The 61,810-nt window shown below is 48.2% G+C and overlaps 1 protein-coding gene across 1 annotated transcript; it reads left to right on the forward strand.

The window, feature by feature from the left end:
• The first annotated feature begins 11,180 nt into the window (after positions 1-11,180).
• On the forward strand, positions 11,181-55,231 carry LOC310834674 (metabotropic glutamate receptor 6-like). Its single transcript, XM_083718692.1, has 11 exons — positions 11,181-11,282; positions 28,974-29,488; positions 38,125-38,341; positions 40,177-40,312; positions 40,576-40,730; positions 42,069-42,209; positions 44,594-44,794; positions 45,566-45,705; positions 47,433-48,368; positions 51,552-51,777; positions 55,151-55,231. Exons 2-11 carry the CDS (start codon positions 29,012-29,014, stop codon positions 55,204-55,206), a joined length of 2,685 nt encoding a protein of 894 aa, XP_083574818.1. The 5' UTR covers positions 11,181-11,282; positions 28,974-29,011; the 3' UTR covers positions 55,207-55,231.
• Positions 55,232-61,810: the final 6,579 nt, after the last annotated feature.

Genomic DNA, 61,810 nt, shown 5'->3' on the forward strand with positions numbered 1-61,810 from the left:
CAGAGGGTTACCATGACTTTCCACACTTCATTTGGTTTGTTTTCCTCACTCTCTGCTCAGTCTAGAAGTATTTGCCTGTTTTTATCTATCTTCATTCATTTGCTTAAGAATGCATTCATTCCTCCACACACCTCCACATACCTGAATGCATTCATTCCTCCACACACCTCCACACATCCTGATGTTCTTATTCTGGAATCGACCACGAGGCAGTTCAACATACTTCTGTCTACCTTTATTATTATAAGACCCTCTTTGGACACAGTAGCTGAAGGAAAATGTTCAAAAACCCTTTTTTGTGAGAGGGGTGGCACCTCTGTCACACAGGAGATTCTAGCCACTCCTTCCTGTGGAACGGCTAAGGGAGCTGGGCATGTTTAGCCTGGAGAAGAGGAGGTTAAGGGGTGATACGATAGCCATGTTCAAAGATATAAAAGGATGTCACATAGAGGAGGGAGAAAGGTTGTTTTCTGCTGCTCCAGAGAAGTGGACACGGAGCAATGGATCCAAACTACAAGAAAGAAGATTCCACCTAAACATTAGGAAGAACTTCCTGACAGTAAGAGCTGTTCGACAGTGGAATTTGCTGCCCAGGAGTGTGGTGGAGTCTCCTTCTTTGGAGGTCTTTAAGCAGAGGCTTGACAACCATATGTCAGGAATGCTCTGATGGTGTTTCCTGCTTGGCAGGGGGTTGGACTCGATGGCCCTTGGGGTCTCTTCCAACTCTATGATTCTATGATTCTATGATTCTATCCTTGTTGGCATTCACAGTATTGTGTACTGCGCACAACCAAAAGAATTACAGACATGGAGATTTAGCTTAGCAGAGAAACTGCTGAATGTTCAAAGCTGCCTCACAAAGAGTCAGTCTCATAGTCTATGTTCGGGCTGCCATACATGCAGATTTCCCTAGACATTACCGGGTACCGGGATTTCAATGGCGGAAGTGACGTCCTAAATGGTGCAAGTGACGTTCCTAAAATTGTGGGGGGGTTGCATTTTTTCCACCACCCCCCCCCAAAAAAGGTCAATGATTTGTTTGTGTCCGGATTTTCACTTCTTGAAATAGAGAAAGCCTGGTCTATCTAGTCCAGTATTGTCTGCTCGGACTGGCAGCAGCTCTCCATGGTCTCCTGAGGTGGCCTTTTATATCACCTGCTACCCAGGATTCTTTTAACCACAAATGCCAGGAACTGAATTTGAGAATTTCTGCTTGCACAGCTGGTGCTCTGCCTCCCAAGCACTGATGGTTCCCTGATTGGTAAATATGCCGTCTGATGTCCAAAGGGCCCTACTTGATAAAAAGAAAAGAAGACTGAATTGGCCTAGAAAGCTTTGCAGCAGTTGGGATTGGCATTCTTGGCACAATGACACCTTTGAGGTCTTCTCCTGGCAGGGAAGAAGGAGGAGGAGTAGGAGTTTTTTATATCCTGGCCAGGCAGCAAACAAACAAAATAATAATACAGTGGTACCTCGGGTTAAGTACTTAATTCGTTCTGGAGGTCCGTTCTTAACCTGAAACTGTTCTTAACCTGAAGCACCACTTTAGCTAATGGGGCCTCCTGCTGCCGCCGCACCACCGGAGCACAATTTCTCTTCTCACCCTGAAGCAAAGTTCTTAACCGAGGTACTATTTCTGGGTTAGCGGAGTCTGTAACCTGAAGCGCATGTAACCTGAGGTACCACTGTAATTAAAGCATCTTAAAAACAATTCCATTACAGATGCAGACTGCATAAGATCTCCGCTTGAAAGAGAAAGGTCTTCAGCAGGCACTGGTAAGATCGCAGAGTTGGTGCCTGTCTAATGGGAAGGAATTCCAGGGGACCCGATTCCCAGATTGTGAGGAGCAGATCTCCTGATAAGATGGTGGCTGCAGGAGGCCCTCTCCTGAAGAGCACAGTGATCCTTTGGGTATCTAGGGGGATTTAATGGAAGTGGTCCATAACGGCAATGGAGCAATGTGACACTTTGGATTATAATCATTTCTACTCATACCGTGTGCGTTGGATATGCATCTGGAACTGTACAATCCACCTGCAAGAGGGAGAGAGCAGAGGCTCAGGGGAAACTCCGAGATTTGCAGAAGTCCAAAAAGCATTAGAGGGAAGGAAAATCCTAAGAGGGGACAACCCCCCACCCCATGCAAGCAGCTCAGTGGGGACTGAACACGCTCAGCGAACCCAGATTGCTAACTGGTTGTTGCAGGAGGGGGAGATGGAATGGAATGGAGCATCCTAGAGCAGGCTGGCTGAGGATGGAATGGTGTACAGTATCCCGGAAGAGGCTGGCTGGAGCCCTGAGCAGAGGTACAATGCTCTGCAGTACGTTTTGCTGCAAGTCCCACCTGTCTCCAGTCCTGCACCCTTGAGAGCAAGACCCATTGAAAGCAGTAGGATCTTGCTTCCGAGTAAACTTTGAGAGGAGTGCATATACATCATACAAAAATAATAGGCAAGGAAGGAGATATAAATGGATTAATAGATTGTGGGTGTGTGGGTGGGTGGGTGTGTGTGTGCCAGGCAGATTCCAGCTCTGGAACAGATCTCTTTCAGACCCTGTTTTTAGTGATGAATTAATGCAATTGCTTCTCCCTCATCCCTCCCTCTATGAGTGGAATGGCATCAGAAACAGTTGGCATTTGTGCCGAGTAATTCATAAATTGCAAGAGGAAAGCAGCTGAGCTGGGGCAGTAAAACCTCATCCAGCAGCATGGAGAAATGCTGTACCAAGCTTTGAAAAAGGAGAGCAACTCCCGCTCCTCTAGATCATGTCTCTGTGGTTTTATTAAGGTTGAACCTGATCCTTCCCACAATCCGCCTGCAGGTGCCCCAGCACAGCCTCCTTGTGCTTCCCTTTCAGACTCTCCCTGCCCTTCCTTCCTTTCCTCCCCATTAGATCACTGCCCTGCATGACCCCTGGCCTTTCCACCCATGGCCTGCGATCCTGTGTCACAGTGGGGCTTAAAAAGGTAAAGGTAGGTCCATTAGGTCCAGTCGCAGATGACTCTGGGGTTGCGGCGCTCATCTCGCTTTATTGGCCAAGGGAGCCGGCGTACAGCTTCCGGGTCATGTGGCCAACATGACCAAGCCGCTTCTGGCGAACCAGAGCAGCGCACGGAAACATCATTTACCTTCCCGCCAGAGCAGTACCTATTTATCTACTTGCACTTGGACGTGCTTTCAAACTGCTAGGTTGGCAGGAGCAGGGACCAAGCATTGAGAGCTCACCCCATCGCGGGGATTCGAACCGCCGACCTTCTGATCGGCAAGTCCTAGGCTCTGTGGGTTAACCCACAGCGCCACCCGCATCCAAGTAAACATGCAGCAAGAGCAGCAAGCATGCAGAACCTGGTGCCCTCTAGATATTGCAGGACTACAACTCCCAGAATCCTTGGCTATGCTGGCTCAGAGGCTGATGGGAGTTGGAGTCCATCAACATCTGGAGGAAGACACCCTGATGTACAGGATTATGCTGACAGCTACCCTCAGATCTGCTATAATTCTTCCTGCCCATTATTTATTGGACACCTTCACAGGACATCTGTGGAGCCTCATCCTTTAAATGCAGTTCCCAAATTCCCCCCAATAAACCACTGTTGTTTAGGGTCTTGGCAGACCACTTAATGATTTTTCCGCTTGTTGTTGCAATTGTAATTCACGCTGCCAAGTGTGCTCTGTGAGTTCATCGGAATTCAAACTGCAATACAATATAAGAAAGAAAAGAAGCCATAAAAATACAAATAAAAATCAGTATGAATGGGTGATGGGTGTACTGACTCCTGTCTTCACCTAGAAAGCCACAGACGCACCAAGGACCACCTGAATGAAACTCATGGTCCACAGTCTGGAAATGCCGCTTGAAATCCCTCTGCAGCTTCTGCCTTTGGAAAGACCCTTAACCCAAGACTGCCCTTCACCAACCGAAAGAGCTGAGCAAAAGATGGCCTCCCAAAATTATCCACCTTATTTGTGAGCACTGACGTTGGAGGAGCCATTTTGCTGAATTGTTTTTTTGTGTGTGGGTGTGGGTGTGTGGGTGGGCTCTCTAACAATTCAGAGAAGAGTCGTTCCCCCCAAAATAAAATTATGGGGAAATTCTCTTCTGCTGATTTTCACCCAGCCCTGTTAATACTTGATAGAACTAGCTTGTGGGTTAATACAGGTGGATAAAGGAAGCAAAGGGCAAGAAGAGGAAGACAAGAAGGAGCAGGCACCAAAACCTTCCTTCTATGATGGGTAGGAAAGCCTTCTTGGCCCAAGGCCACTTTCCTTTTTGGGACCGCACAGTGAAGATGGAAGAGGCTATAGGGAAAAATGAGCTGGGCAACAAATGTAAATTTTTCCTTTGTACGTATCCCTCTCTTGCCTCTCAAGGGAGAAAGTGCAAAGCAGAGCAGGTGTGAAGAGTTTATCTCAGGAGGGTGTGTGTCTTAGGGGAAGTCCCAAAAGTCGAACAGAGGCCCAGGGGTGGGGTGGGATACATCTGGACCCCAGTTCCTCTTCTACAATATTAAAATATATTGAGTGGCATCTGTAATCCACAGATTTAGTCTGCATACACATTGTACATTTAAAGCACATTCAACACACATTTCCCACTCTCCAAAAAATGGTTGGAATTGTAGTTCACCTCTCACAGAGCTACAATTCTCAGCACCCTTAACAAAGCACAGTCCCCAGGACTCTTTCCAGGGAGGTGTGCTTTAAATTGTACGGCGTGTCCCAAGTGCCCAAAGCTGTACCCTAAATTGGGGAGAAGTTGGGGACAGGGCATTTCATCCAATAGTGTGTGTGTGTGCCTGTGTGCCTTCAGACTCTCCAACCATTTGCAAGGGCTTGAAATGCTGATAAATTTCAGCCCAGTTCTTCAGAAGCCATTGTTGTGGTATTCATCCCCTCCACCTCCTGTCTCTCCCTTTCCGCACTGCCTCCCCACATTGTTCCTCCTACATCGCCACACCGCACATGACAACAAACATTGCTGCAACTTCCACAGATTCCTCTTTTTCACTCAAACTATCTGGCACAGGGAGGCCTCATCAGCATCGGGCCTGCAGTGATTTATTCCCCTGCAGTGATTTATTCCCCTGCTCTGATCTCAAATAATATCTCCTCTGAAGCAATGATCCAGGCCTCAACCAGGATCATCTTTGACTCTTTAAAGCAGGGGAGAAGAGCCTCAGGTCTGGAAGACAAATGAAGCAGTCCCAGGTGTCTCTATCCACCCCTCTGGTCTCTTCCCAAGCCATGCTCCTCACTCACCTTGCTCTGTGCCCTCCTTGAGGGCTTTTTATCAAGCTGCAATGTCTCCTTGTTGTTGTTGTTTAGTCGTGTCCAACTCTTTGTGACCCCATGGACCAGAGCACACCAGGCACTCCTGTCTTCCACTGCCTCCCACAGTTTGGTCAAACTCATGTTAGTAGCTTCGAGAACACTGTCCCACCATCTCGTCCTCTGTCATCCCCTTCTCCTTGTGATCTTTCCCAACATCAGGGTCTTTTCCAGGGAGTCTTCTCTTCTCATGAGGTGGCCAAAGTATTGGAGCCTCAGCTTCAGGATCTGTCTTTCCAGTGAGCACTCAAGGCTGATTTCCTTAAGAATTGATAGGTTTGATCTTCTTGCAGTCCATGGGACTCTCAAGAGTCTCCTCCAGCACCATAATTCAAATGTCTCCTAGAACGGGACTAATGCCTTTTGGATGCCTGGATGAAGAGATGTGTCATGGGGTTGGGTTGTGTCTGGCTGGAATATAACATACCTACACACAAAGAATTGCACCTGTGGATCCATCCACTTTGACCTCTGGCCCTGCACACCTTGGCGTGCTGCACCAGAAAGTTGTCTAGTGAGGGAATGCAGCTTTAAAGCATCGTTTACATCAGGGGGAAAGTAAGTCAGCCCAATCTTAAGAGAGCTTTCAGGTGCTGCTTGCTTGCAGTCAGCCCAGAGATAAATGTGGGCGGAGCACCAGGTGTGTCTCTTACCTTTGTAAGGTAGGCTGCAGTAAAAGTGTCACCTGCTGATTTCTGGACATCAGTGGTGGAGACACAAGTCAAGCCAATTTCCCCACCTTCCTGCAAGATGAAGCGGACCAGCTCAGGACCAGTTTGACCCCTATTTATGTTTCTCCCACTCCCGTTCATACCGATGGTGGATCCCTGTCACCTTTCCTGTTTCTCCTTTCATAAAAACAGGCCAGCCTGTTGGTCTCCAACAGGCAACCTTCGTCATCTCACAGCAGAGAGCAAAACTCAAAGGCCGTGGGCCAGAGAGTGAGAAAGCGAGTGAGCCAAAGAACAGTTTCTAAAGCTATCAGCCGCATCCATCCTTAATCATCTCTCCTTTGCCCAGGGCAGCTCAAGTGAGAGCACTCAGGAGCAGAGAAAGAGAAAGGCAAGGGGAAGAGAAATGGACCAAAACAGTAATCAGAGGTTCAGAGGAACAGGGGCTGTGCAGGCACAGTCTGGAAAGCACAAGGGCCAAGGAGCAAACTCTCTGTCGCCCACCACTTCACATTTCAGCGTGTTGTAGGGATAGGTGAACTTGCCCATTTCAGCTTTTCTCAGTTGTCTCATTTTTCAAATCTTAAGTTCAGTTCTCCCCATTTCTATATCAGTTTTTGGATTTCTTTTTCATGCCTTCATGAAAATTCAGCAGCATTTCTCCTAAATATGCACATCATCGTTTGCATTTTTCTCCTGGAAAGCTGCACTGCAAAATTTGGAGAAGCGCATATTTGTTCTGAGAAATCTGTAAAACGGGTGGGTTTTTCTTTAAATGTGAACTCAGTTGATTCCCGCCCGCCCCCATCCTTAATGTTTGAGTAAACAACTTATTCCTTTTACCTTTCATGCCTTCCAAGGATGTCTTATTCTTATCTAGCAGAATTAAGAAAGTATTTTCAGCTGCACCGCAGGATCCCTTGCAAATGTCACAGAAGACGCATTGCAAGGAACACCAGGCTGCACCTCACAGGCTCTGCAACACTTCACAAGTTCCTCCCCACGACCACCACTCCCAAATATTAGCATCCCATTTTAAGAGTTAGGCTCAAGTGTCTCCTTCTCCTGCATCTCATGTCCCCCTGTCTGAGGTCCAGGATGTGGCCCACTCTTCCTGCCATATCACAGGTGCGGCCAAGTGGTCCCAAATGTCCTTTTGGGGAAGGGGCCAGGGCTGAGTGGATAGATCTTTTCATGCAGACGGTTCCAGGTTCAATCCCTGACATCATTTCAGCTAAGAGTAGCTCAAGTAGCAGGCAGCCAATCAGAAGGCACAGAACTGACTTGGTTTATGGAAACATCAGCAGCCGAAATGGAGGGGGATGTCCTTCCATTCCCTTTCAGGCAGATGTAATGTCTGGGGTCACATCCGCACCCATACATTTGAATCACTCTCACACCACTTTAACAGTCATGGCTTCCTGGGAATGTGCAAAGTTGTGTCACGTGATGAGCCGGTGCCCTGAGCCTTTAAACACACTTGTCAAGCGGAGGGAGAGCAATTGCCGTTTCTATTTATTGATTTAATGTTTATGGTGGTTTTCAGTCCTTCTCTCTTTTAATCTTCATTTCCCCACCGTCTTCCTGTGAGGAAGGCTATGGTGTTCTCAGCTTAGATAGAGAAGCTGTGGCTGGCAAAAAAATGTACTTAGCCAAGGTCACTCAGGGAGTCCCAGTGGGGAAGTGATGGTCAGCAATCCTAGATTTCTTTCACCTGGAAGGGGCTGGCGCAAGACATTTTACTACCTGAGGCAAAGGGCAAGATTGTGCCTACCCACCTCCATCCCAGGGGACAGAAGCTGACAGAACTGGCAACTGAATCTCATTTCAGCACTGGAGATGGGACAGCATTTTCCACTGCAATGCCCTTCAGACTTGGGTCCCCCAACGTTGTTGGACTACAGCTCCCATCATCCCCACCCAGTATGGTCAGGATGATGGAAATTGTAGTTCAGCAACATAGAATAATAGAATTAAAGAACATCTGGGGAGCACACATTGAACAACACACCTTTCATGAACCTGAAGCCAGCATGCTAGCTGAATGTGTGATGGGCCCCGTGTCACACACAGATCTTATCTCAAAAATGGAGAACAGCTGGTGGGGGGGACTCGCAAGATAGGACAGTGCCCTCCCCCCAGCATCTGCCGCCTGAGGAGAATTGTTCACTTTGCCTAATGGTAGAGCCAGGCCCCCCCCACTGGCTCAGGCAGAGATCTCTTCAAATATTGCTGCCCCTGGGAGGATTATGGGATGAAGGCATTCCTGAAGGCATCATTTACCTGGAGCATTTGGCCGATGGAGCAAGTTCACTCCATTTCCTGCCCCGGCTTTTTGTGGTGTAACAAGGCAGCCCAGGGAATGATTTACCAGGAGCCCAGCAGGAGACAGAATGCTATGCCTGACTTCAGTAGCGGTAAAAATAGCTTCAGAACATGGCAGAGATGAGAGAGGAAAGAGGCAAAGTAGACAAGAGGGATTCGTGGGCAGATTTAGATCTTGGTTCAACCACGTCCTAGTTCTCCTGAATTTGGTATGCTGCAGAGCCAGAGCTAACATCAGGCAGAATGACCTGACAGCCTCAGGCACTTGATTTTGGAGTGTCATGAAAGCATAGCCAATTGTTATTTATTTACTTTATGACTATTGTAATTTTGCTCCGAAGGAGAGGCGCTTGTGGGATTTTCTGCCTAATGTTCCGAAACAAATTGACTGGGTCTAAGCTGGTGTTGAGAGACCAGGAAAGAGATCTTGGGGTCATGATGGAGAACTTGATGAAGATGTTGACCCAGTGCACAGAAGGTTTGGGGGGGAAGCAAATCCCAGGGGTGATCAGGAAAGGGACTGGAAATTGGCACTGCCAATATTGTAATGCCTTCATAACAGTTGAGGTTTCCTAGTTTCAAGAAAATGGTTTCAAAAATAGGGGGACAGATCAGAGGTTAATAAAATAGTGCAGAGTGGATAAAGTGGATAGGGAGCTTTTTTGCCCTCCATCCTCATAATGCCAGAACTCAGAGTCATCCAATGAAGACGAATGATGGAAGATTCAGGACAGAAAAAAGTTTTTTCTGCGTCACACCACACATCGTGGACTTTGTTTCCACATGATGTGGTAAAGATAGCCGTCAACTTAGGACATTTCTAGACTATTGTTATTTTGGGGTGGGATTCCAGGGCACCCTGGCAGATTCAGATTTCGGGCAATTGAACGTTATTTTGGCAACTCACCCACTTCCCTCCCCCAAAAGCAGACAAGGAAAGGGGACGGGAAATGTGTGAGATAAACATGGGAGAACGCTTGCTTGATGCACCGTGGTATAACCTGGCTGTCAACAAATTGGAAGGAACACTTGTACACAGCTGCTACCACCCAACCTCCCCACAAACTGTATGTAACCAATCAGGATGAATGCTCAATATGCAAGTGGTCTCAAAGTGACTTTGGTGGCTCTAAAAAGTCTACTCATGGGGTGGGAGGCAGCAGAAGAGGACTACTGCCTCCATGTCCTGCTTGCAGGTTTCCTAGAGGAAGCTCTGGTTGACCACTGTCTGGAACAATGCTCCTGCTTCAAAACTCTCATGCAAAACCTGTGTTGGCAGCTGCTGTCCAGCACGCTCTTCTCTGGTTTTCACCTAGGTCCTGCCAGCCGTATCCAGTAGCTGGATGCGCTCTGCTGTGTAAGGCTGCAAGGCACAAGGGCAATACAAAGGGCGTTGCTCTGCCTGACCTGCTGCCCACACTGAGCCTCCCAGCAAGCTACTGTCTAGATTCCAGTCAAGCGTCTTGAAATTGTTGTTGTTGTTTAGTCGTTTAGTCGTGTCTGACTCTTCATGACCCCACGGACCAGAGCAAGCCAGGCACTTCTGTCTTCCACTGCCTCCCGCAGTTTGGTCAAACTCATGCTGGTAGCTTCGAGAACACTGTCCAACCATCTCGTCCTCTGCCGTCACCTTCTCCTTGTGCCCTCAATCTTTCCCAACATCAGGGTCTTTTCCAGGGAGTCTTCTCTTCTCATGAGGTGGCCAAAGTACTGGAGCCTCAGCTTCAGGATCTGTCATTCCAGTGAGCACTCAGGGCTGATTTCCTTTCCTTAAGAATTGATAGGTTTGATCTTCTTGCAGTCCACGGGACTCTCAAGAATCTCCTCCAGCACCATAATTCAAAAGCATCAGTTCTTTGGAGATCAGCCTTCTTTCTGGTCCAGCTATCACTTCCATACATCACTACTGGGAAAACCATAGCTTTAACTATACGGACCTTTCACTACCCTAAGGAGTCTCAAAGCGGCTAACAATCTCCCTTCCCTTTCCCCCCCCCCCCCCACAACAAACAGGCTGAGATTCTTCAGAGAAGTGTGACTGGCCCAAGGTCACCCAGAAGCTGCATGTGGAGGAGCAGGAATCGAACCTGGTTCACCAGATTACAAGGGGCGTTGCTCTACCTGACCTGCTGCCCACACTGAGCCTCCCAGCAAGCTACTGTCTAGATTCCAGTCAAGCATCTTGAAATTACACTTCCTTATTATGTACAGGAGGCAGTTGGTGGGGTGGGGGCAACATTACTCAATTAAGCGCTGTTTAAGGAACTGTTTCTTATATATTGTGTGACTTTTGATACTCATTTCCATGCCCTGGCCCTTCCGGTTGGCTGGCTGGGGAGGGTGCAGAGTTAAGCTTTGCTAGAGTGGAGTGATTCCCGGAAGCTGTGGGCCTGCCCCAAAGTTCTTGGGGAAGAGCAGGGGATGCGCGCTGGCGCACCTGTCTCCCGCACTCCTGCCTACCTGAGAGCATCCCTTGCGCAGCAAAAAGGAAGGCAGGAAAAGCGGGAGAGGCGATGCAGAAAGGTAGAAAGACACCAGGAAAGGGGTGTGCGATGAGAAAGAGAGGGGTGGGGACTCGGAAAGGCTAGAATGGAAGGAACGGAGCCGATCGCTCCCTCTACCTCTCATACTTAATGCATGGGGAGCGCGCGGGGGGGGGGGGAGGCGGAATTCGCCGTCCTGGGTTCCCCCCTCCCATTTGCACTCCAATCCTCTCCAAAGCCGGGTGCATTAAAGCGCGAGGATTTTCCGAGCGGATTTCCCTGCCCGCCGCTTCGCTGCCATCTCTAATTCCAGCGGGCGCCCAGCGGCTGGGCAGACGGGGCGTCAAGGCGCCACCCGCCGCCGCCTGGGGACGCAGGCGAGCCCGGGGGAGCCCGAGATGCCGCGCGGAGACGGCGGCGAGAGCCAGGGACCCCGAGGGCAGGCGACACCGGCGGGGGACCCCGGGGTCAGGTAGGAGGAAGAGAGCGGCGGGGGCGCAGAGGAGCGGGGGGGGCGCTTCAGCTCCGGGGACCCCCAGTGCAAAAGAGGGGGCGCGATCAATAGAAAGGCAGTGCCTCTGAGCGTGTGCAGAGGGCTTTCCTCTCGCCGCTGCCTTCTGCGGGATGCATCCAATGTTAGCCCGGATCAGAAGGGACCCGTCGCCATCAAGGGAGGTGACTCCCTCAGGTCCGTTGGTGTTAATGGGTCTACTCTCAGCGCAACTTAATGGTATATATACAGCCCTGATAATAATGTCAAGCCGGTTCCCACCAGATGCAAAAGAGGACCCCGTTTAATTTCTATACGACAAAGAGGCGCAGCGGGTTCAGATGCGATTGGAATTGCTGCCCCTCTGATCTGAAACCCTCCGTGGAATCACTCAGGGGTGAAGGAAATGCACTCTGTACCCGCTCAGAGGCACTTTCGTTTGCTTTATTTTCTAAACCGGACGCTGGGCTGGGGCTGAGTCCTCTGAACAAGTCAGCGCCGCCTCCCTCCAGGACAAGGCTCCTTTCCTTAAACAATTGCAACGAGAGGTGAGGTTTGTTTGGTGTGAGGGGTTGCAGAAGCAGCTTGGGGGGGGGGGGAGAAGAAACTGCCGTGGCTGTTGGGAGTTCCTTCTTCTACACAACTGTTGTTCTTAGGGTAACAAATTACAAAAAAGAGATTCTGACTAAACATCAGGAAAAAAACTTTCTGACAGTAAGAGGTGCTTGACAGTCTCCCTCTGGAGGTTGTGAAGTCTCCTTCCTTGGAGATTTTTAAGCAGAGGTTGGATGGCCATCTGGCATGGATGCTTTAATTGAGATTCCTGAATTGCAGGGGGTTGGGCTAGATGACCCTCGGGGTCCCTTCCAACTCTACATTTCTGTGATTCTATACCTTCTATGAACATAGAATATATGAAACAGACCCCCCCCAAAAAAAAGCATGGGGAAAAACAAACCCCACCCTCCCGTCAACTAACCACAAACCCATTTTACAATTAATTACCCTGTTAAAGAAGCACAAAGATGGCAGGGAAATGGGTCTTTGCTTTTGCTAACTTGGACAACAAAGCCGGCAGGATTATTATTCTTGGGCCTTACAGGTCAGGGCAGAAGTGGCTTTTCCAAAGGATGAGGTGAGGATTGGGGGAAAGCATTAAAGACCACAGCAGTGGCATGCGGTGCGATTTTTCATAGGGGAACAGTTAGGGCCAGAGATGCGCGTGAGCATCGTGCCTCCTCCCTTAAGCTGGGCAGAAGCTTCCCGGGCTTTGGGGAGGAGGCACCAGGCTGTAATACATTAATACTCTAATTTACCAGGAACATTTAGGAGACTAGCCTAGTCCCCCTAGTCCACTGACTACAGGGTGGGAGAAGGACAGATCTGTTCCATGGGAGACAATCTACTGTACATGGTAGTGCTCTTGTGCAGCTCCTGTTTGTGTCAGATAATTTTGTGCAGGAGAACTTCCCAGTGGGCTGAGACCAAAGATAATTTCTGTTTGTTTTTTATTATAAGATATTTATTAGGGTTTTTTTATAAAAGAAATACAAAAATAATAAACAACATTACTTTGTTTTGACAAAATTTCATAACTTCTTTGGACTTCCTCACGTCTCCCGCTCCCACTTACATCGTTAATAGATTTTTTCAAGCAAATTCTCATCTTATTTGCAAATTTATAACCACTCAATTCGATATAGTATAACAATTCTCCAACAAATTTTGTTTCTCTTAATCTTATTTATCGTCAATTTTCAATCCAATTTAGTGGTGGCCAATTATTTATAACCAAGCATCCTCATTAACATTCCACTAAATCACAATATTTTTGTAGATAAATCTTAAATTTCTTCCAATCTTCTTCAATCCTTTCTTCTCCCAAGTCTCGAATTCTGCCAGTCATCTCCGCCAGTTGCATATAGTCCATCAGCTGCATCTGCCATTCTTCCCGGGTGGGTAGAGAGACCAAAGATAATTTGTGCACAAGGAAGTGCCATTTTGGATATTTTCAAGTCGGGCACAGGCTGGGCCCTGGGCCCGCATCAGCTCTGAGATCAGTGCCTCCTCTACAAAAAGACAAAGACCTCACACTGTCACTCAGCCAGCGAATTGGTTGGGAGAGTGATCATTGCTCCCACTTTGCAGGTGAACAAACCGAGAGGCAAAGAGCAGCTTCTGCAATGGCCTCCAGGAGCCACCATGCTGAATTCTGGTGTAAAGGCTGGTGCAGGAGGTGCTATCTGGTGCAAGGCAGCAAAACGGAAGGGAAGAGCTCATCATTTCAAAGAGGCCAGCAGGGCACATGGGGAAGCAGCCTGTTCAGGGCAGCTAAGTGGAAAGAGCAATCCCTTTGGTAGCCAAAGTCCCAGAAGCCAGGCCCAGCCCAGGAGCCCAAGTAACCCAAGGGGCTGCTTGGGGTGGTGGTATGTTTAGCAGTGCCCATGAAGCAGCACACTCTCTCTAAGGGAAGCAACCCACAGGGTCTCTTGCGATGACACAGAAAACACACAGAAGTTGCCTTATGCAGAGTCAGACCATTGGACCATCCAACTCAAAACTGCCCCAACAGAAGCTCTCCAGGGTTCCAGGCAGGGAAAAGTCCCAGCCTTTACCTGGAGCTGTCAGGAATCAAACCCAGAATGTTTGCATGCCAAAACAGAATTCTACGCCTGGAGGGCTACAGCCCTTCCTCTTTCAGGTTTCTGATCATGTCCAAACTGCGCATGATCTCCCAGCTTTTGAAATTCTTAAGGGATCCTCTGGGTCAAATCTCTGGCATCCATTGTTTCATTCTGTTCTTATAGGAAGAGTCGTGAGATACTCCTATAAACACATGATCAGTCAATCGCTGCTGCCGCCGCTGCTGTGGTGCAAGAGAGCACACTCAGAGTGGGTGACTTTGCTAGAGTGAAGTCTACAGGCCTGCCATTCAGGGATTAAAAACTGGGTGAGTTTTGCAGGGCAGCTGTGCACCGGGGGATCTGAGCTAGCAGCTCTATGAGGTGAAGCAAAAACAAGAAGCTAGAACGTGCTAAAAGAAGTCAAAGGACTTAAAAGATTCCTCTTCGTAGCCTAACTGTGCCCACCTTGTCGGCTGTCATGTGGAGAAGACCAAGGGAGGCTCGTTGGAAGTATAGATAGAAGGGCATGTTTGGGTAGTGGTGCCATGTCTTGACCATCAGAGACATCGAATCATAGAACTGTAGAGTTGACAGGACCCCATGGGGCATCTACTCCAAACCCTCTGCAATGCAATGCTTTTAAAGCAGGGGTGGGGACCTGTGGCCCTCCAGATAGTGTGGGGCTCCAATTTCCATCAGGCTTAGTCAGCAGAGCCAATGGTCAGGGAGGGTGGGAGCTCTGGAGGGCCACGTGCTCCCCAGCTCTGCCCTAAAGCAGCTGGTCCTTGCTCTGGGCTGGATCTCTTCCTTCCGACACCAAGGCCTCGTTCTCAGGCTAGTATACTGACATTCCGCCTTTCCTCCAAAGAGCTCAAGGTGGCACACAGGGTTCTCCCACCTCCCATTTTGTCTTCACAACAATCCTGTAAGGTAGGGTTGAGTGATTGGCCAAGGATGACCCTCTACAGTTTTAGGGTTTTAGGATTGCCTGGTGAGTTTCATGGCTGGAGTGGAGATTTGAACCCAGCTCTCCCAGGCCTTAGTCTGTCACTTGAACCACCACACCACGAGGAAAACCTCAGGGTGACAGCTCAGAGCCAAAGGGGCCAGGTGTATCCTGTGAAGCTTGAACACTTTTGTTATTCACTCTACCTTGGTGCCCAACAGCCCTGTCCCTTACTTGCTAGTCACAGCCAGGTTCTGTCCTCAACCTGCCAAGTGATGTTCTTTGCCCCCTACAGCTTCTGTTAGCCTCTCCTGCTGCTGCTCTAGCATCCTGCCCCTTCTTAGGAGCTGAATCTGAGGAGAACTGGCCAATGCCTCATCCAGGGGTGAGGAGGCCTCAGACCCAGGAAATAAATGCCTGGCTTTAGGAAGTCTCCCCAGTCCTCACCCTCTACCAGTCCTGATTCACACACTCCTTGAGGGTTTTTGCCTGGCTGGAAAGTGTCTTTGCACTCCAATTTTATCTTCATCTGCCTCTGCCAGACAATCATCTGACATCTTGATCATGTCAGGTGACGGACAGGTGGGCGGTCCTGCCCAGCTGTCAAAGTTGACCTGCAGGGGGTGGGTTGGGGGTGTCTGCTTTGCCAACGTGCTCCCCACAGGGGAAGCAGCACCCAGCAGGATTGAACCCCAGTCCTGCAAGCCCATCAGCTGAAGCCACCCAGTGACATCAGTTGATTGATGGGCGGGTGTGGTTTGGGGGACATGGCCAAGCTGGACCCTTCTGGCAGAACCAGATTGACCCATGAGGCAGAGGTTTCCAACCCCATGTTACAGGCTGCCTCAAAGTTCTGCCTGCACTGGCTGAACTGCACTGCCTCTCTCCTGGCTTGTTGCCCCAGCCTCAGTCCTGGACAATATCCGTGCAATGCCATGCAAGGCGGCAGTTGCAGTCGATCCAGGTGATCCAAGGCGGCCATCTCTGGACCAAACGGGGCAGGCATTGAGCCAATGCAAATCAGTTGCTCTGAATCAGCCCAATAGAAGGGGTCCAGAAAGGAGAGGTTCAGTGGAAGAGTCCATGCTTGGCTTGCAAACAGTACGGCCCTTGGCATCCACAGATAGGACTCGGAAAGACTCTTGTCCAAACCTCGGGAGAGTCACTGCCAATCACTGTAAACCAGGAGAGGGGAAGCTGGATCCAGCCAGATCGACAGTGGCGGCCAATCCACTGTGAGTCCACTTTCCAGCTGGGCAAGGAAAACCACTTGTCAATCACCTAACATCATATGGCGTCCAGTAATTGTAACGTCAAGCTGCAGCTGCCAGTTCTGGGCACCACAGTTCAAGAAGGACACTGACAAACTGGAACGGGTCCAGAGGAGGGCAACCAAAATGGTCAAAGGCCTGGAAACAATGCCTTATGAGGAACGGCTAAGGGAGCTGGGCATGTTTAGCCTGGAGAAGAGGAGGTTAAGGGGTGATATGATAGCCATGTTCAAATATATAAAAGGATGTCACATAGAGGAGGGAGAAAGGTTGTTTTCTGCTGCTCCAGAGAAGCGGACACGGAGCAATGGTTCCAAACTACATAAAGAAGATTCCACCTAAACATTAGGAAGAACTTCCTGACAGTAAGAGCTGTTCGGCAGTGGAATTTGCTGCCAAGGAGTGTGGTGGAGTCTCCTTCTTTGGAGGTCTTTAAGCAGAGGCTTGACAACCATATGTCAGGAGTGCTCTGATGGTGTTTCCTGCTTGGCAGGGGGTTGGACTCGATGGCCCTTGTGGTCTCTTCCAACTCTATGATTCTATGATTCTAAGGAAGAGTTGGGAGCACACACTGTCGATGTGGACCATACAGAGCTTGATGGTCCAACCTGGATGGCGTGAGGCCTGCTTCCTGTATCCCAAAGTAGGCAAGGCTAGGCAGACAGTTGCTCTTGCCCAGGCTAGGAGTGTGGGAGGTTGGGGTTGGAAGAGACCATTGATCCAACGCAGAAGGCAAGGGAAAAGCTTTGCTGTGGTTTTTGGGGAGGTGCCTGTGCATGAGAGCAGGTCCCCAAATCCTGCTTCCCTCTTCCCATCTGCCCCCTAACGTGCTTGCCCTGGGGCAAGCTCTCCCCACCCACCCCTTGCCTGGCCAGTCGTCCTCTTTCCTTTTTAATCCTATTTGGAAAGAAGAGACCCTCCATTTTCATCCCCTGGCCCCAGCCTGATCTCCGCAGATGTATTCCCTTCTCTCTGCCTAATGTACTGTGCTATTATCCCAGCCGTCCAGGCTTTGGCACCAATCCCCTTTCCCCGGAGAGAGGGAGAGAGAGGGAGAGAGACCACTTTCAGCTTTAATCGGCTGCATTTCAGTCACAGAGGGAAGTAAATAAATAACACACACAAACAGCGCTCAGAAATCGCAATTCCATGTTGAGGGTCTTTAGCCCTGGGTGGCTACCGCTGCCTTTCCTCCCATGCAAAGCCATCTCCACCCTCCTCAGTTCTCAGCCTCTACGAATTCCACCCCCTCCTCTTCAGACAGATTCCAGTCCTTGTTTCTGGATTCAGATCTGACTTGTTCATTTGGGGGGGTTTCATAGCGACGGTGGTGGTAGTAGTAGTAGTAAATAATAATGCTTCTAGTACTTAGGACTTCAGAGAAATCAGAAAATTATATAGGCAGATCCTGATGGCCGCTGGGTTCAGCCAGACTTTGGATGAGGCTCAGCACTCTGCCCACCTTTTTGCCATTCCACCTTCCTTTCCCCTGTCCCTGCAGCCCCTTCACCAATTCCTATTTCCCCAATTCTCAGTCCTTCTCATACTATTCCGAATTCTTGGGAAACCTGACTCTTCTACACAAATCAAAAACAATGTTTTTTAAGTATGTAGTTCTCCTCAATGTGTGCACTGTACAGTGGTACCTCGGGTTAAGTACTAAATTCGCTCCGGAGGTCTGTACTTAACCTGAAACTGTTCTTAACCTGAAGCACCACTTTAGCTAATGGGGCCTCCTGCTGCTGCTGCGCCGCCGGAGCACGATTTCTGTTCTCATCCTGAAGCAAAGTTCTTAACCCGAGGTACTATTTCTGGGTTAACAGAGTCTGTAACCTGAAGCATATGTAACCTGAAGCATATGTAACCTGAGGTACCACTGTATTCAGAATGGTGAAGTTACTTTCGAAGCAGGGGAGGAACTGAGCAGCCGGGATCCAACCCTCTTCTATTCTATGCTCAAACCTTATAAGTCAGGTTTGTGGGTTCAAGCTCCACATTGGGCAAAAAGATTCCCGCATGGGGGGGTTGGACTAGATGACCCAATGGGAACTTTTCATTCTATAATTCTATTCCAGCCTTGGATTCTCTGGCACAGACTGCCTCTTCTCTCTTTGGTACACACAAGACGTAACTGGCTGTACGTTTGAAAAAATAATATATACTATTCGACAAAAGTAGCTCATAAAGTTCAAGGAACAAAGTAGAAGATCCAGTGGATCAGTTCATTCTCTAATCAGTTTATGCATAAGGTCCATATACAGTGGTACCTCAGGTTACAGACGCTTCAGGTTACAGACTCCGCTAACCCAGAAATAGTACCTCAGGTTAAGAACTTTGCTTCAGGATGAAAACAGAAATTGTGCTCCGGCAGCACGACGGCAGCAGGAGGCCCCATTAGCTAAAGTGGTGCTTCAGGTTAAGAACAGTTTCAGGTTAAGAATGGACCTCCGGAAGGAATTAAGTATGTAACCAGAGGTACCACTGTATGTGAAAGTGTCTATTCCACCTGTCTGTTCATAGAGTCCAACAGTCCACATGAAAGGTTGTTGCAGTTCCACAGAATCCTTTCACAGAATCTAAGGCAAGAATTTCCGGAATATTAGCCTTGTTTCGCCATCTTGGGCTTCATTAGTAGTACAAACTCAAATATGATATCACAGGACTGTGGATCTTATAGCATAGTAGTAGCTGCTGACTTTTGTTGAAATCTACAATTCAGTACAATGTAGTGTATGTTATTTTTTTCAAACGTACAGCCGGTTACGTCTTGTGTGTTTACTGAATATGTTTCACGTAAACAGAGGTTTGTTGTTTTGAGCATCTCTCTTTGGGGTAGGAGGAAGTATTCCTCACCCAGCCGTCGCTGAGAGCAGTTGCAAGCGGAGAGTCAGGCAGATTTCTGGGGGAGAGTCATATTGTGTCCAAGGACACTCAAGCCCCAGACATGCCTTCTGTAGGAACCACCTATAGCCGGGTTGTCCAACCTCTCAGACCAAATGGGCTGCAATAATACTTTGACACAGGGGCCACACACTGAATTAAATTCCTGTAGCAATAATTTAAAGTGTTTGCAATAGAGTTAATACAAGACAATTTGTTGCTTGTTGTTGTTGTTTAGTTGTGTCCGACTCTTCGTGACCCCATGGACCAGAGCACGCCAGGCACTCCTGTCTTCCACGGCCTCCCACAGTTTGGTCAGACTCATGCTGGTAGCTTTGAGAACACTGTCCAACCATCTCGTCCTCTGTTGTCCCCTTCTCCTTGTGCCCTCCATCTTTCCCAACATCAGGGTCTTTTCCAGGGAGTCGTCTCATGAGGTGGCCAAAGTATTGGAGCCTCAGCTTCAGGATCTGTCCTTCCAGTGAGCACTCAGGGCTGATTTCCTTCCAAATGGATAGGTTTGATCTTCTTGCAGTCCATGGGACTCTCAAGAGTCTCCTCTAGCACCATAATTCAAAAGCATCAATCCTTCGGCGATCAGCCTTCTTTATGGTCCAGCCCAGCCTTTCGCATGATGAATTCTGCATATTACTGTAGTTAAATAAGCAGGGAGACAATATACAGCCTTGGCGTACTCCTTTCCCAATTTTGAACCAATCAGTTGTTCCATATCCAGTTCTAACTGTAGCTTCTTGTCCCACATAGAGATTTCTCAGGAGACAGATGAGGTGATCAGGCACTCCCATTTCTTTAAGAACTTGCCATAGTTTGCTGTGGTCGACACAGTCAAAGGCTTTTGCATAGCCAATGAAGCAGAAGTAGATGTTTTTCTGGAACTCTCTAGCTTTCTCCATAAACCAGCACATGTTTGCAATTTGGTCTCTGGTTCCTCTGCCCCTTCGAAATCCAGCTTGCACTTCAAGACAATATTCACAATTAATCCATATAATCAAGCACACAAGTAATAGAGTTGGTATATTTATTTTTTAAACAGATCAGAGGCTGCCAAGTGTGATGGGGTTTGCTGGATGCAGGTAGGACTCTGGTCAGGAAAGAAGGGGGAGGGAGAAAGCAAGAAAGCTCTTGCTAGCTCACAGGGCGGGGCGGGGGGAGGCAAAATTTATAGTAAAATTATAAGCTGTAACCAAGATGCTTACAGTGATGGCAAGGTGGACCAGCAAACGTACACCCCATACATGTAAAGCCCACTTAAAGCACATGGCTTCCTCCAAATATTCACAGGAATTGTAGTTTACCCCTCACAGAGCCACAATTTCCAGCACCCTTAAGAAACTATAGTTCCCAGTAATCTTGGGGGGAAGTTGTGTGCTTTAAATGTTTGGTGTTTCTGCATATTCCTAACAGATTCTGCCCCATGTGAATGAGTGGAAATCCCCATTGGGGTTTTCCATCCCAGGCAATCAAATGTCTTGGCCTCACCCTTGGCGTGATTCTCCCATGAGTGATTTTTCAATGCCATCTGAGCAGTGGCGTAGTGTGGGTTGTCAGCACCCGGGGCAAGGCAAGTAATTTGTGCCACCTAACCCATGGATTTGCGCCCCCTAACCCTAACCCCCCAGATGTTGCGCCCGGTGCGGCCGGCCCCCCTTGCACCCCCCACGCTACGCCACTGCATCTGAGCGCAACATCCCATTCATGTGTAACAGATGGAAAAGAAGGCGTTTTCATTTCCACTAGGAACAACAGCCTTGCTGTGGGGTACATGTACACAATCATGTTGCTGTCAAGCACTTTGCAAAAAAATAACAGCAGCTAAATGAGTATTCATGAGCATGGGTTTTGCTGGAGAGGAATGCAAAAAGTTCAGAGAATAAGGCAGGAATGAAAGAATGTTGTTGATGATGTTGTTGTTTTAAAAATGAGATTGGATGTGGGGACAGCAAGACGAAAGCATCTGATGGATGTGCCTATGAAAATGGCTGTATCCATTTTCTACCCTACTCAGAGTAGACCCATTGAAATTAATGGACACAAGTAAGTTAGGATTATTCCTTTCAGCAGGTGTGCATTGAGTAGGGCTAGCATTGAAGACAACCCCCTGGAATTGCCCTAGCAATGAATGTGCTGTTTGTGGAAGAAGCTTTGCATTTCCCCTGCAAGCAGATCAGAATGAATGCACAACAAATAGCCCTGCAAGCTTTGTGCAAACAAATCAGGATGGATGCACAATAAACATGTTCTCTGGAAGCAGCCACAGTCCACAAGGAAACTGCAGAATAAAAGCAGCAGAGCCAACAGCTGAAATCTATTTAAAGGAGACAGGGTGAGCTCCCGTTGCTCGGTCCCTGCTCCTGCCAACCTAGCAGTTCGAAAGCACGTCAAAGCGCAAGTAGATAAATAGGTACCACTGTGGCGGGAAGGTAAACGGCGTTTCCGTGCACTGCTTTGGTTCGCCAGAAGCGGCTTAGTCATGCTGACCACATGACCCATAAGCTGTATGCCGGCTCTCTCGGCCAATAAAGCGAGATGAGCGTCGCAACCTCAGAGTTGTCTGGGGTCCCTTTGCCTTTTAAATATCATTAAAAGTGTGTAATAACTTTCCACTTTCCCCAAGAGAACTTACAGTTAATTCATTACCCTTCCTACATGTCCAGTCCAAGGAATCTGCACACCCACCAAAGTCACTTTTCACTTCCCAAAACTTGTACCCTGAGTAACGGCATTCTTGTATTGCAAGGAATAGAAACCTGTATCCTTCCAGATGTTGCTGAACTTCCATCAGTCCCAGCCAGCATAGTCAAGGATCAGGAATACGGGAGCTGTAGCCCAACAACAGCTGCAGGCCCAGAGGTTCACCCTCTGCCTCCCACTGCCTTACTGAATACCGTATTTTTCGCTCTATAAGATGCACCAGACCACAAGACGCACCTAGTTTTTGGAGGAGGAAAACAAGGAAAAAAATATTCTGAATCTCAGAAGCCAGAACAGCAAGAGGAATCTCTGTGCAGTGAAAGCAGCAATTCCTCTTGCTGTTCTGGCTTCTGGGATAGCTGCGCAGCCTGCATTCGCTCCATAAGACGCACACACATTTCCCCTTACTTTTTAGGAGGGAAAAAGTGAGTCTTATAGAGCAAAAAATACGGTACTTCTCAAGCTTTCATGTGGAATCCTTGATCTGGGCAAGCAACCACACTCATCCCCTGCTGGTGCACAGGGCTGTCGACAGGAATGGTGGCAGAGTCTGTGTGGCAACAAAGACCAAACACCTCACTCAGAAGCCGGGCCAGCCAAGACATTTTGGCACAAAATGGCAACACCCTCCCTACCAGGGCAGAAGGGCCGAATGAACATTCCCTCACTGCAAGAAGTAAAGTTACAGGGAACCAGGCAGAGGGCCTTTTTGGTAGTGGCTCCCTCCCTGTGGAACGCCCTCCCATCAGATGTCAAGGAAATGAGCAACTATCTGAATTTTAGACAACAACCCTGTATTGGGAGGTTTCTAATGTTTGAGGTCAGGGGTGCCACCTCACCCTCAGGATTGTGGGTGCCTTCTACGGACGTGTGACGTCACACACACTACGTGCAGGTGTGTGCATGTGACGTCGCACGTCTGTGTTGCAGCAGCTGGCGGCATCACCTCCTCTTCTCCGCAGCCAGCGAGGCACCCTTTTCCGACGCGAGGGGTTCATACTCAGAGTCTGCCTTCACGTCCCAGCCCCCCCACCCTGGTCGAAAAAAGGTGCTTTGCTCACTGGCAGCAGAGGATGGAGCTGAACTGCTTCTCTCTTGGCTTTTCCCACTGGCTTTGCGGGTGCCCAGCCCCCACAATTACAGTGGTACCTTGGGTTACAGATGCTTCAGGTTACAGATGCTTCAGGTTACAGAAGCTTCAGGTTACAGATTCCGCTAACCCAGAAATAGTACCTTGGGTTAAGAACTTTGCTTCAGGATGAGAACAGAAATTGTGCTCCGGCAGCGTGGCAGCAGCAGGAGGCCCCATTAGCTAAAGTGGTGCTTCAGGTTAAGAACAGTTTCAGCTTAAGAACGGTCCTCCAGAACGAATTAAGTTCTTAACCCGAGGTACCACTATGTAGTCATACCTCGGATTGAAGTAGCTTCAAGTTAGGTATTTACGGGTTGCGCTCCATGGCGACCCAGAATTAACAGAGCATGTTACTTCCGGGTTTCACCGCTTGCGCATGCGCAGACACTCAAAATGATGTCATGCGCATGCGCAGAAGTGGCGAAACGCGACCCGCGCACACGCAGATGCACAGTCGCGTGTTACATTTACTTCAGGATGCGAACAGGGCTCCAGAACGGATCCCGTTCGTATCCAGAGGTACCACTGTATATTATTATGGGTGCCCAAGCATCCACAACCCCCTGGAGTTGGCTCCTATGTTTGAGGTTTTACTATGTTTAGAGTGGCTGGGGAAACCCAGCCAGATGGGTAAAGTATAAATATTGTTATTATTATTAGCAGGAACAAGGGGGAGGGATAAAGATGAACATCAGGGTCTGCTGCCCCTGTGGATCCTGCTATCTGAGGCAGTCGCCTCAGCTTGCCTCATGGGTGGGTCGGCCCTGCTCCAAAGAGTACCTTTTTCTGATTGCTCCACTGCTGCTCATGTGCACCAAAACAGAACTATGGGAAGTGCACATAAGGAGACAATAACTGGTAGGGTTGAAGAAGGCATGTTTAGCACTTTAGGGCTGCCTTGGTCTCCTGCGGTGCAGAAGCTTAGACTCAGTGGTGGAGCCAAAATGCAAGGGGCAATGCTGTAAGATAGACAGTAGCAGCTTTTGCCTTCTTTTAAATTCTCCTTTCAACCCCAGCGCAGAATTACCCACTGCAGAATCAGAACCCTCTTTCCTTTGTGCTTTCAGAAAGGTTTGTTACTTGCAGTCATACAATGGGGGAACAGCTATAGCTCCGTGGCAGAGTGTCTGCTTTGCATGCAGAAAGGCCCAGGTTCAATCCCTGGCATCTCCTGGGAATTGTATGACTGTAAGTAACAAGCCTGCTTTTTAAAACACAGTAAGAGAGAGATATCGTATTGGCCCTAATATAAGCCTCATCCAAATATAAGCCACACCTTTAAAATTGGAGGGACAGAAAGAAAAAATACCCAAATATAAGCCGTTCCATTCCTCGCTGCTCCTGGCTGCATACTGGAAAGTCATGAATATAAGCCACACTTTAACTTTTCACGGTCAGAATTGGGGGGGGGGGGGAGTGAAGCTTATATTCAGGCCAATACGGTAAGTGTCTCTAATGGCCTTCTTTAAGATGGTCAAAAGCTTCCTTTTTAGGGTCATAAATGGTTCCTCCTTTTCAAGGTGGTTTTAATTGCTGCCATTATATTATTTTTGAAGGTGGTTGCGTTTTTAAATAAATATTTTTCTTGTACCTTAGTGTTGTATGACTCCCTTGCTATATTTATTGCTGTGGTCAAATTGTTTAAAAAAATGGTTGCATTGCTGTTAAAGGTCTTTTGTGAGCCACTCTGGGCTCTTTGGCATAAGTGTTTCAGGCGGCAATCTTACGTGGGGCTTAATCTGCAGCAAACGACACCATCGAGTGTTCTCCCTCCAATTTCCACGGACTGAAGCCGGCCAGCCAGCCAGCTAAATTTAGTCCCGGCACTGGCAATGGGATGGCATTCTCCACCATGGCTTTCCTTCACTCCTGAGGCTTCAGGTGTTGTTGGACTACAACGCCCATCTTCCTCAGCCATCTCACCCAGTGGTCAGGGATGGGAGTTGTTGTCCAACCCCCTCCCCCCAAAAAAAGAATATTTGGAATAGTAGTTTAAGGGTGCTGGGAATTGTAGCTTTGTGAGAAGCAAGCTATAGTTCTCATAATTCTTCAGGTGGAAGCTATCCATGAATAATAATAGCTTAAAGGTCCCGGGCCCTAAAGCAGCCAGACTACCCTCCCCCAGGGCCAGGGCTTTTTCAGTGATGGCTCCAACCTGGTGGAATGCTCTGTCCCACGAGACTAGGGCCCTGCAGGACTTGATCTCCTTCCACAGGGCCTGTAAGACAGAGCTATTCCACCTGGCCTTCAATTTGAATTATCCTGATCCTCTATTCCCTTTTCCCTTTCCTCTTCTATGAAGAAACCCTTTCTGGGACCCCACATTTAAATTCTTCCCTGGTCTCCTCACTGGCCCTAGTAGGACCAACTTGGCCAGTTAGCCCTGGTGATCATTTGATGTTTACTGATTGGGGTCCCCCCCCAAAAAAAACACCCTGAATTTTTGTATTTTATTGTCACTGATGCTGTATTTTATGCTGTTTTTAAGTCACATTTTTAATCAATGTTTTATATCTGCTGCTAGCTGCCCTGAGCCCGGTTTTTAAACCAGGAAGGGTGGGGTATAAATAAATATTATTATTATTATTATTATTATTATTATTATTATTATTATTATTAAATGTATGCTGTGTGTGCAGTCAATGGGACAGGGGTTTTTCCAAGAACGCTGTGCCACCCCACCAGAGGGCAGCAAACTAGTTTAAGGGGCCAACCCCTCACTGCCACTCCTCCTGCACCCCAGCACCTGTCACCTGAGGCAGCTGCCTTACTCTGCCTCAGGGTAGGGCCGGCCCCGCCTGCCACAGGAAGAGGGGAGGGGAGATGGGTAGGCAAACAGAGGCAGATTTGTCTGGGATTGCTAGAAAACAGAGAGCCCCTCCCTCCCCAGTGGCCTCATTTCATCCCAAAGCGGAGCTGTATCTCTTGTTTCAGAGCTGAAGCAGCTGAGAAAGAGTGCCCTTGTGTGTCTTGGGTCAGGTACTAGGAAAAGCTTTTAGAGAGCCGTTCCTTGCAGCTTTCCCTCTCTGCCTTTTCCTCGCTCCCTCCTTTCCCTCCCGTCCCTTTTAAGCACCTTCCTTTCTCACTGGTTTTCTTAGCTTTGGCCGCAAGTCGGGTGGGGACAACTCTTTCAGGCTGCGGGCCACATTGCCTTCCAAGCAGCTTTTCAGGGGCCACAAAAGAGTGATGGCAGGTGGGACAAGAAGAAGTGCGTAGAGCAAGGAATAGAAACTTTTGCCATATGTGGTGGGGGTGTAAGGCGGTAAGACAATTTTGGAACAAGGTACATGAAGAGATCAAAGAGAGCCTCAGGAGCTCTATTTTTTTAAAAAAAAACCAGAGTCATACTTATTGAGCTTATTAACAAATGACATACCCAAGGACAAAAGGAATATATTTTTGTATATAACCATAGCTGCAAGAATACTTATGGCAAAATATTAGAAAACAGAAAAGGTACCACAAATGACAGAATGGCAAGTTAAGACTTGTGAGTTTGCCGAGATGGCACAAATGACAGCATCAATCAAAAATTATATACAGAATGGGAATGCATAGGGGAATACATGAAGAAATATGGTGTTAAAGTAGAACTCATAATCGACAATTGTTAAGTGTGTATGGACAAAAGAAGTAATTATAATTTATCAGTTTTCATGTTATTTTATTTTGTTAAAGCAACTTAAAAAATATGTTGGGAAGATCTCACACAGGTGAAGAGAAACAGTGGGGAGGAGCGGAGGGTTAGGTTGAATTTGGGAAATAAAATAATATATGGGACAGCAAAGGATATAATAGATTCTTATAGAATAGTAATATATTGTAACCAGAATAGAAGTTCAAAAGGGGAAGTAAATGTATTTTTAGTATTTTCATTATTGTAATAGTTATTATTATTTCTTAGAGGTAGAAGGCAATGTTAACAGACTTCTTCGTTTTGCTGTCTATATAATTTTCTTAAGTCAATAAAAAAAGAAAGGGGAAAAAAGAGAAACGTTTGCCTTTGTAATGTAGGGTAGCTTCTAAACACACACACACACTCCAGCCTCCACCCCGACAAGTGCAAAAGCATTCTCAGAGTTCACAGACACATTAAAGGTAAAGGGACCCCTGACCATTAGGTCCAGTCGTGGCCGACTCTGGGGTTGTGGCGCTCATCTCGCTTTATTGGCCGAGGGAGCCGGCATACAGCTTCCGGGTCATGTGGCCAGCATGACTAAGCCGCTTCTGGCGAACCAGAGCAGCGCACGGAAACGCCGTTTACCTTCCCGCCAGAGCGGTACCTATTTATCTACTTGCACTTTGACATGCTTTCGAATTGCTAGGTTGGCAGGAGCAGGGACCGAGCAACGGGAGCTCACCCCGTTGCGGGGATTCAAACCGCCGACCTTCTGAGCGGCAAAGCTCTGTGGTTTAACCCACAGCACCACCCATGTCCTGCACAGACACATTATAGTGAGGCAAAAACACTCCAAGAGGGTGCAGAGTGTAGGGTTGCAATATGTCTGTAATTTACCAGACATAGCCACGATTTGGCTGTTGGAAGCCGTGTCCGGGTGAAAATTGCTGGAATATGGTAACCCATGTCGTAAGAGTAGATTTATTCCCTTAAAAATAGCTCTAGAACATTCTTTGGGGGCAAAGCCCAACAACTTTGGTTCAGAAAAAAAGAAAAAGGTCAACATCTCTGCCCCAACCCCAAAAGCTTGTGTCCGGATTTTTTACTTTTTGAAATTGGCAACCCTAGCAGAGTGGGGCTGGTGATGAATTGCCTGAGGAGAAGGGCTGTGGCTGAGGAGGAGGAGGAAGAGGTGAGCCTGGGAATAATCTTGAGGGTCAGAGAGAGCGAAAGGCCTGAAGGGATACATTTGGCCCTGGGGGGTGAGCTTCCCCACCCCTGTGTTACTGCAGTGAAGGCGAAATGTGAACTCAACCAAGGGATTTTATTTTTAAAAAATAATCTTTATTAATTTAAATTGCACACTTATAAAAAGAATTTACAATCTCATACTACAAAAAGAAAATTAAAGAAAAAACAATTAAGAAAAAAGAAAAGGAAATACAGAAAAAAGAAAGAAGAAAAAGCAAACATACATAAAAAATCTTCCTAATTAATACTTAAATAAACACTTAAATAAAAAAGACTTCTGACAAAATGAGTCTTCCCATCATTCTCATTGTACTGTTTATACTGTCGTTTTCCCCCCCACAGTTTTATATTCTTTAATATTGTTCCAGTCTACTCCACAAACGGTAATTGTTGTGTTTACAAGTATCACTCAAGTTCTGCCAATATGGTGTGATTGGTACAATACGATCTTATATAATCCTTAAATATTCTCCATTCTCCAAATATTTTCTGGTTCAATACTCCTCTAACTCTTCCCGTCAGTTTTGCTAGTTGTAAATATTCTAACACGAGTATCTGCCAATCTGTAATTGTCGATATTGTTTCGTTTTTCCATTTCCTCGCCACAAGAATTCTTGCTGCTGTGGTGGCACACATGAACAGCAGTCTTATGTCTTTTTTTAATTTCTAATGGTAAAAAGGCCTAAAAGAAAGATCTCTGGGTTTTTTTTTAAAGGTAAGTGAATAATTTCTTAAATTCATTATAGATATTATCCCAGATTTTTTTTATTGTTGGGGTAAACATTCAAATTGCACATGCTAAACCACCTGAATTACATCTAGCTTATCTACTCCAGGACATTGACTCTTATAGAACATTACAGGTTGCTAGATTCCTGATTTCAGTTCTTTCATACAAAAGACTTCATGGAATGCTGCATGACTATTAAAAATCCAGTAAACTCTATGCACCATCTTTATCTTCAAGGCCATAACACGGTACATCTAGAGATTGTAAGTAATGTGAAGGAGATTATGCGTTGAAATATTTTAGTAGATATTTTAGATTGTAAAATGCTATTTTATCTATTGATTTGTTTTACCTTGTGGGCTTATAGCTGAATAAAGTATTATCTATCTATTCAAATGGCACATTCCCAGTGCTGGCTTCAAGTCTGAGGGTTCCATGGCCAAAAGTGCCCTCTGATGGACTACCCTACCCTGCTCCCTCTCCTAACTCTTCTTTCTTCCCAACCCAGACCGTAATCCTCCCAGCGTCCCAGCAAGACAACCCAACATGGACCCAGCCGGCTTCCTGCTGCTCTGTCTATGGTCACTGTGGACCCTGAGATGCAGCCAAGCAGCTACGCAAGCAGACTCGATCAAGATAGAAGGAGACATCACGTTGGGAGGGCTGTTCCCCGTCCACTCCCGTGGCCCCGCTGGAGTGCCGTGTGGGGAAGTGAAGAAAGAGAAGGGGATCCATCGGATGGAGGCCATGCTGTACGCCCTGGACCAGATCAACAGTGACCCCGACCTGCTTCCCAACATGACGCTGGGCGCTCGCATCCTGGACACCTGCTCCCGCGACACCTACGCCTTGGAGCAGTCGCTGACGTTTGTCCAGGCCCTGATCCAGAAGGACACTTCCGGCGTGCGCTGCTCCAACGGGGAGCCACCCATCATCGCCAAGCCCGAGCGGGTGGTGGCTGTCATTGGAGCCTCTGCCAGCTCTGTGTCCATCATGGTGGCCAATGTGCTTCGCCTCTTTGCCGTGAGTAGAGGGGCAGACTTAAAAATGGCGTTTCCCCAGAAAAGGCAGAACAGCTATGGGGTGGGGGGCAGGGGAGGAATGGGGGGAAATCATAGAATTGCAGAGTTGGAATGGACCACAAGGGTCATTAGTCCAACCCCCGCAGTATAGGAATCTTTTGCCCAACATGGAGCCAAACTCACATAATTCACAGCTTCTGAAGCAAAAGAAGAAAGCACCTAATTGTCAACACCACCTACAACCTTTGACTGGTTGTAATAGTTCTCTGGTGTGGGACGCAGGTGGCGCTGTGGGTTAAAGCCTCAGTGCCTAGGACTTGCCGATCGAAAGGTCGGCGGTTCGAATCCCTGCGGCGGGGTGCGCTCCTGCTGCTCGGTTCCAGCGCCTGCCAACCTAGCAGTTCGAAAGCACCTCCGGGTGCAAGTAGATAAATAGGGACCGCTTACCAGCGGGAAGGTAAACGGTGTTTCCGTGTGCGGCTCTGGCTCGCCAGAGCAGCGATGTCACGCTGGCCACGTGACCCGGAAGTGTCTCCAGACAGCGCTGGCCCCTGGCCTCTTGAGTGAGATGGGCGCACAACCCCAGAGTCTGTCAAGACTGGCCCGTACGGGCAGGGGTACCTTTACCTTTTACCTTTAATAGTTCTCTGGCTTCAGTATATTGAAATGAGCTCTTCTTAGCCATTGTTGTTGTTGTTTAGCTGTGTCCGACTCTTCGTGACCCATGGACCAGAGCACACCAGACCCTCTTGTCTTCCACTGCCTCCCGCAGTTTGGTCAAACTTTCATGCTGGTAGCTTCGAGAACACTGTCCCACCATCTCGTCCTCTGTCGTCCCCTTCTCCTTGTGCCCTCCATCTTTCCCAACATCAGGGTCTTTTCCAGGGAGTCTTCTCTTCTCATGAGATGGCCAAAGTATTGGAGCCTCATCTTCAGGATCTGTCCTTCCAGTGAGCACTCAGGGCTGATTTCCTTCAGAATGGATGCATTTGATCTTCTTGCAGTCCATGGGACTTTCAAGAGTCTCCTTGAGAGCCAGTGTGGTGTAGTGGTTGAGAGCGGTAGTCACGTAATCTGGGTAACCGAGTTCGAGTCTCCGCTCCTCCACATGCAGCTGCTGGGTGACCTTGGGCCAGTCACACTTCTTTGAAGTCTCTCAGCCCCACTCACCTCACAGAGTGTTTGTTGTGGGGGAGGAAGGGAAAGGAGATTGTTAGCCGCTTTGAGACTCCTGAAGGGGAGTGAAAGGCGGGATATCAAATCCAAACTCTTCTTCTCTTCTTCTTCTTCCTCCAGCACCAGAATTCAAAAGCATCAATTCTTCGGCGATCGGCTTAGCTCATACCCTCCAACATCTGTCCAATGAAAATAGGGACATCCCATTCCATACTGATAATTTTACTGTTTATACCCCACACATCTTACTGGGTTGCCTCAGTCACTCTGGACAGCTTCCAACATATATAAAACATAACAAAACTTTAAACAGAAAAAACCTTCCCTTTACAGGATTGTCTTCAGACGGTCAGGGGTCAGATAACTCCATACCCTCTAGCATTTCTCTAATGGAAATAGGGACATTCTAAGGAAAAGCAGGATCAAATCAGAAACCGTGACGGCTTCTCTGAATCAGGGACGTCCCTGGAAAATAGGGACACTTGGAGGGTCTGTTAGGTGATGTGTGTTACTGGGTGTTCAGAAACATTCCAACTGCTCAGAAGTCAGCACACTCAGGTTAAGAACCAGATGGCACTGTTCAGGCCCTAAGAAGGGAGAAACATCTCTATCAAAGTGACAGTCAACTGCTACTAGACCAAGAATGGGGAATCTGTGGCCTTTCAGATGTTGTTGGGCACCAACTCCCATTAGCTCCAGCCAGCATGGCCAATGGTCATCATGAATGGTGGAAGTTGAAGTTTAACAACATCTAGAACAAGGTTGAGAGAGCTTTTCTTAATGGAGGAGAAAGAGAGAGAGAGCGTGGACGCTAAAAACTGATGTCTTGTGTACACATGTCTGATGCTGCCCGTAATGTGGGTGCCTGAGAATTTTGCCATTCATGTTTTTAAAAAGTTCCTAGTCCTCATGTTTGTGGAGATGTGTTTGAATAACAGGACTGAGACTTCTAAATTTATTTGGGAACTTCTCCCTTTCTCATGGCTTCCTCCTTTTCACCCTTACTGCTCTTGCACTTCATAGCCACATAGTTATGGTAGCTAAAGAGGTTTAAAAGTACAGAACTTTTATATTTGCAAATAAATCGGAGAGGAGAGTTTGCATAGGTTGGGGACTGAACGTTCATTTTCTCCAGCAAAGATGGGGAGAAAAGCAATGGTACCGAACATTTGATACCAGACCTTAAAGACTACCATCCCTTTTTAACTCAACTCCTGTGCCTTTAACCCGTGAGGCAGAAAACCAGCAGCCAAAGTACTTCCTGGCATGAAATGTGATGATGGGGGAGATTCACCTGTGGAATTTGTGCCTGTCACGCTGCACCTAAAAGCACAGCAGGAGCCCTGCAAGTAGAGAGAAATTGAGGCAAGCCTCCCTGAGCACTTGATCATGGATGAGTAGCCCAGTCACACATAAACACACGCCTGACCTTTTAACTATACTCAGCTGGGAGTCTCTGGGGTGGTGGGGGGTAGCAGGGTCAGTTTGAGCTGTAGGACAGATGGCTTTTCCCTGACACGCCAGATTTGGCAGAGGTGCTTAGCAGCTGCCTAGGGAGGGAAGCTAGAACTGGCAGGGCTGGTAAAAGGGGCAAGGGAGGTGGGCTTGGGTGGAAGGGTGGGCAATAGTTGCAAGGCAGATAAGTAAGTGTGGCAGGGAGCATGGCACCACCAGAACACCACCTTAAAACCATTACAAACTGCAGGAGTTTGGGGCGTCTGCACCACACACATCTCCACCCCACCCCCTTGTTTCCCTTAACCTCCAGCCCAATGAAGCGTTCTGCGGAACCTGGAAACTTGCTCATTATTTTGTGGCATTTTGCACAACGTCAAAGGAAGGTGCTGCCCTGTTGCAACTTTGGGGTCATGGAGCTCGTAGCCAGATGCATGAACGCAATGCAATGGACCTGCATGTTTATCCATGGGGGCCTTTCCCCACACCAGGGGTCAGCAATCTTTTTCAGCAGGGGGCCGGTCCACTATCCCTCAGACCTTGTGGGGGGGGCATACTATATTTTGGGGAAAAAATATGAACGAATTCCTATGCCCCACAAATAACCCAGAGATGCATTTTAAAGAAAAGCACACATTCTATTCATGTAAAAACACGCTATAATAATAATAATTTATTATTTATACCCCGCCCATCTGGCTGAGTATCCCCAGCCACTCTGGGCGGCTTCCAATCAAGTGTTAAAAACAAGACAGCATTAAATATTAAAAACTTCCCTAAACAGGGCTGCCTTCAGATGTCTTTTAAAAAGAAGATAGCTGCTTATTTGCTTCACATCTGAAGGGAGGGCATTCCACAGGGCGGGCGCCACTACCGAGAAGGCCCTCTGTCTGGTTCCCTGTAACCTCATTTCTCGCAATGAGGGAACCACCAGAAGGCCCTCGGTGCTGGATCTCAGTGTCCAGGCTGGACGATGGGGGTGGAGACGCTCCTTCAGGTATACAGGACCGAGGCTGTTTAGGGCTTTAGAGGTCAGCAAAATGTCTAGGAGCGGAGGTGGGGGAGGTTTTTCAGCCTGGGGGCCACACTTCCCCAAAAGCAACCTTCTAGGGACCGCATGCCAGGGACAGGCAGGGAAAGAGTTGGCCAGGCAACAGATAGTTAGATGGTTAGAACTAATGACTGATAACCAGTACCAGCCCCAAGGAGCAACCAATTTATATCAAGTGTTCTTGAGTTTGCAGGAGCTGAGAACCGCAAAGGAGGGCCCAGGGGCTATAGGGACCTGCTGCTCCCTCCACGTGACTTGACAAGACACACCCAAAAATCATGAGCACAAGGGAGTCCTGAAGGATGCTCACAGGGGAAAGAGCCTGAGATGCAAACCTAACAGTTAAACCCCTGTGTTGCAAGCAAATATCAGTAATATCCAAAGATAACACGATGACCAAGTACAACAATGCGATGTCAATATAAACTCTTTATATAATCTATACAGAACATTGAACAATATGAAATATAGGAAATATGCACTCTCTGCAAAACCAAATAAACAGTGCTGCCAAAGTGGTCCTCAAACAGATGTAGTGAACAGTGATTCCAGATATACCCACTGTTTCATGGAATTCTTCTTCAGCACAGCAGAAGGATACAGAAATGCTTCAAAAACTGCAATTGAATTATTGAAATGATGACAGGTTGGCAGTGTTGGATGTGATAAAACAAAGCATTACGGCTTGTTTCCTCAAAATAAGAATCTGACCCAGTGCTTCTTTCAGAGACTTGCATAGCCCACAAGGACTTTCAGAGACCTATAAGATTTATAGTGTGTATCTGAAGAAGTGTGCATGCACACGAAAGCTCATACCAAGAACTGACTTAGTTGGTCTTTAAGGTGCTACTGGAAGGAATGTTTTTTGTTTTGACTATGGCAGACCAACACGGCTACCTATCTGTAACTATAAGATTTATGTTTATTTGGTTCTATGTTTTCAAGAGAATCCATCAAGAGTGCATATTCTGTGACTTTCGGAGATTTAGAAGAATTCTGTTTATTTGGTTTTGCAGAGAGTGCATATTTCCTATTGTTCAGTGTTCTGTATAGATTATATAAAGAGTTTATATTGACATTGCATTGTTGTACTTGGTCATCGTGTTACCTTTGATTATTACTGAGATGCAGACCTGCCTGCCTTGTCCACATTCTTGCTATGCAGATCTAGGTAAATGTGCTGTTCCGCACATGGGTCCTGCTGAGCAGCCGCAGCCTTGCAAACTCCCCCCCCCCTCCTTCCCCAGCCTCAGCTGTCCCTGACTGGAGCTGCTGCTGCTGCTCATTTTGCTAAAACCCCTCTAATCCCCATCACTAATCGCTTTAATGGGGCTTCTCACAGACCCAGCGAGGGCGGGAAGCAGAGACATGCTGTGGAAAGGGAAATGGGACAATTTGGTGCAGCTAGGAGAGGAGGATGGGGGTGGGTGGGGGGCAGGATAATGGAAGCCAGCATTCTCACTGGGAAACTGGATTTTGGTGAGGGGAACCAGGAGTCCCGGGATCCATCTGCCTCAAAGATTGGGAGACGATCCAGGAGACGTGGGTTGGAATTGGGAAAGAGCCAGGATGATCAGCTCAGTTCTGTTGGATGACCTCTGCCCTCAGATTCCTCACACTGCCCCCAAAATCTGGTATAAAACACCACTCTAATCTCTGCCTTCCATTTCCCATTTAGCATTTCTGTAATAATTATCCACAGACAAGCACAACAGCGCTATGATATATGCCAGCTGTCCCCAGCCTGGTGCTCTCCAAATGGTTTGGGCTACATCTCGCAGCATCGCTGACCATTACCCACTGAGCTTCATCATGGATCTGGGTTTTGAACTGCAGCCTCCTGCATCTTTTAAACCCAACACTCAGTCCTCTTCTGTCAGGGTAGCTCCAGCAGCTATTTTTCTGCTGCCTGGCCTGGTGCACAGCCTCTCAGGTTGCTTCCATGCTACAGGCCCTTTAACTTCTGCCATCAGCTGGAAGAGGGATTGTGCACTATGTCCACATGGCACTATGTTAAATGGCAATCTCCTTCCCCATGGTCAAAATCTTTCTCAAACGTTTACTTGCAATTGAGTGATATCCACCAATGTCCCATGTAATGTTAATTGGTAGCTTCTTCTTTTCACATTCTGCTCATTTTATTCCTTCCTGTTCTACACAGCTGGACATTTTGTGATGCACGGCCCCTCAATAAGTCAGGTTCTTTTTACTATTATGCAGGGAGAGCTTTAATTACAGGCTTCCTTTCACTATTATTTTTCTTTTATAGCAAAATAACTATTTTTCTTTAAAAGAAAAGAAACTGGTTTATTAACTGCACCACCACTAGGCAGGAAACAGAAGCTACCTACCAATTAAGGGTCTCTGCGGGTGGCGCTGTGGGTTCAACCACAGAGCCTAGGACTTGCCTTTCAGAAGGTCGGCGGTTTGAATCCCCGCGACGGGGATTCCCAGGGGGAAGGTAAACGGCGTTTCCGTACGCTGCTCTGGTTCGCCAGAAGCGGCTTAGTCATGCTGGCCACATGACCCGGAAGCTGTATGCCGCCTCCCTCGGCCAAGAAAGCGAGATGAGCGCCGCAACCCCAGAGTCCGTCACGACTGGACCTAATGGTCAGGGGTGCTTTACCCTTTACCTAAGGAGCAATTGATCTCTAACCACCTGGGCAGCACTGAACAGGAAGTGATAAACAGCACAGAACCTACAAAGAGGAAGCTTTTAATCAGAGGCACAGTAGTTAAAAGCCTCAATAGCATTTTAACTGCCTACAGTTGGCAGACAGGTGCTGCAATTATGCTTTATTGCAACCCCGCCCCTGAAAACCCCCTCAAAGTGTGTGGGGGGGGATGCATAAAACACTGGATTGGAAGAGGAGTATCATGATGTAATCTTCATTCTCAGAGATGGCGGGGAAAGGCAATATGAAAGAAAGGGGCTAATCGGGAAGCTTTCCTGATCTCATCTGCTAGCAGCTACGGAATGCAGTGCATATGAAAAAGAAAGCATATTCCACAACCTAGAACTGAGCCTCACATACATCATTGCCCTGTTACAGCATCTTTGGGTTTGAATGGTTTCCTCCACTAGTCTGGAATTGTTTTGACAATACATATTTATAGGCTGGTACTTGGTTTCCTGTTTCAAGTGAATCATCCTTTTCAATTCTACGATAACAAAGCTTGGGTATTAAGTGCGCACACTGGGGCCAGACTAGAAACACTGTGTTTCCCATGTGACATATAGATGCTTCAATCTGCTCTGGAATTTGGCATGGCAATGATAGTACCCCATAGAATTGTTGTTGTTACTATTACTATTATATAGGTTTCTTACTCACCCTTCATAATGAGGTCCCAGGGTGAGTAGCAACCATTTTAAAATACAGTATTAAAATACTGATTGGCTAACCTTTGGTTAGAGGGACGTGGGTGGCGCTGTGGGTTAAACCACAGAGCCTAGGACTAGCTGATCAGAAGGTCGGCGGTTCGAATCCCCGTGACAGGGTGAGCTCCCGTTGCTCAGTCCCTGCTCCTGCCAACCTAGCAATTCGAAAGCACGTCAAAGTGCAAGTAGATAAATAGGTACCGCTCTGGCGGGAAGGTATACAGCTTTTCCATGTGCTGCTCTGGTTAGCCAGAAGCAGCTTAGTCATGCTGGCCACATGACCCGGAAGCTGTACGCCGGCTCCCTCGGACAATAAAGCGAGATGAGCACCACAACCCCAGAGTCGGCCACGACTGGACCTAATTGTCAGGGGTCCCTTTACCTTTACTTTTGGTTAGCATATTTGTGAATTGCTGCGTTCAGCCACTGGAAAGTACAGCATCTATAAGGGTTACTTCATATGTAATAATTTACAGATTTTTATATTTTATTAGGTTTATGTTACATGCACTCAGTGCTTTTTTTCTTAAAAAAATGTTTAGGGGTACTCTTATCTTCAAATATCTCAAGGGCTGTCACATGAAAGAGGGAAGAAGCTTGTTTTCTCCTGCTCTGGGGGGGTAGGACATAAACCAATAGATTTAAGTTACAAGAAGGGAGATTCCGACTAAACATCAGGGAGAACTTTCTGACGGGAAGAGCTGTTTGACAGCGGAATATTGGGAGCTTGTGGACCCTCCTTCTTTGGAGGTTTTTAAGCAGAGGTTGGATGGCCACCTCTCCTGGGTGCTTTAGTTGAGATTCCCATATTGCAGGGGGTCAGGCTAGATGAGTCTTGGGGATCTCTTCCAACTCTAATTCTGTGATTCTAACGGAGAAGGGAAGGATATTACAGGCCGAGAGGCCTGAGAACAAGTCTGTAGCATAATTAGGGTAGGACAATGTACCAGCAGCTAGTGATTCCCAGTGTGGTGTAGTGGTTCAGAGCGGTGGACTCGTAATCTGGGGAACTGGATTCGCTTCCCCACTCCTCCACATGCAGCTGCTGGGTGACCTTGGGCTAGTCACACTTCTCTCAGCCCCACTCACCTCACAGAGTGTTTTTGTTGTGGGGGAGGAAGGGAAAGGAGATTGTTAGCCGCTTTGAGACTCCTTAAGGACCCCTGACCATTAGGTGTAGTCATGGCCGACTGTGGGGTTGCGGTGCCCATCTCGCTTTATTGGCTGAGGGAGCCAGTGTACAGCTTCCGGGTCATGTGGCCAGCATGACTAAGCTGCTTCTGGAGAACCAGAGCAGCGCATGGAAACGCCGTTTACCTTCCCGCCGGAGTGGTACCTATTTATCTACTTGTACTTTGACGTGCTTTAGAACTGCTAGGTTGGCAGGAGCAGGGACCGAGCAACGGGAGCTCACCCCATCGTGGGGATTCGAACCGCCGACTTTCTGATCGGCAAGTCCTAGGCTCTGTGGTTTATCCCACAGCGCCACCCACATCCCACTTTGAGACTCCTTAGGATATTGATAAAACAGGATATCAAATCCAAACTCTTCTTCTTCTCTCCACCCCTCCAGATACCCCAGATCAGCTACGCCTCCACGGCGCCTGAGCTCAGTGACAGCAACCGCTACGATTATTTCTCCCGCGTGGTTCCTCCGGACTCCTACCAGGCCCAGGCCATGCTGGACATTGTCAAAGCAATGGGCTGGAATTACGTCTCCACGCTGGCCTCCGAGGGCAACTACGGCGAGAGCGGTGTCGATGCCTTCATGCAAATCTCCCGCGAGGCTGGTAAGCCAGAGGATACCTGATGGGTGAGGTGGAGGGGGGGCAGCAGAGCCAGGAGGAGCTGAACCCAGAGAGGCCTTTCCGCTTGACCCGCCACTTTCCTCCAGGAGAAACTGCGGTTTGGCGCTGAATCAGAACAAATGGCAATCCGGTTTTCTGCAGCTTGCTGTCTGTTCCGATTGAGCACCAAAGAGGGTTTCCCAGGAGGAAGCAGCGGGGCAAAGGCATAAGTGCTCAGAAAGCACAGGGCAAGCAGAAAGGGACAAGCAGAAACAGTGCCTTCAAGGAAGGTGTCCGATGATCGTAAAACGTTCCAGGAAGTGGCCGTAGCAGAGGAGGACAGAGTGGGGGGGAGGGGGGATTTAGCAGGCAGGTGGGGAAGCAGTGGCAACAGGATGGTGGTGATGGGAAAGAGGCAGCATCCCAGCATGTACCGTCACAAAAAAGCACTGAGTGTTGATGGGCCCTTGGCCAAACCCCCATGGGTGCAATAATTATGCCTGACATTCTGGAGTGTTTGTTGGGAGGGGGAGAAGACACGTGCCAGTCATGGGAATAAAAGCAGGAGTCTAGTTCCCCATACCCACCTGAGTTTATATAGTCAGAGAATATTTATCTAAGAAAAGATATCGTCATGCAGCTGTTTGTGCTCAACTGCAGCTTAGGGACGGAACAGCATGCAGCACAAGCAGGTGAGATTGCAAATGGGGGCCAGCTGCCTAGGATAGCAGCCACACGGGAGCCACCAGGATGGGCCAGGCAAGGGTGTAGGAAGGGGGGCGGTCCGCCCCAGGTTCCATCATGCAGGGGGGGTGTCAAAAAGCAACAATTACTGCCCTACTAGGGCGGTTCATAAAAAACTTTTTTTGGAAAATGCCTGCTCCAAAGGTCTTAACTTACTACACTAAGGATTATATAGCTATATCTGAATTTTCATGCATGTCAGTTAATATCTTGACCCTCCTCCACGAAGATAACTGTTTACTTGGCTGTTTTCATACTGTTGTGAAGGCTGAAATTTCAATTCAGTGGAGCCAAAACACGATCCGTCCTGTAGATTGAAGTATTTGTCCACAGTCCCCTCCTTGTTATCAGAGGCCCATAATCCACATTCCTTTGTAAGAAAATATGAAATAACGTAAAACTATTTTTGCAGGCAAAAAAAATATAATCAATGTGGGGGGCGGTGACAAGAAATTTTCAGCACCGGGTACCACCTGACCTTCCTACGCCTCTGGGACCAGGGCTGCTCTCCAGCAACCTCACACTGAGGAAAAGCACTGGGGGGGGGGGACATTTTAAAGAGGAAAATGTGCCGAAGAGAAAGGCTCAGGAGTCCTTTCCTCCCACAGTTCCACTTTGCAGGAGTGTCTCTAGCCTGTGGCTCTCCAGCTGCAGAGGTTTAAGTGCTGGACTAGGACCTGGGAGACCAGGGTTCAAATGCCCTCTCAGCCATGAATCCCATTAGGTGATCTTGGGCCGGTATCTCAGCCTGACCTACCTCACAGGGTTGTTGTGTGCATAATAAAGGGGAGGGGGGATGCGTGTCTGAAACCTTGAGCTCCTTGGAGAAGAAGGTGGGGTAGAAATTAAATGAAATGAATAATAAACTCCCATAAGGCCTGGCAAACATGGCCAGTGGTCACGGGAGTTGTAGTCCAGCAATTTCTGGAGGTCCTTGTCTGCTCTGAGCGGTAGCAGCTGCCTAGGAGTCCAAGCAAGGCTCTGTCGTATCCCCTGGCACCTCGTCCTTTCTGAAATGGAGAAGCTAGAGACTGAATCTCTAGCACCATTGAGCTCCTCCCAATCGCTTCCTGAAACTTTCTTACACCTGTCAGGTGGAGTCTGTATCGCCCAATCCATCAAGATCCCACGAGAACCCAAGCCGGGAGAGTTTGACAAAATGATCAAGAGGCTGATGGAGACCCCCAACGCTCGCGGCATCATCATCTTCGCCAACGAGGACGACATCAAGTGAGTGTGCCATTAGCGGCAATGCACAACGCGTTCTCCAGGGGGAGCGTTGGGTGAGGTATTACCGTACTTTTCTATGTACAAGACTAGGTTTTTTTACTTTAAAGTTATGTGAAAAACTGCGGGTTGTCTTATACACGGGGCAATCTCACCCCTATTTTCTTAAATTGGAGTCCTAAAAATAGGGGGCGTCTTATACATGTGGGTGTCTTATACACGGAAAAATACGGTAACTCTTGCTTCCCCCCATGCGCCCCCTGCAGGCGAGTGCTGGAGGCTGCACGCCGAGCCAACCTGACCGGCCAGTTCCTGTGGGTCGGATCCGACAGCTGGGGCTCCAAGATCTCTCCTATTCTGAAGCAAGAAGAGGTGGCTGAAGGAGCAGTCACCATCCTACCCAAGCGAGCTTCTGTGGAAGGTAGGCGACAAGACGGTACTGGGGTCAATCGTAGTGGGAGAGAGTATGACAGGCAGACGTAAACCCCACACCTTTTTGGACAGGATGTTTTGGGACATGGGACCTCAGCTGACCCTCATTCTTCCCATTGCTTTATTTCTCACCCGAACACGTTTGCTTTCTAAATTTAATCTGCTCTTAAGCACCGCACCATAATTGCCCTGGTTGAGAATACGAGAAGGCACTAAAGGACATTAAGTGGTAGCTAATCCATTTTAAGGGGATCCCGGGTCTGTGACTTAACACACTTGCAAAACAAGCCATTCATAGCTATGAGGAAAGACTCTTCATTCACTTTTGCTGCCTGCTTGAGGGTTTTAATCTGCGAGTGACTTTGAGTACGGGACCATGGCTGGCAGTCATTCTGATTTATTCCTCTGGAACCAAAATAGAGAAATGGAAAAATCAGGGAGCCTGAACAAATATTAGCTTGGAGGGTAGACTGACTATTTCTGTAGAAATAGGATCTTATGACTTGGGCTGCCATTTTTATTCACTTGACAGCAGCCTATGATGCAGGCAGAAATCAACAGGTGCAACTTTTCCCTATCGCAGCAGCTCTAGGCTGAGCAAAGCTGATTGATTTCTGCCTGTTCTGGGCTGGGGAACTGTAGTCCTCCAGATGTTGTTGGACTACAACTCCCATGATCACTGATTGTTGGCCATTATATCTACGGCTGATTGGATCCAGAGGTCAACAACCTCAGGGACACACACACACACACAGATTTCCCATCCCTGTCTTAGATAAGATAGAAGGACTTATAACACAGAGGGCCTGATTTCCTGGGAACCTTCACCCCCCTACAGGATCACACAGCATTTTAAAAATAAAGTACTATAAAGGTGGAACGCGGGTTAAACCACAGAGCCTAGGACTTGCTGATCAGAAGGTCGGCAGTTCGAATCCCCGCAACAGGGTGAGCTCCTGTTGCTCAGTCCCTGCTCCTGCCAACCTAGCAGTTTGAAAGCACGTCAAAATGCAAGTAGATAAATAGGTACCACTCCGGCAGGAAGGTAAACGGCGTTTCCGTGCGCTGCTCTGGTTCGCCAGAAGCGGCTTAGTCCTGCTGATCACATGACCCGTAAGCTCCCTCGGCCAATAAAGCAAGATGAGCACCACAACCCCAGAGTCAGCCACGACTGGACCTAATGGTCAGGGGTCCCTTTACCTTTATCTTAATGTCTACAGAGGTCAAGCTCCTATTACAGCTGCAGCTACAGAGGCTGGTGAAAAGGTTGGCAATGCAGTAGAAGGATGCCTACAAAGGCCATGTCCTCCCTGTTTTCTCCCCCAAGGTTTTGACCAGTACTTCACCACACGCTCCTTGGAGAACAACCGGCGCAACATCTGGTTTGCTGAGTACTGGGAGGAAGATTTCCGATGTAAATTGACTCGTCCCGGATTGCAGCCTGATGAAGGGGCACGGAAATGTACTGGTATGGAGGCTTTGGGAGAGAGCTTAAAACAAGGCGGGGTGGTACCAGGGATGGGGGAGGAATTCAAGTAAGTTCTCATTTGAAGTTGAACCTACCATGGAATCACAGAATCATATAGTTAAGGGACCCTGAGGATCATCTAGTCCAACCCCCTGCAATGCAGGAATCTCAGCTAAAGTATCCACGACAGATGGCCATCCAGCCTCTCCTTAAAAACCTCCAATGAAGGAGAGTCCATTCCACCCTCAAACAGCTCTTCCTGTCACAAAGTTCTTCCTGATATTTAGTTGGAATCGCCCTTCTTGTAACTTGACATCACTGGTTTGAATCCCACCCTCCAGAGCAGTAAAAAACAAACTTGTTGCTTCTTCCATGTGACAGTCCTTGAGATAATTGATGATCACGATCACATCTCTTCTCAGTCGCCGCTTTTTCAGGCTAAACATGCCCAGCTCCTTCATCCATTCCTCCTGGTTTGGTTTCCAAATTTGCACTTTCAGAAACCATATGTTAACCAAAACACGGGCATCCTTCAAAATTTGCAGTGCAGTTGTTCAGCCAAGTAGTATGCACAAAATGCATATGCTAGGCAACAGTGTACATAAAAATGCATGTATTTGTGAAAGCAACATATAAACATGCATTATATTAGGAAAATTTGCTTTGCAAAAATGTGCGTGGTAGGCAAAATTGTGCTTATTGGGAGAAGTATGCAGTTGAAATGCCAACACATTCTTGTGAGGATTTTTCTTTTAAAATCATAAATTGCTGCAGAAATGTGAGGAGTTGAAGTTAGAATGCAGAAATGCGAACAACTTCAGGGTGAGAAAAAGGAGAAAGTGAGAGAACCAAAAGTGACAGATCCATCTGTTCCTTAGAAGATACACAGAACAGCTGTTTTGAGCTCCCCACTCACCTGGTTCACAACTATTTCTTCGCAGCCTGGCTGTGCACTAATCCCTATTTTTGAGAGGCAGCAGTGTTAGAAAGGGAATATTATCGGGGAGCTGCAGGGCCTGGGTTTATTTCACCGCTCTGCAGGGAATGGAGGGGATTAGATTTCCAAGTGGTGTCATCCCAACCCCATTGGTTTTCCCTGCCTGGAGCCCCCAAATCCAGCCTCCCCTGGCTGAGATAGACTTGGGTTGATTCTGGCTTTTTTCTGAGGGTTCTGTTATTGCCATTATCACAAAGGTTCCCAATTCTTCTCACATTCTCTCCTGAGCTTCTGCCTGGACCCAAACCGCTCCATGTTGCCTGACAAAACTGACAATGTTTGGGGGTTTGTTTGTTTTCCTTCTCAGCTGACACCCAGCTGTAGCTGAAATTATCAGTATGAATTCTTCGATCAAAGGATGTGCATCATAAAATAATGAGATGTCTGAGTTATTACAGGAAATATTTTTTTATTATTACATGAAATAAATTATTACTTGGAAATAAAACTGGCAAAAGTCTGTAGCCAACAAAAAAATTTTACTGGCCCACTTGCCCACAATATACAGTCATACCTCGGGTTGAATATGCTTCATGTTGAGTGTGTTCAAGTTGCGCTCCACGGCAACCCGGAAGTAATAGAGCGCGTTACTTCTGGGTTTTGCCGCTCGCACATGCGCAGACGCTCAAAACGACATCACGCGCATGCGCAGAAGTGGCGAAAAGCGACGCGCGCGTGCGCAGACGTGCCACCGCTAGTTACGTTTGCTTCTGGATGTGAACGGGGCTCCGGAACAGATCCCGTTCGCATCCCGAGGTACCACTGTACATAAGTTGGCTACCTGTGGCCTAAAATGGGGAACTTTTTCTAAAGTTTCCTTCTTTGCCCACCTGAAGGCAATTCATACCCACAAGGGGCAAACAAGAGTCTCCTGCATCTTTCCCATCTCGCTTATTCAGCTTAATTAAAAGTTGAAAGTACATAATCCTAGTGAGTAATGACTAAAGTGGTTATCCTGGTTTTGTTTCCTGCCTTAAAGTTAATCTTACTATTTGTCTGTGTGGCAACTATTGTTTCACAGGAGGTGCTGATTAGATTTTACTGGTAACCAGATTACATGTGCTGATCTTTACACAAAGTATTAGGAGCTCAGGATAACTTCCAAGACACAGACTGCTTCCGAGGTCAAGAAAGATCATAACAGAGATCTCTGTCATATTAAGTTATGCCAGCATTTCCCCATGCCATGATCTACACTACAGCAATAGACCATGGCAAAAGTTTCAGAGTAACACTCACCTATTCCTCGGCCGTTGGCTGGTTGGAGCTGATGGGAGCTGGGAGTCCGCAGCTTCCCTTCCCATTGTCATACTCTAAGTAGACTCACCATTGGCTCTCACCCCTCTGTGCTTAGTTCTGATCCACATTTTACCCTTCCACGCCACAGGTGAAGAGCGGATTGGAAAAGACGCAACATACGAACAGGAGGGGAAGGTGCAGTTTGTCATTGATGCCGTCTATGCCATGGCTCACGCCTTGCACAACATGCACCTGGACCTCTGCCCAGGCCACATCGGGGTGTGTGAAAAGATGGACCCCATCCATGGCCAGACTCTGCTGCGCTACATCCTCGCCGTCAACTTCAATGGTGAGATGGGCAGAGTCCCTTTGACCGCAGTAGCGTCAGGTTGCTTCACCTGGCCTCAAATACAAAGGGCCCTTTTAAAGATTTGCATGCATTTAAGACTGAGGGTTGTCTCTAGTGCTAGGCCAGCTCAAGAGTAGGTCAACTGAAGTGAAGGAACCTAAGTGAGCCGGGTGTGCCAGGTTAGGAGCACCCTAGACCCTAAGATTTCAGGGCCAAAGCTTGAGATCTGGGGACGGTCCCCAGTGATGTCACAGGAGCAGCCCAAATCAAAGACATTCCCACCCACCTGGAGACTCAAGGCCACCATCTGCCAATAGGCAAGGAAACCTGAAGCCTTCAGGTCAGACCTGGAGGTCTGGAAACCCAAGCATTGATCTAACAACAGAGGCTGGTTTGGCCAATTCAATAGATCTCTTCTACGGCAACCCTCCATCTTACAGATACTAGATACAGGCTTGGTTGGGACCTGCAGGCCTCATCCAAACCAACCCCCAATCCTATAACAGTCTGAAGAGCCCTACTGGCATCCATCCCATCTAACGCAGGACCCAGTAACTCACAGTGGACAGTCAGACACCACAATGAAATCTCCCACTGCTCTTCCAGCAACTGGTAATTTAGAACTGTGTTGCCGTGTTGCCCTTGAAGGTATCATAAGCTATCATGTTGATAGCCCCATCCTCCTTGAATTTGTCTAACGCCCTTTGAGAGCCATCTCATTCAAGAGAGGCAGTGAGCATCCCACTTGCAGTAACCCTCTCCTTCCTACAGGCAGCGCTGGGACACCTGTGATGTTCAACGAGAACGGAGATGCACCCGGCCGCTATGACATCTTCCAGTACCAGCTGACAAACACCACGACCCCCGGGTACAAGGCAATCGGGCAGTGGACAGAATACCTACGTCTGAACGTGAGTGACCCAAGCACAGCACTAGAGGTTGCTGTGGGGCCTGGAACACAGTGGGGATTTGGTCAGGAATCTGTGTTCTCATTGGCAGCCACATTATGTTGCATTCTGACACCATCAGACCAGGATATTTGAGGTGCAGAAAAAGGCCAGAGTGCAACACAGTCCTGCATATGCAGGGCAGGAATGCAGCATGGTCTCTAGGACAAACCACTCTGCCGTCTGTATCTCTATGGTGCCTAGATCTATTTGCCTATCATTGGTTGCCTCACAGGTCATTCAGTCGGTGGTCTGACTTTGCCTTCTCACCTGCCCATCCCCACCCCTCTTTTTTGAATGAGGAGAACCCATACTCACTTCTGCTAAGTTCCCATTCAAAGCCCAGGCCCACAACTCACAACTCACCTTCCAGCCCAGAACCCATCACATTGTTCTCCATGGAAGTTGTCCTTCAAGCTTGTGTTTGAAGGCTGCACAAGTCCTATAGATACTTCTTCTTCTTCTTCTTCTTCTTCTTCTTCTTCTTCTTCTTCTTCTTCCACTTCCTCTTCCTCTTCCTCTTCTTCTTCTTTAAATGCACCACATTGGTTCAGCACTGTTATATGCGGTCCATGACAGCCACGGTTTGCAAGAGCCATATACAGTGGTACCTCAGGTTAAGAACTTAATTCGTTCTGGAGGTCCGTTCTTAACCTGAAACTGTTCTTAACCTGAGGTACCACTTTAGCTAATGGGGCCTCCTGCTGCCACCACACCGCTGCTGTGCGATTTCTCTTCTTATCCTGGGGCAAAGTTCTTAACCCAAAGTACTATTTCTGGGATAGCAGAGTCTGTAACCTGAAGCATCTGTAACCTGAAGTGTCTGTAACCCAAGGTACCATTGTACCTGGAAAGCCCATAACCATGTTTCCAATTTGTTGTACATTTGGACAGTGTGTTCATGGCAATTTCCTCTGTCAGGCTGGCATTCTTTGCAGATGGTCACCTGTGTCTCATGGTCATTGAAGAAACATTTTAGTAGAAGAGGCGTTTCCACCTAAAACATAATAAAGATACAAAAAAGATACAAATAAAAATACAGCAACAACCCCCAGCCAACAAACCCCCCTAAGCAATACCCCCTGTGTTGTTCAGCACCTCATCTTTTGTAGCTGGAGTCAGTGAGGGCCCTGCCATCTCAGGCCAGGTGAGAACAAGCCAACCGGTTTCCCAGGACTCAGAGCCACATGAATAATTTTTCTCTGCAGAGATGTTTTAAAAGTGTTCTGCTTTTAAGATATACTTTCCACAATGACCTTTAGGTGCTCAGGAAGTCCTGAGAGTCTACTATGGAACCCCCTGTTTCTTACAAAGGATTCTGGGGCATGCTCTGTGATACACTCGGTTCACAGGAAGGCCTTCACAGGTTGGGCCTCTCTGGCCTGGATGACATTGCAGAAGATGGCCAGTAAACTCTGTCAGGGAAGCTTGTCCACAATTACTGGTCCTCTCACTGGTTTATCTAGGGACAAGGAACCTTTGACCGTCCAGAGAAGTTGCTGGACTTCCATAATCCCTAGTCACTGGCTGAGCTGGCTGGGGTTGATGGGAGCTGGAGTCCAGCATCTGGAGAGCCAACATCTGGAGAGATTAATCCTTGATATGCTTCCTGGAAATGCTCAGGTTCCTTGGAACAGTTTGGAAACCACTGCTCTGTGGCTCCCATCTTGTTTATGTATCTCCCCCTATAGATTGATGAAATGCAGTGGTCAGGCGGCCAAAAGGAGATCCCATCCTCCGTGTGCAGCCTTCCCTGCAATCCCGGCGAGAGGAAGAAGATGGTGAAGGGCGTGCCCTGCTGCTGGCACTGCGAACTGTGCGACGGCTACCAGTACCAGCTGGACGAGTTCAACTGCGAGATGTGCCCCTTTGACATGCGGCCCAACCTTAACCGCACGGCTTGTCGCCCAACCCCCATCGTCAAGCTGGAGTGGAGCTCCCCCTGGGCCATTCTTCCCATCTTCCTGGCCATGCTGGGCATCCTTGGCACGCTCTTCATCATCATCACCTTCATCCGCTTCAACGACACGCCCATCGTCCGAGCCTCCGGCCGCGAGCTGAGCTACGTGCTGCTCACAGGGATCTTTCTGATCTACACCATCACTTTCCTGATGATTGCGGAGCCTGGCATTGGCGTCTGTGCCTTACGGCGCCTCTTCCTGGGCTTGGGCATGGCCATTAGCTACTCTGCTCTGTTGACCAAAACCAACCGCATCTACCGCATCTTTGAGCAAGGCAAGAAGTCGGTGACGCCACCCAAATTCATCAGTCCCACCTCCCAGCTGGTCATCACCTTCAGCCTCATTTCAGTCCAGATAGTGGCTGTGGTCATCTGGCTGGGGGTCGCACCTCCCCACAGCATCATTGACTATGAAGAGCAGCGCACGCCCAACCCGGAGTTTGCCCAGGGGGTGCTCAAATGTGACATGTCAGACTTGTCCATCATCTCCTGCCTCAGCTACAGTATCATCTTGATGGTCACCTGCACAGTCTATGCCATCAAGGCCCGTGGCGTGCCAGAGAACTTCAATGAGGCCAAGCCCATTGGCTTCACCATGTACACGACCTGCATCGTCTGGCTAGCCTTTGTGCCCATCTTCTTTGGCACAGCACAGTCAGCAGAGAAGGTGGGAACAACCAGGCCAAGAAGTGGGTTGTAGAGGAAAGGAAACCGGGTAGGCCTGGTAGGGGTCGGGTTAAGCAGCGCACAAGGACCAAGCTATTTATTTACTTATTTATTACACCTAGAGGCCACCTTTATCTTCCAATGATCTCAAGGTGGGGTACATAGTTCTCCCCATTTGATCCTCACAACAACCCTGTGAGGTGGGTTAGCCTAGGAGATGGTGAGTGGCCGATGGTCACCCAGTGAACTTCATGGCTGAGTGGGGATTTGAACCCAGCTCTCCCACATCATAGTCCAACACTCTAACCATTACACCACACTGGCTAGAGGAGAACATGTGAGAAGTTATTGATAATAGCAGCAGAAAGGGAAGGCATGTTTTTCCCTTCTGCCTTTTGTCCAGTCAGAATTGCCCTCTCCAGGCTGCCTTTCCCTCCTTAGGGAAAGAATGCAGGAACCCTCTGTCTTTTCAGTTTAAAACAAACTCAGAACGCCCAATTTCAGGAGACTGTTCACACATCTGCTATACATTGTATGGTTTGGCCCTAGGAGCTCAAACAGACAGGCAGAAACTCTATGAAATGTTTCTTGCTGGGCTGTACCAATTCAGATTGCAGGTGGGAAGTGGGCTGGGCACTTTGTGAAACAATCTGAGAACTGAAACACAAGCACCTTTCAAAATTTGCATTTCTCCGAATTTTGCAATGCAGTTATCTAGCCAAATAATGGTTACAAAAATGCATATAATTAGGGGAAAGTGCACATAAAAGTGCATGTTAGGGAAGACAACATTCTATTAGGCAAAACTGCTTTGCAAAAATCTGTCTATTAGGGAAAATTGCATGCAAAACTGTTCATATTAGGAGAAATACACACTTAAAGTGCTGGTGAATTTTCATGAGGTCTTAAAACTAAGAGAAACCAAAGTTGACAGAGTGGCCAATTTCTAGTCAAAACTTTATTACCCACATTTGAATATGTAATACCTACTGGTTTGTCCCTTGTTGAGTTAACCTGAGCTGGTCACTATTTCTCAGCCTAGCGAACCTTACAGGGTTGTTGTGAGGATATTGGCGGGATAACCCCACATCTGCTGCCCTGAGCTGAATGGAGGGAAGAACACCAATGCAATAAAGCAAGCAGGACGGGAACTTAGAGCGATGACCCACCCCCAAGCCTTCCTCCAGTTCTGCGCTGCTGGGATTTAAATGTCACAACATTTCCTGAACTATCGAGTCTGTCATTCTCAGAGGGTGTGCAGTGAGAGAACTTCTAGGGGTGCCATGATAAGTCACATTCATTCAGTAATTAACGGTTGCCTAGGAGCGCAATGTGCCTGCCTCCTCTCGCCTTTTTGCCTCCCACCCAGTTCATGTCGTGAGTGAGGCAGATTTCTCTCCCGGTGGGTAAATCCTGACTCTGCCCCATTTCCGAAGTGAACCTTCTCTGGTATAAAGGTGAGGCATGCCTCTGATTTCAATCCAGGGCAGAGGTGGGGGAACAAGGTTTAGCTCTGGAAAGGTTGGGGTGCGATGGACTTCAGTAGCTCAGGCAGACTCATATGAGCTGACATGGGACACCCAAGACAGCCTGATCCAGTCCTGAGTTATAATAATTTATTATTTATACCCCGCCCATCTGACTGGGCTTCCCCAGCCACTCTGGGTGGCTTCCAACAAAATATTAAAATACCATAATACATCAAACATTAAAACTTCCCTAAACAGGGCTGCCTTCAGATGTCTTTTAAAGATAAGATAGCTGCTTATTTACTTCACATCTGAAGGGAGGGCGTTCCACAGGGCGGGCGCCACTACCGAGAAGGCCCTCTGTCTGGTTCCCTGTAACCTCACTTCTCGCAATGAGGGAACTGCCAGAAGGCCCTTGGTGCTGGATCTCAGTGTCCTGGCTGAACGATGGGGGTGGAAATGCTCCTTCAGTTGGGTGTCTCTTAGGGCCCCTTCCAGGCAAGGGTGCCAGTTCCTGGGGGCTGAAGCACTATGGGCCTCCAAGCCTTTTTAAGGAGGCCAGGGGCCCCTCCATATTCAGAGGGCCCCATGTGCAATGTCAGGACATTGCGTCAGGCCCCTTCAATCATTTGGAGAAGCTTCCATATCAGGGATGATTTGTGCCTACTGGGGCAGTCAGACACAATCCTGCTTTAAATGCTGTGCCTGCCTGCAAAAAATTTGGGATTGTTACACAGCTTCATTTCCTATTTGTGCATATCCAGTCACTTCCTGCTAAAATCCTGCAACTTTTCAAACCATTAATGTTTGAGGCTGGGGGTGGGGGTGGGGGGGAGCTCCTGCTACAGCCCCTCCAGACAGCAATAATGTGTTAGCATTGAGAAAGCAGCTAGTTAAGCGGTGCCACTAATACACTATTATTGCATCAAGAAGGTGTTGCAGAATGGGCCCACAATAAAGCACTATTCTGGAAGGGCCTTAAGTTCACTGACATCAACAGTCTTAGGCATGCAAACGCCAGTTAAATACATGTAGGGCACGTTAAAAATCCATCACAGTCCACCTCTCTGTCGCAAGTTGTTTCCCTGTCTGTGCTCAGGTTGGACAATCGACAGAATCAGGCAGTGAAGCTCTTCTTGGGCTGGGTTGCAGGTTTGAAAAACATCCCTGGTTCTCAACAAATAACAGATCAGGAGAGAAGGCTGGGTTGAACCCTGCTGTGCTAGTTTTCTGCAGGCAGAGCTTTTGGAAACTCCGGGAAGCACTCAAAACCTGAAATGATACAGGCTGGGATGAGATTTGTCCCCTGCAATTGTATGATGATAATGATAATGATATTACTTATACCCCACCTATCTGGCAGGGCCTCCTCAGCCACTCTGGGCAGCTTCCAACAGAATATTAAAAACATGATAAAACATCAAACATTTCAAACTTCCCTAAACAGGATTGCCTTCAGATGTCTTCTATAAGTCAGATAGTTGTTTATTTCCTTGACATCTGGTGGGAGGGCATTCCACAGGGCGGGCGCCACTACCGAGAAGGCCCTCTGCCTGGTTCCCTGTAACTTCGCTTCTCGCCGTGAGGGAACTGCCAGAAGGCCCTCAGCGCTGGACCTCAGTGTCCGAGCTGAACGAAGTGGCCCTGATCCAGTAGAGGGAGAAAAGATAGCCCTCCTACTTTCTTGGCCAGCCTCCCGTTCTTCTCCCTGCCAGATCTACATTCAGACGACGACGCTGACCATCTCGATGAGCCTGAGCGCCTATGTGTCGCTGGGGATGCTCTACGTGCCCAAGGTGTACGTCATCATCTTCCACCCAGAGCAGAACGTGCAGAAGCGGAAGCGCAGCTTCAAGGCAGCAGCCACGGCTGTCAATGCCTCCACAAGGCTCTCGCAGAAAGGGGCGCAGAACGGCGAGAGCAAAGACGAGAAGCCGGACAGTAAGTAGCCAGAAAGTAGGTATCGCTGTCTTATTTTCTCTTTCGATGGCCCCTTCCTGCCGTGCCTCAACTGACCTCCGTCTGCCCTGTAAGTACCACCCCCTTCCTTCTGCCACCCCCAAGGTGTTCCCACTCCTCCCAGTACCACCACCGCTGTGCCTTTGGGCCTGACAGAAACGGGGGCTTTTTCCCCCCCATTGTTTGTAGGAAAGGCCAACTTTGATCTTTTTCTCTCTCTCTCTCTCTCTCTCGTTCCTCATTGCAGTAACACACCAGAACCAAAATAGCCTCGACGTGAAAGGAAGTGTGTTCTTAAACTTCAGCCCCACTGGTTCAAAAAAATTCCATCACTAAAAATGGGCTTTACCAATTAATCAACTGACATTTTCCTTGATTAATCTATCAGTTTAAGTTTTCAGACCTAACAGGAAATCCTGAAGAGCTGGGGAGAGTTTCAGGGCTTTCACCTAATTGCCCTTTGTTTCTCCTGTTGGAAAGGCCTGGTAAAATAGTAGTTGATAGGTAGTCAGGACTACTTGCTAGTTGGGAATTTGCAGCAGAAATGGGGGGCAAGGAAGGATGGGGTGGGCTTTGAGAGCCCCATGCTCTCTCACAAGCAAGCTGAACCTCACTGTCTTCCTGGAGCCCCTTTGCACACTGGCCTTCGAGGGGAAAGCTGGGCGGGGGTGGCTCTGGAATATTAATAGCCACCCTCTGGGTGAGGATGTCCCAGAGCAGATGGCAAGCGCTCACAGCCAAGAGCGCACGCCTGACCAAGCAATGCGCAGAAACAAGGCGAGACGCAGGAACCTTGCCTGTTCACGCTGCCTCTGCCCTCTCACTCTGCCCCAGGAGATGCCACTTTGCCCTCTTTCTCAAGATCACATCCTTTACTTAAAGCAACAACAAGCCAACAAAACAATAGCTGAATGAACATGAAAGAAAAGCCACCCCCAATTTTGTCTCTGCTCAAGCCAGTGGGGATCCAAATCCCCATTCCGTTCATCTGCATGCATTGAAAAAGGGGCAGGAATCCAACTTTCTGCCATCCCAATTCAATATTCATTGCTCTATATATACCTGGCCCAACTGTAAGAACATGGGGATTCCCTTGCTGATTTAGACCAAGGGAAATTTAATCCAGACTCTGCTTCCAAATGCAGCCAGCCCCAAGTGCTTGGCTGCCCATGAGCAGGACATGAGTAGACAGGACACCCCGCCCCCGGTGTTAGTTCCCACTGCCTGCCATTCAGGGGTATACTACAGTACTGCCTTTGAACATGGAGGTTCTGTTTAGTTGTGATCTTGAGAAACGTGTAGCGATGGCTTACCTAATGGCTTTTTTGAAAAGCAAGCCGAGCTTTCACCAATTCCACTGCCCAAGAACCTCACCCTCTCTACTGTGTTTTAGATCGGGAGTGGGGAAGTTCTGCCCCCACACCAAGATGTGGCTAAACCACAACTCCCATCCGCCCTAGCAAGCATGGCCAAGTGCCAGGGATTATGGGAGTTGTAGTTCAGCAACATCTGGTGAGCCAAAGGGTCCCTGCACTTGTTTTGAGTTATTATGGCAGCTTGAAATTGTGGGAATGTTCAAGGTGGCAGGAGAGGATATATTGTTTATTAATATCCTTCCTAACTTGCACTAGCAAGTTCCTTTATGTAGCAGAGTTACATTCCCGCTTTTATATACACAGCAGATAGCTGGCTGCAGACTCGTGTGAGCCTCTCACTATTATACAGTTCAATCTGTCTCAGATTGAATTGTACATTCCGGGTAAGTTCCCTTGAATCCCTCTTAAAAGAATAAAGACACAACCATCTTATTCAAAGTCAATAAAAGAAGTTTACTCACATCAGTTGACAGTTGGATTCCTGAAGGCAGACTTAGTTACAAATATGTACATGTGGATCTATCCCATATGGGGGAATAATCCCAGTGCTTCTACTAGCTGAGAGCTAGCAAAGCAGTCCTAGCTAGAAGCTGGTCAAACGAAGAAGGAAGTCAAAAAGAGGGAGGTGTGCTGCGTGATTTGTCCTGTTGTTACCTGGACAAATTAGGTCACGCCCACCTTCTATCACATGCAAAAGGAAGGATGCTCCAGCCAGGAGGAACAGGAAGTTTCGACTGGCTGGACCAAACATTCCCTCGCATGTCTTCTCTAGCAATACAAGGAATGTTGTACTTGACTGCCTCTCATGGATCACGTCCCACAGAAAGCACGGTGGCAGCAGAGTGTATATGTGCAAGGGCCCATTAGTCTAGAGCAGGGGTCAGCAAGGCTTACTGGGCATAGGCTGGATCACTCCCGTGGAGATTCTCCATGGAGCAGACCGGCACAGTGTGACACCAGAAATCGCGTCTGCGCATGTCTACAGTGCAGGAAATCACTCCTGCACATGCCCAGACGCTGAAAACCGTGCCTGCACAGAAGTGATTTTCAGCGCCTGGGCATGCGCAGAAGCAATTTCCGGAGCCACGAAAGAAAGTCTCCACACCGCGCTGTGCCGGTTTAGCACAGCACATGGGGACTCGCTGAGCAAGCAGCTCGGTTTGGGGGCGGCTCGTGGGCCAGTTAAATGGCCCCCATGTGCTGCTTCTGGCACATGGGCCTTAGGTTGCCTACCCCTGGTCTAGAGCAGGCATCCCCAAACTAAGGCCCGTGGGCAGGATAAGGCCTGAGGGACTCATTTATCTGGCCCACGGCGACCCCCGCTGCCCGCCGCCGCCAGTTCTTACTGGTGCTGCGCTGTGCGGTGCCCACTTCTGTGTCGGAGGAGCACCGAAATAGCTTGTGCGCATGTGCAAGCGTTATTTCCGATGCACACCCACACAAGCATTTCTGGTGCTCCTCCAACCCGGAAGTGCGCTGGAAATAGCGTATGTGCACGTGCTCCCCCGCCCTCTGGCCCGCCACGCGATCAGTGCTGGAGACACCACGCCTCAGGCCGGAGTCTCCAGCGCCAAGGTAAGTTTGCTGACCCCTGGTCTAGAGCCAGGATTGACATAGGTAGGAGAAACTATTGGCCCTTCAGATCTTGTTGGGACTCCACTTCCCATCGGCCCCAGCAAGCACAGCCAATGGTCAGGGATGATGACAGAGGCAGTCCAACACGAGAGAGACTGAAGTGTCTCCGTCTCTGATATAAACAGCTGGGCTGCAAGTCTGTTGAGGGCTTTTCACGTTTGCCCGGACAACTGTGTGGAAGCTCCCAGATTATGAACCAGGTTCTTGACTTAAAGTCCTTCCCCCAGTAACTGAACAGCTCTCCTCCCCCCGCAGGCAGGTTTTCCTATTCGGGGTCCCAGCGTGGCCCATCCCTCCCCGCACCCACCCCTCTCTAACAACTCCCCATTTTGTGTCCTTTGCAGGCCTCCCTAAGGTGATGTACATCAGCTACACAGAACTGACCATGGGGCCCACATGACCGAAGAAAAGGATGGGCACAACCATTGTGGGGAATGGGAGGGGGAGGGTTTTTTGCGGGGTGAAGCTCAACAGAAGGAGCTGGGGTGGGCATGTGTTGGGGAATAAACCTGTATTTTTACAATACCACTTTGCTTTTTTTTCTCCCCCAGCTTCAGCCTAAGGGCATTCAGGGGGCCCTAACTGAGGCCCGAGTGCAACCGGGGCCCCCCCTTCCCTACTTCTTCTTGGCAGGGGTAGAGAACCCATGGAACTGCAGATGTTTGCTGGGCCACAACTCCCATCGCCCCTGCCCATTGGCCATGATAGCTAGGGTGGCTGATGAGAGTTGGAGTCCAATGACAAGGCAACACGGGCTCTAGAACCCAGCTCTAGAATGGAACTGCCCATGTCAGAAAGGCATCATATTCTCGGTGTGCTACCCCTCTCCCAGCCCTCCTGTTACAACAATGACGGCACCTGGAGGTTCATTGCCTAGTCCAGATCTGGGTTGCAGAAAGTGCCCCCTCTAACCCGAACACCAAGCACTGGCGATTGGGGGGGTGTTATTTACAAGGAGCAAAGGAATTCAACTGGAACAGACAACTTGGTCATACTTCTGTAACTGGAGGGATGAGTGAATTCTACTCCAGGCAACCCCCACCCACTGGGGGTGACTGGCAGGGGGATAATTATGCCCTCAATTATGCTCTGTGGAATCTTCTGAAGCAGCCAGTTCCCTCTCCTCCATCCCCCCCCACCTTGTGCCAACATTTTGCTACCTGATGCAGAGCCCAAGTGAGTCCCACCCCCCTGCCAAAGAGACAGTGTTTGATTGGACTGGACACTTGTCATGCTGTGTCCTCCCCACATACTGAATGTGCACATATCCTGGCATTCAGTGATGAAGTCCTAGCTGCTGAGAAACTTGGCTTATTTTTTAAACATTTTATTATTATTAAAAATGTGTATACCGCTCTTCTTCTGAAGATCTCAGGGCAGTTCAGTGCATAAGAATACAGAATAAAATGACAAAGTACATAATAAAAACAAGAACAGAAACAAAATAATACAAATACAGTGGTACCTCCGGTTATGAACTTAATTTGTTCCAGCGGTTTTTATCCTGAAACTGTTCTTAACATGAGGCGTCATTAGTGAAAGCGTGACTCCAGCTTGCTATTTCCGCTCACATCCCGGGGCAAAGTTTTTATCCGAGAGCAACTACTTCCAGGTTAGCGCAGCTCGTAACCCGACGCATGTGCAACCAGAAGCGTTCATATCCAGAGGTACCACTGTACACTTAATTATTTTTTTATAATAATATTTTATTAAGTTTTAGGAATAACAACAAACAGAAAAGAGAAAAAACACATACACAAAAATACAAAGTTATAAAATACAAAAAATACAAACATTTAACTTAAAAAAGAAGAAAAACAGAGAAAAAACACACTAAAAAAGAAAACAAAAATCCCTCTTTTTAATTTCTCATTTTTGATTCACTTATTTTCCTGACTTCCTCACATCTCCCTTTTTTGTATCCCTTTTGTAAATTAGTTCAGCAAATTCATATCCAATTAATTTATCTATTATCAGTCTAATCTTATTTTTTACCTGGTTGCTAGAACCCCTTCAGTTCATTTCAATGTCATCAACATTCAAAAATTTTACAATGTTTCTGTAAATAGATTTTAAATTTCCTCCAATCTTCTTCCACCAACTCTTCTCCCTGGTCTCGGATTCTGCCAGTCATTTCCGCCATTTCCCTGTAGTCCATTACTTGCACCACTGTACACTTAAAAGGACATACAGTGGTACATTGGTTCTCAAACTTAATCCGTTCCGGGAGTCCATTCAACTCCCGAAACCATTCAGAAACCAAGGCGTGGCTTCCGATTATCTACAGGAGCTTCCTGCACTCAAGCAGAAGCTGCGTCGGATGTTCGGCTTCCAAAAAACGTTCGCAAACCAGAAAACTTACTTCGGGAGCCATTTTTTTCGGGAGCCAAGCTGTTTGAGAACCAAGGTACCACTGTAGACTGTTTGTCAGCTGAAGGCTTGGCTGAAGAGGAATGTTTTCGCCCGGCCCTTCAAGATGTATAATGAAGGTTATATGCTAAAGTTTTTTGGTTTTTTTAAAGCTAAAACTCACATTTAAACATTTCATCTGTTAACATGTTAATATCATTCACCAAGGACAGGGAAACTGCAGCCACCCAGGTGTTGCTCGATTTCAAGTCCCATCATCCCTGACTATTGTCCTCGATGGCTGGGGATGATGAGAGCTGGAGTCCAACAAGACTGGGAGGGCATCCAGCTGGGGAAGGATGGCTTAAGGGAAAGACCATTGCTCAGTGGCAGAGCATCTGCTATGAATGCGGGAGGTCCCAGGTTCAGTCCCCAGCATTTCCTGGCAGAACTGAGAGAAAAACGCATCTGAAATCCTGGAGAGCCATTACCAGTCAAGTGTAGGCAGGACTGAACTAAATATACCAACAGTCTGACTTCGTATAAGTCAGCCTATGTTTTTATGTCCAGAGCCAGCCCATTTTTGCTGCTTGAGGACATTTAAAGGGTATCTAAGGAGGATATGATGAGTTTGACCAAACTGCATGAGGCAGTGGAAGACAGCAGTGCCTGGTGTGCTCTGGTCCATGGGGTCACGAAGAGTCGGACACAACTAAACGACTAAACAACAACAAGGAGGGTATCTACAGGGCTATGACGTGGAGGATGGAGCAAGCTTGTTTTTTCCTGCTCTGGAGCTGAACCAATGACTTCAATTTGCAAGAAAGGAGATTCTGACTGGAAGAACTTTCCGGCAGTAAGTGCTGTTCAACAGTGGGACAGACTCCCTCGGGAGGTGCTGAACTCTCCTTCCTTGGAGGTTTTTAAGCAGGGGTTGGGTGACCACCCCCTATGATCTAGTTGAGCTTCCTGCACTGCAGAGGGCTGGACTAGACAACCCTAATAGTCCATCTAAAATTCACTCCCTCTAAGTGCTCCACTCCAATTTCATGTACAGTACAAGCAACCAGACTTCATTTCAGCACTAGGACAGCACCCTCCACGCCAGTTGAAGACAGCAAGCTAGCTGGAGGGGGGATAGCATTCAGCTCTGTCCTAATACAGTGGACACTCAGGTTGCGAACGTGATCCGTGTGGGATCCACATTAGCAACTTGCAGCATTTGCAACCTGCAGTGGTGCGTCTGCACACGCACGGGTTGCAATTCATCGCTTCTGCGCATGTGCGACCCCCAAAACCCAGAAGTCACCCGTTCCAGTACTTCCGGGTTTCAGCGGGTCCGTAACCCGAAAAAGCGCAACTTGAAGCGTCTGTAACCCAAGGTATGACTGTACTTTGCCAATGCTCCCCCCCTATATCCGCCATGATATGCTGCCTGATGGCAAGGCTGGCTCTGTGTATGTGTATGTGTACCCATGTCTCTGTATGTGTACCCATGCTGTAGAACTGAGCAGCAGCCTCCTATGAACAACCACATCCCATCATTTCTTCCCACAAACACACTTCTTTGGCTCCTCCCTTTTGGCTCAGCACTTGCTGTTGATACAGGACAGGCATCCAATTTGGCTGCCCACACTACTCCCTTTGGCACCATCCCCTGGGAGGGGAAGCGAGCGCAGAAGCTGCTTTGGCATCAGCCCTTTCCCAGAGGCTTCCAAGCGCCACCATGGCAGAGCTGCCAGGAGCCGCAGCGCATCCACTGCCTGGAGCTTCGTTTCCCCCCCACCCACCCACCCACCCTGACTACTTTGACAGCCACCTCTCTGCCTAGGCTGTTGGCCAGCAAGACCTGGAAGCATTCTTGGTCACCCAAAGCCCAGCACCATCTCTCCTCTCATGTTAAATCTCTCTCTCACACCATCACACAACCCCCCCCCAAAAAAAACCCCACAGGGAACTGACAAAACTGGGCAGGGAAACAAGAACAGATGGCTCTGAATTGGGGCACAATTGGGGTGCCTGAATGGAACAAGAAGAGGGGTGAGAGGCAGAGGTGCATAACCCTCCATATTTTGCTGGATTCCCATCAGCCAGCATGGCCAACTGTCAAGGGTGATGGAGGGTCCCAGGCTCTTCCTCAGCTCTGAACTAGAAACTGGATTCTACACCCTGCCCACCACTGACTAGCCAACTTCTTTGGGTTGCCAGATGACCAGAAAAAGACTAGCCTGTTTTGTGCCCTTTAGCAGCAAAAGTCAATAGCTGGTTTCCTCTCTTCTGCCCCCCACCAGCAGAAGTAAATTGCAGATCACATCCCAATGTCTTGCAGATCACACTGCACAACTACAGTACAGCTGTTTGAGACGCTGGCGAGCATCCAACTGCCTGCTTGGTGTTTTCTCCCCGTTGACTTGGGGTGGGTGGGAAAGGGAGGAGGAAAAGGGCACGCAGATGAAGTGTGGAGCTCTGATGGGGTGGTACTGTCTGCTCCAGCAGCAGAGAACAAGAGCAGCAAGCAGGGTGGGGCTGTGGGGCAGAGCATCTGCTTTGCATGCAGAAGGTCCCAGGTTCTAGTCCTGGCATCTCCACTTAACGCTTGGACTGTCCTGTCCAGGAAGCCCTGGAGAGCCAGTTCCACTTAACGTAGGCAGACGACACAGACCACTCCGTATAAGGCAGCTTCCTATAACCATTTAGACCAGCCTTTCTCAACCTGTGGGTCCCCAGATGTTGTTGAACTATAACTCCCATCACCCCTAGTTAGCAAGGCCAGAGCTCAGGGATGATGGGAGCTGTAGTCCAACAACATCTGGGGACCCACAGGTTGAGAACCGCTGATTGAGACTCTACCTGAAGCAGCTGACATGTCCTTCAGAAGTCAATAGGAACCACTGCCTTCTATGGGGGGAGGGAGGGAGGAGTGTGGTGTGTTTTTGCAGAACGACTTGTCACCTCCTGTGGGGTACCTGCTATGCTTTTGGGTCAATCCAGGTTCCACTCCTTACATCAGATAGGGAAGTTGGGTTTCCTCCAGATGTTGGGGTACTCCAGCTCCCATCATCCCTGACCAATGGCGCTGCTGCTTGGCACTGATGGGAGCTGAAGTCTAATGACATATCAGGGTGCCACAAATACCCTATCTATAGGCAATCCAAGCCGTCTCCCACCAACTCATCTTCTTCTTAGTCCTGTCAGCTGGAAGCACTGGAGTTGAGGCCTGCTGACAGTTTTGCATTCACTCATTTGGATATCTGTTGCCTTGCTAGCGCTGACAAACAGGTCCACCGAATCTTACATTTTGGTTCCAAGTGATCAGCTACATGATGCTGTTGGTCTCCAACTCCCATCTGCCCAAGCCAGCACGGCCAGTGCAGGGCATCTGTGTCCAGTGTTGACTACCGTGCTCTGGGTACTTGACAAGCCTGCCATGAAGCTGATGGCCTTGGCTTGGTGATTTCCCCCCCAGCTGGTATTCAAGGTATACTGCCCCCATCCATGGAGGTTAGCTTTTAATACTGCCATTAAATAAAAAATGCCCAGCAGTACAGGCTTTCCATGTTTAGGGATATGATATACAACTCCTTCAGCTGAATATTTTTATTTTCTAAACAGTTCATATTCAAAACATGCAATGCAACAGAGCAGAAATGTAAGCTATGTTGACGGTTACGAAAGGTATTGTATACACCACCCACCCGCCCCCTTTAAAATGTGCTAAAATTAGCTCTAAAATGGACTAGGATGTTCCAACAGAGAGCATTGCCTTGTTGAACAAGTACAAAAGAATGGTTTAAAGAACAGGATGTAGAAAGCCCAAGGACATGGCGTAAGCCTAGAGAAAAGGCTCAAAAATTAATGTCCTGAGCATGTTCCAGAAGGCAGTTAACAGAGTCTTAAAGAAAGAGTTTGTGTACAGAGGCTGTATTTAAGCCCCTTCTGGGCTGAGGAGAGTGTAAAAAAAAATAAAAAATTGGAGTAACTCTGGCAAAAAAGTGGACTGCCTCTGTCCAGACAGGAATTCTTACAGCAGGTGTCACCAAGCTTGTGGGCACATTTCAAATTTTGCGAGCGCTGGGGGTGACAGTCACAAAATGGCTGCCACAGATGGGGCATGGCATAATGCAAAATGGCTGCCATGAATGGCCCAGCACAAAATTAGCAGGACAATCACCCCCAACCAATTTATGCTTACCGTATGAAGTAAGCTATGGTTTGCTGGTTCTGCTCATAGAAATCTCTCTCTCTCACACACACATATCAATAGCATTCCTCAGTACTGGGGGAAATATACAAGGTATTGACCACACTTGTATTTCAGATAAATTGGTTAGGAGTCCTTTACTTTCTGGGAGGACGAAATATCTTTCTTTAAAAAAAATAATAAAAATAAAAGCTCAGAGTTTTTCTAAGGCACTTGGCCCAGAGGCACCACTAGAGGCTTTCGCAGGTGCCATGGTTCCTGTGGGCGCTGGACTGACAATTCCCTTTATCAAGGAATGGATTTGAGGAGTGACCTTACTGTCAACGAATTCAGCTGGTTATTTAAAGTCCATGAGATTTATCACCTGCTTGAGAACCAGGCCTTGCATATAAGGTAAAGGTCCAGTCGTGGCCGACTCTGGGGTTTTGGCGCTCATCTCGCTTTATTGGCCGAG

The sequence above is a fragment of the Podarcis gaigeae genome (assembly GCF_964106915.1).
Source record: "Podarcis gaigeae genome assembly, chromosome: 17".
Taxonomy (NCBI): domain Eukaryota; kingdom Metazoa; phylum Chordata; class Lepidosauria; order Squamata; family Lacertidae; genus Podarcis; species Podarcis gaigeae.

Coding starts and splice junctions, on each gene's coding strand:
- LOC310834674 (XM_083718692.1), top strand. CDS start 29,012: ATGGACCCAGCCGGCTTCCTGCTGCTCTGTCTATGGTCACTGTGGACC. Junction 40,313..40,575: donor GCCAACGAGGACGACATCAA/GTGAGTGTGCCA, acceptor CGCCCCCTGCAG/GCGAGTGCTGGAGGCTGCAC. Junction 40,731..42,068: donor CAAGCGAGCTTCTGTGGAAG/GTAGGCGACAAG, acceptor TTCTCCCCCAAG/GTTTTGACCAGTACTTCACC.